The sequence below is a fragment of the Pinus tabuliformis genome, chromosome X (genome assembly GCF_031772625.1).
Source record: "Pinus tabuliformis cultivar Carrire ecotype Pingquan chromosome X, CPIR1, whole genome shotgun sequence".
In the NCBI taxonomy this organism is placed as follows: Eukaryota; Viridiplantae; Streptophyta; class Pinopsida; order Pinales; family Pinaceae; genus Pinus; species Pinus tabuliformis.
Window position 1 is genome coordinate 1,278,852,758 of NC_142308.1, and position 72,089 is coordinate 1,278,924,846.

General features: G+C 36.5%; 5 protein-coding genes and 3 pseudogenes across 5 annotated transcripts; all 8 read right to left on the bottom strand.

Annotated features, from left to right (window-relative positions):
* Positions 1–18,491: 18,491 nt before the first annotated feature.
* On the bottom strand, positions 18,492–19,690 carry LOC149144693 (protein BPS1, chloroplastic-like; annotated as a pseudogene).
* Positions 19,691–22,500: 2,810 nt separating this feature from the next.
* LOC149144694 (UPF0496 protein 4-like) lies at positions 22,501–22,893 on the bottom strand. Its single transcript, XM_089452236.1, has one exon. The coding sequence runs from the start codon at positions 22,891–22,893 to the stop codon at positions 22,501–22,503; it is 393 nt and encodes a 130-aa protein (XP_089308362.1).
* Positions 22,894–25,217: 2,324 nt separating this feature from the next.
* LOC149144695 (protein BPS1, chloroplastic pseudogene) lies at positions 25,218–27,440 on the bottom strand (annotated as a pseudogene).
* A 3,409-nt stretch (positions 27,441–30,849) lies between these two features.
* Positions 30,850–31,323, bottom strand: LOC149144696 (UPF0496 protein 4-like). Its single transcript, XM_089452237.1, has one exon. The coding sequence runs from the start codon at positions 31,321–31,323 to the stop codon at positions 30,850–30,852; it is 474 nt and encodes a 157-aa protein (XP_089308363.1).
* Positions 31,324–32,176: 853 nt separating this feature from the next.
* Positions 32,177–32,698, bottom strand: LOC149144697 (UPF0496 protein 4-like). The gene has a single exon (XM_089452238.1). It carries the CDS (start codon positions 32,696–32,698, stop codon positions 32,177–32,179), a length of 522 nt encoding a protein of 173 aa, XP_089308364.1.
* Positions 32,699–33,096: 398 nt separating this feature from the next.
* On the bottom strand, positions 33,097–35,351 carry LOC149144698 (protein BPS1, chloroplastic pseudogene; annotated as a pseudogene).
* A 5,518-nt stretch (positions 35,352–40,869) lies between these two features.
* On the bottom strand, positions 40,870–41,406 carry LOC149144699 (pentatricopeptide repeat-containing protein At5g56310-like). Its single transcript, XM_089452240.1, has one exon. The coding sequence runs from the start codon at positions 41,404–41,406 to the stop codon at positions 40,870–40,872; it is 537 nt and encodes a 178-aa protein (XP_089308366.1).
* Positions 41,407–65,810: 24,404 nt separating this feature from the next.
* LOC149144700 (FBD-associated F-box protein At2g26860-like) lies at positions 65,811–66,750 on the bottom strand. Its single transcript, XM_089452241.1, has 3 exons — positions 66,621–66,750; positions 66,022–66,497; positions 65,811–65,930 (listed from the first exon to the last, which is right to left on the bottom strand). Exons 1-3 carry the CDS (start codon positions 66,748–66,750, stop codon positions 65,811–65,813), a joined length of 726 nt encoding a protein of 241 aa, XP_089308367.1.
* Between the last annotated feature and the right edge of the window lie 5,339 nt (positions 66,751–72,089).

Sequence of the window (72,089 nt, forward strand, 5' to 3'; positions counted from 1 at the left end):
GAAAGAATTAAATATGAAAATATTTTTGACACTCATTTACTCTATAGAAAATGAGCTTAAATATGGATGAAAAACATTATAAAGTACAAATTACTCACTAAAGACAGGAAATCAAGAGGAAAAACAATTGGAATTGTCGATAATAGAAATGCTCTAACCTACCTAGATTAAAATTGTGGTGAGCTTAGACATTTCCAGTGCCGCCACTTTGAGGAGGGACATAAGTGTATTGATCGTGCCTTCAGCAGGTTGGTAACTCCAATGGAACATAAAAGTTAAAGTTGATAACATAACTCTCATCTGCTATGAAAATAAATTAAAAAATCCAACAGAGTTGTTTTACTACCCAACACAAACCAGCTTCAAGTCCATCCCAATATTTCCTTTAGCTCTACTCACACCCAAGCATTAACTAGCTTTTTAACCTGGAAGCAAAAAGTTATATACCGTGTGAATTTACCGCTGCTTAGTAGCTTACTCTAAACTCTAGATTATATACCTCAAGGTGTGGGACAACAACTACAAGGGTGACAGGCGGTCTGGTGGGCCGACAACAATTTAACTTTTCAGAAACGTTTGCAACCATTCACGGGGAATTTTAAAATATTTTTTAAAATTTGTTAAACACCTCTAGAAATCAAAATTCATTTTTTTTAATGCATAAATTTAACCTTACACTTCTCTCATGTCTCTGATGTACTAGGGACCACTTGAAGGGTTGTGACGTGTTCAGTTTTGAACATTGACGGGCACCCCCTGCTATTGAGCGCGCCATATGAAATGATAAGTGATAGGATGTTGATTTCTAAATAATACAATACGTTATGCATTTGAACTCAACAATTGCCATGCTCGTTTGAACTTTTTGTCAACCCCCCAGTTCATGTTTTTGTTTTAACAACCTAAGCTACATTTTGGGCGGACTTAATATGTGATTGGTTATTCACAATTGAAAATTAAAATTGAAAGAGAGGGTCATATTTCAGTTTCAAAAGTTAATTTTATTTTAATATTTGAATTGAAAAAATCATGCTTATATTTTTTATTAGGTCTTTTATTATATTATTATGTGTAAATTTGAAAAGGAAATTTGTGTTTTCAAATTATGGTGGACAAATATGGAAGCTAATATAAGGAGAATTTTTTGGATTTTTTTTTTTTTTTTATAACAACAATACGGTTTTTTTTTATATTACAAGTAATTTGTATAATTACTTAAAAAAAATTGTAATAAGGTTTTTATTGGCAATTTATTAAAATGAGAATATAGATTATTGCATATGGAAATGTATTGAGATCTTTATATTAAGATTTTAAAAGTATAAAATATAAATATAAGAAACTTAAGTTTAAAATAGTTTTATTATCTTAGTTAACTAGTTATCAATTGAGATAATATTTCAACCAAACACTAATTTAGAAAGCTAATTACTTGGAGAGAATCTTATCACCAACTAGTTCTAAACAAACTCCTAAATTCTAGGAACAAACTCTTTTTGGTAGACTAGAACTCTACCAACAATGACCAATAAACCAAGCAATAAATATGATCACTCACATAAGACATGTAAGAGATACATACTATATCTAGTATATTATATTACAATGTCTAGTATATTAAAATTAAAAATTATAGTTACATAGCTTTAAATGTGAGTGCAAAATATTCCTAAAAATTACTTTTTTATTTTTAAGTTATGATTAAAATTGTGAACATAAAAAGAAAATCCTATTTTTTTGTAGTGTTGACTTAAATTTTATTCTTTATATTGCATAATGGTTTAATATGGAATTGTGTAAATATATAATATAGGTAAGGTTTATTGAGGAAAATGATTGAACCAAGTCCATTCAATAATAAAAATAAGGGAAAACATGAACAAAATTAGCAAGGGAACATTGAGTGTTTTTTAAATTTGTGAGTTTCCATGGTTAGTAAAAGAACGAAACTTAATGGCAACTTCTTTTTTGGAATATTTTGTTTAAACAATTTTTAATAACAAAAAATTGATTTTAAGAGTCAAAGAATTTTGATTCAAACTGATTACAATACACTCTACCTCAATAAATTTAATTATAGATAATTATATATATTAATAAAAATAAAACACACACGTATATATATATATATATATATATATTAGTCATATTTCATAATTTTTGATGATGTTATTCAACAATACAATATAGTTGTTTTATTTTTGTGATGAAATCTTCGTCTTTTCTATTCTTTTTGTTTCATTGTTATATTTTAACTAAGTGGGAAGCAGCTACTATATAACCCTTGTTTATAAATACAAAAAAATGTGTCATACAATAAATGCAAAATCAAGTAGGCCAGAACAAAAAAAAAAACTCGAGACCTAAGCGCTCTGATGCTGAAGCGACTGTCGAGAAAAAACCTAGAAGCCGCCGCCGCCGCTGAACGAACCTGTGCTTGCTGCAGCGGGCTCTGCTACTGACAGTCCTATGGAGGCTGTTGCAGGAGGGGAGAGCTCTGCCTCCCCTCCAATAGGAACAATACATACTGACAAACAACACAATGCAGAAATACGGCACTCTGCAACCGAAGACTTAGAGAAGGAACAAGACAAGCAAAAGACGCCAGAAGGGCAGACGTCCTTAGACAGAACTGTGGAAGATGAAGAAAGCAATGGTAGGCAAAACGCAACCGGCTCCTTTCAGACAAAAGTGACTTCAGCGACTTGTATCCCAAAGGCAGCGGAACCGATCAAGATCGAGTTACCAAGCCACCATATCAATGGGGAAATCCAATTTATGCAAGACTACGCTCTCATTGGAAAGTTCTTGGGCTTTTGGCCCACAGAAAAGGCCTTACAAGGTTGGATAGCCTCCAAATGGAAGCCCAAAGGACAAGTTACATTACAGCTTGGCCCAAAGGGCTTCTTTACAGCTATTTTTAACTGCCTAGAAGACAAAACCAGGATTTTCGAAGGAGGCCCGTACTTCTTCAACTCTTCAGGTCTATATCTAACGGATTGGAAGCCTCGATTCAATCCAGACAAAGAAGACTTTAGCTGGGCCGCTGTATGGATCAGAATGTATTCCCTTCCGGTGGAGTACTGGAGAGAAGAAACGCTGGCAGACATAGGCAACAAGCTGGGATCCTTCATCAAAGTGGCCACTGAAACCAAGACGCGCAAATACACCTCTTACGCTAGGATCTGCGTCAAGATGCACCTCACCAAGACCTTAGCAGACACGGTAAGTCTTTTTCACGATGATTATGAATGGAAACAGACTCTAGATTATGAGCACATCCCTTTTCGTTGTAGAAAATGTCATGAGCATGGTCACCTCTTCCGTGACTGCCCCTTAAATGTGCAGCCCAAATTCCCATCCAGTGATGGTAACCTGGACCCTGATGGTTTCACAAGAATCCCCATCCGTCGCCGACAAGGAAAAAAAAACCAAGCTAATCCAGCTCCAGCTTTCAAAGCGCCCCCTCAGAATCGCTTCTCCGTTCTAGCCTCACAAGACATTCCAAACAGCCCCAAAGCGGATATCCCAGAACTGCTGCACCCCACCCAACCGTCCCTCAACCGCTCTGAGCCGGCCTCATCTAAATCTGCACATCCTCCCCATGCTGAACAACCCACCTCTGTCTCAGGGCCAGGGTCTCTAATCATTTCCAAAGGGAAAACCATGCTAAGCGAGCTTCCTCAAGCGTCGGATATGGATCTCGATGCAGCCCTAGCACTAAGTCTTCATGATCAATCAGTGGAGGACGCCCTTATTGCCGCAAATGACATGGAGGAAGATCGAGAAGATGTTGATCTAGAGGAATTTGATATATCTAAGCTTGACATATCCAAACTGGAGGCTGCATGCAAGCAAAAAGAGTATAACTCCATCCCCCCCTGGCAATTAGACAAAATTGAAGGAGTACTCACAAGAGTACAACACCATAAAAGTTTGGGCATCCAGGGAGGCAGTCATTGGGATGGAAGGAAAATCATTAAAGAACCAAAGAAAAGAGGCAGAAAAACAGATCTACAGCGTACAATAGCAGTAGGTGAAATACTCATGGATTCGGGGCAATTCCCCAAGTTGACCAAGTTCTACAAGCCCAAATCCCCGTCTACATGAAGCTCATCTCGTGGAATATAAGAGGACTGAACAGTCCCGCAAAACACAGAGTGATTAAAAACATGATAATGCAAGAAAAACCAGCAATAGTCTTTATTCAGGAAACAAAATGTAGCAGCTCAACAATAGATAGTCTCAGCAACAAAGTCTGGGCAGGTAGCAGTTCAATCGCAGTGGACTCCTCTGGGGCCTCCGGTGGTCTAGCCATTCTATGGAATCCACAGATTGTGTCACTTGATAATTTTCATGCCACTCTGCATCTCATTCAAGCAACATTCCACCTCATCGGTACCAACATCCATGGGCATCTTACTAATGTTTACTTCCCGCAGACAATACAGCAAAAATGTGATCTCTTGGACACGATTTCCCTCCTCAATGCAAACAGAAACTTTCCTTTATGGATTGGAGGAGGCGACTTCAACATCATAAAATCCATGGAAGAGAAACAAGGGGGTAGGACTAGGCTAGACAGTGATAGCAGTAGCTTCAAGCAATTCATACAAGATAACCGACTCCTGGACATCTCCACCTCAAATGGCATCTTCACTTGGTCGAACAAAATGAAAGGGGCTCACCAAATTGCATCACGATTAGACCGATTTTTAGTTTCCGACAATGCCATCCACCTCGGAGGAGATTTCAGTGCCGAGATCATCCCACAAGGAGGCTCAGATCATTGGCCCATTCTTCTCCAATGGTCCAGACCTGGCAATTGCAGCAATCGACCATTCAAATTTGAAGCCTTCTGGCTCACTGACAACAATTTTAAGGCAGTGGTCAAACAAGCGTGGACATCCTTCATCCCGCCAGCAGGAGCTAAAATGTATCAGTTCCAACAAAAGCTGAAACATTTGAAGCAAACTCTCAAAATTTGGAACCGAGATCATTTTGGCAACATACAGCAGAACAGACAGAAATTAGAACAACAGATGAAAGAATTACAACAAAGATTCATTCTGGAAGGACGCACCGAAGAACAAACTCAACAGGAGAAAATCCTTTGGAGTCAAATAGAGGAGCGGCAAAAACAAGAAGAAATTTTATGGCGGCAAAAGTCGCGAATAAGCTGGCTCAAAGAGGGTGAGAGAAATACTAAATTTTTCCACAAAACGACCATCCAACGGTGGATGCACAACAAAATCACCTTTGTTAACAATCAGCAGGGGGAAAGAGTGGAAGCTCATGAAGATATGGAGAAAGAATTCACCGGATATTTCAGGGACATACTAAAGGAGCCTAATGGAAACAGAGATGAGGCAATCCAAGCTATCACACAGCACATTCCTAAAATCATCAATGAGGATCATAATACTCAACTGCTCCAGCCAGTCACGCTAAAGGAAGTAGAAGATGCCATAGCTCAGCTTAAAGACGGAAAGGCACCGGGGCCTGACGGATTCACGGCCAACTTCTTCCATGAATTTTGGGATCTCATAAAAATTGAAGTCTGGGATCTGGTGGAAGAATCCCGAAGCATGCATTGGGTACTCCCGGCCCTCAACTCAACCTTCATTGCTCTGGTTCCCAAAGAAGCAACCTCAAACAAACCGGAGAAGTATCGGCCAATAGCGCTCTGTAATGTAATTTACAAACTAATCTCAAAGGTTATTGCAAACCGTCTCAAACCACTCCTACCCTTGCTTATCTCCCCAGAACAGACAGGGTACGTTGAGGGTCGGCAGATCATGGATGGAATTATTCTATCAAACGAAGTCATCCACTCTTTAAAGCTTCTCAAGAAACCAAGTATGCTCCTCAAATTGGATCTTTCGAAAGCCTTCGACAAGCTTAGCTGGAAATACATTCACAAAATGCTCTTAGCCTTTGGCTTTAGTGCAACCTGGACCAGATGGATCATGAACCTCATCACTTCGCCAAGCTTCTCTGTAATTTTGAATGGATCCCCCTCCCCTCCTTTCCGCCCCTCTCGTGGCCTCCGGCAGGGGGACCCTCTATCTCCTTTTCTCTTTGTTTTAATGGCTGAAGGCCTGAGCAGGCTCCTCAAATCAGCAGTATCCTCTCATACCCTTAAAGGAATTTCACTTCATGGTCACTCTCCTCAAACGCACCAGCAATTTGTTGACGATACAATGCTCTTTGGACATCCCTCTGCAAAAGAAGCCTCTGCTTTCAAATCCCTTCTATCCCTCTTCTCTGAAGCTTCAGGCACATCCATTAACGCATCTAAATCACAACTTTTTTTCTTTAACACCCCCCCCTTCTTGCAAAGGATTATAGCCAGGATTCTGGGATTTACAATTTCCCACTTGCCATCAAAATACCTCGGCGCCCCTCTTACCGACTCAACAATCAAGCAGATATCTTGGAGATCGTTATTGGACAAATTAGAATCAAAGCTTTCATCCTGGACTTTCAGAGCATTAAATCTGGCAGGTAGACTTGTTCTCATCAAATCAGTTCTACAAGCTATGCCGCTTTATTTATTTTCCATCTTAGCAGCTCCGAAAGGGATTTTAAAAGAAATTTGTAATCTTCAGAGGAACTTTCTATGGGGATCCACTAGCTTGAACAGGAAATGGGCTCTTGTCAAATGGACAGAGGTATGCAAAACCAAATCAGAAGGAGGGCTATGTCTTCGAGATCCGCTCCAAAGCAATAACACCATGGGAGCTAAAATTTGGTGGAATTGGGTTTCCAAGCCAAACACCCCCTGGGCCCAATTATGGCAAGCTAAATATGCCCGCGGCAGTCAATGGAATGACCTCATCAGAATCAATCCAACAGCGCAGGGATCTCTTATTTGGAACAACGCAAAAACCCAAAGTAGCTTCATACAGGATCATAGCTTCTGGGAAATTAATTCGGGCAAGACAGCTCGATTCTGGGAAGATTCATGGCAACAACTTCCCAAATTGGCTAATCTGTTCCACAAACCTCTCTGGCAGGCTCAAATGAACCAGGCAAGCATTCCTTTGGTACACCAGTTCTGGCAGCCATCTACAAATCACGACTTCCAATCATGGAAACCGGCGCGTCTCTGGCAAGTAGATTGGCAGGGAGAAGTGTACACAGACATAGACCAGGAACTTAGCAATAGGCAGATTCGCCTCTCGAATCAGCAAGACAAACTCAGATGGGGCTACACAACCAAAGGTACTTTTACAACCAAGGAAGCTCATCATCTGCGCTATTCCAATCTCAGGGCGGTTAAAGATCAACTATGGGAGCAAGTATGGCAAGCCGGGCATTGGCCCAAAATTTCAACCTTTCTATGGCTTCTCAGCAGAAAACGTATTCTTACCTGGGACAATCTGATTAAAAGGGGTATTGTAGGGCCATCCAGATGCCCAAATTGCAACATAAATTGTGAAACCATCAATCATTTAATGGAAGAATGCCCATTAGCAAAACAAATCTGGGAAAAAGTCGAGAAATGTAATATGAGAGCACACCCCAGGCTGGAGGACATAACAGAAACCATAAGGACCTGGGAAAAATATCCATATAAGTGCCGGATCCTTAACTCCTTATGGCGCATTATACCAGGATTTCTATATTGGACACTGTGGAAAGAACGCAACCACAGAATATTCAATAGCACTTCTAGATCCATAGATGATCTCTGGCTCCAGCTTAAAAAGAATTTACAGGAAACTCTGGCCATCAAAGTCTGGAGTGATGATGATATGCCGGAAAATCATCAGGAGCGCTGCATTATGAAGGAATGGAATCTCGATCTTAAATCCTTAGTCAAACTGACCACTAAACCTTCTACCAGATCCGCTTCACCTTCCTTTTGGTCCCCGCCTGCACACAATTCCTACAAGCTAAACTTCGACGGGGCGGCCAAAGGCAATCCAGGCCCTGCAGGCTTCGGAGGAGTAATCCGCCGACATAACGGAGAAGAAATGCTAGTATTCTATGGCTCAATAGGGAAAGATACAAATAATGCCGCAGAGCTAGAGGGTCTTTGGAAAGGAATATGTTTAGCTGAACAACATCACCTTTCACCTCTAGAAGTAGAAGGCGACTCTCTCATTCTTATAGAGGCAGCTAAAAGAATGCAAGCAGGAGCTAAGGCAGTCAAAATAGCAAAGAGCTGGAGACTATTAAATCGTCTGGAATCCCTGGAAGAAAAGCTCCACGCTCCCCACAATCTATCCTTCCATCATGTAAGAAGAACAGCTAATCAGGTAGCCGATCGGCTAGCTAATCAGGGAGTGTCTCAGTCGACTCATTTCTTCTCCGACTCTTTGGACATGGTTGAAGATGACAAACTCAAACAGGAATGCATCTCTTTGGTTCACAAAGACATCCTTCCCCCGGATGCGGGTGTCCAGCATGCGTGAGTGGCAGGTAGCCATTAAGTCTCTACCGCATCTCGATACCTGTCTCAACGCCAAGGCAGAGAGCAGGTACAAGTATGCGATGGAAATCAGAAGGCATTCAAGGCTCTAGGCAGTTGAGGTTAAGGGTAATCAGAGCACGGTTGAGGTTGCATTGATGGCGAGCGAGCCTGCTCCGGTCTCGAGGAGATCTGAAATGATGAAGCTCGGTACGAAGCATTTGGTGAGGGCGAAATTTTGGTTATATACTGGTACAACAAAGAATGCCGTCAAAGGTATGTTATCTGCAGTTGGCAACGGGCAAACCACCGCTCTGCAACATCACCTCCAGCATATTGAGCAGCATCTCCGGGAGCTTAGGTTGGATCCGGTGATGCATCGTCGGGGTGTGCCTTGCCGTGGTGGGCGTTTAGGAGTCCGCTACGAGACAGAGAGGGAGGAACCACCTCTGATAGCTCCTATGGCCACCATCTCCCCTTCCTCTTCCAGTTCTAAGGAGGATTTTCTGCTCATGAGGGATTCCTATCAGTCTTTCCGCCTACGCATTCCCAGAGGGCTCCTTCAGACGGATGTTATGGTCAATCTCACTGTGTATCTTTCAGAGGCACCTCCTATCAACCCCTCATGGCCCTCCCCTGCTTTTGATAGTCTCCACAGCAACGAAGTTCTACTGGGGGATATGCAAGGAAGATTGCATAGGATGCCCCGTCCGCAGGCGCCCATGGAACATGTCGACCAGCCTCAGTAGGCTCAGAATCAAGAGAATTCAATCTGTGATGAATCAATGATTGCAGAACTGGTTCACGCTCTTCAGGATTTGGAGGGGCATATTCAGGTGGATGAGGAGTCAGTCATATGGCTCGATCCGCCCAGCCCGTTGCAAAGGCAACCGTCGACGACGCCCAGTCACCCTTCCTAATTCTGTTCGAAGGCGCTGCTCCAGGTTTCTGTTTTTGTTTTGTGCACTTGTCTATGTTGGTCAATTTCTCAATCACACTCAGTTCCAGCTCTAGGCCCATAGTGGCAGTGTGTTAAAAGTCCGCGTTAGTAAGGTTTTCGAGTCTGTTTTTGTGAATTGTAATGGTGTCCAAGAGGCACATCTGGACATTTTTTGTAATGCTGTCTCAAATGTCTGTTAGTTTGTCCCAGCTGTCACAGTCTGAGGGTGGCCTCGTCCCCCTCCGTGGATGTAAATTATGTAAATATTTTCCTGCTTAATAGAAGTTACTTTTACCCAGAAAAAAAAATAAATGCAAAATCAAGTAATATATATATCTATATATATATATATATATATATATATATATATATATATATATATAAAAAATATATATAATATATTAATAAATCTTAATATCAAGAATAATGGAGAGTTAATTAGACCTGAAAATTAAATCAACACCTTTTTTATTTTTATTTTTAATTGTTATAATACATTTTAAAAAAATGTTTATAAAATGAAAACAACATAAACGATTATCAATAAAATATATTTGAAACATAAATTCAATTGAGTAATATTAAAACATTTTTTATTTCAAATTCTATAAATAACTTCAGTTTTAATACCTGCTCATGTTCTTGGATTTGGGAATTGTTTGAATGAATTTCATAGAAAAGTTTCATTGTGCCAGAGGAGAAGTGAAACGCAGAGGAGGTTCGTCATGGTGGAGGGTCAGAAAAATGTGGAAGTAAAGCAAACGATTTGAAGCTTGAGCCGGTCAGTGTTGATCATCGAGTTTGCCCAAGCATTATAGGCCTTGCCACCATTAATCTTTGACTCTCTATGTATTTTCATTGTGCATTGAGTAGGTTGGAACATCTAAAACTCCCACTAGCTTTATATACAAATTATTAAGAAAAGTGAGAATGCCATATAAATTTAATTGATAGTTTTAACACTCGTCTAGAGGGAGATCGTGGTGAACGAACACTCGCTTATGTGTAATGTAAAGTGTGATTTCATTTTCCATAGTAATATATTTGTGTTAAAGGACCAGTATTTTCTGATTGAGGGCACAACAAATAAACCCTCATCGATGACAGATGAAGAGTGAAATAAGCTAGATAGAAATACGATTGCAACAATCCGTTAATATCTAGCAAAGAATGCGTATTTCAATGTTTCTAGAGAAAATACTACAAAAGGATTATGGAAGAAGCTTCATGATCTATATGAGAAGAATATGACATGAAACAAAGTGTTCTTGATGAAGCAGCTTTATAATCTCAAGATCAAGGAGGGTGCTTTATTTGTTGAGCACTTGAATGCATTTAATATTATTACTAATTGGCTTGCCTATGTTAAAATCATTTTAGATGATGAAATTAGAGCCATTTTGCTAATGTGACTTGTAAATGTAGATATGAGCACTTTAGCAACTACAAGGACACTGAAGTTTGATGATATCAGCAACAGTTTAATGAATGAGGATCTGCGACTCAAGTCAATTGTCGAAAACCAGGGAGGAGAAGCTCTAGCCCTAGCTGATTGCGGTAGGAGAATTGATTGAGGCTGACAAGGGCAGTCAAGATCGAGAGGCCTGTCAAAATTAAAGAGGGGTGGGATCATCCGCTTTAATTGTGGAAAAATCGAGCACATGAAGAAAGAATGTCGATTCTGGAAGAAAGGACAAAAGGATCAGAGACTAGCCAGTACAAATCACAAGTCATCCAACACAAATGAAGGTGAGATTACTACTGTAGCCATTGATGGTGATGTTTTGTTTACTGTTTCAATAGAGGATGCATGTGTATATACATCTAGCAGTAGCTTTGATTGGATCCTTGACTCTAGGGAATTGCACCATGTAACCCCATGAAAAGATAGTTTTGTTGCATATAATCCTAGTGATTATGGTAGAGTGCATTTGGGGAATAATCATTTTTGCAGTATTGTTGGAGTGTGAGATGTCCAGATCAAGATGAAGGATGAGCAAGACATATTGTTGAAATAGTTCAGGGATGCACCATAAATGTGCATGAGTTTGATCTCAATGGGACGACTGGATGATGAAGGCTATTCCACAAGCTTTAGAAAAGGAGGTTGGAAAATTAGCAAAGGAGCATTGGTCGTGGCCAAAGGACCCAAGACAGGAACATTATACACATTAAAGGCAATGATAGGAAAATCATATTTCGTTGTTGTTACAAAAGAAGGAAATTCAAAAGAGCTGTGGCATAAGTGCTTGGGTCACATGAGTGAGAAGGGCTTAAAAATCCTTATTGTTAAAAAAAATTTGCGAGGTTTGAAATCCTACAATTTTGATCTTTGTGAGCATTGTATATATGGTAGACAAAAAAGGGTTTCATTCCTTAGAGGTAGCCATGACAAAAGGAAAAATGTGTTAGAATTGATACACATAGATGTGTTTGGGCCTATTAACATCAAATCATTAGGAGGAGAATCATATTTTGTAAAATTTAAAGATGATGCATCCAAAAAGGTTTGGGCATATCCTATGAAAAGTAAAAGTGAAGTGTTTGGAATATCTCAAAAAATTCATGTTGTTGTTGAAAGAGAGACTAACAAATTGCTCAAGTTTTTGAGAATAGATAATGATGGAGAATATTGCTCAAATGCATTTAAATAATATTGTAACAAGTTTGGCATAAAGCATGAGAAGATTGTGCCTGGTACTCCTCAACAGAATGGTGTCGCGGAAAGGATGAATCACACCATAATGGAAAAGGTGCGAAGTATGTTGTCCAATTCTAGTTTGGAGAAGATTTTTTGTGCTGAAGCAGTTAGGACCGCTTACTACCTCATAAATAAATCTCCAAGTACAACCTTGGATGGTGGTATCCCTGAAGAAGTTTGCACTGGTAAGAAGTTGAATTATTTTCATTTGAAAATCTTTGGATGTGAAGCATTTGTACATATTCCCAAATAAAATAGAACTAAGCTAGATGATAAATCTATGCAATGCATTTTTTTGGGATATGCAGATGCATATTTTGGTTATCGTATATGGTATCTAGTCAAACATAAAATAATTAGACGCAGGGATGTTATATTTAATGAGTTAGAAATGTTTAAGAGGATTGAAGGTGAGCTGGAGATCAAGAAGGTTATTGACAGGTTTGAAGAGCAGCAGGAAAACATCCCAACAATGCAACACAATGAACAACAAATTCAGGAGCAAGAAGAACAACAAGTGGAAAATGATGAACAACAAGAAGGAATCTCGCAGGAACCTTTACAGGAGATTCAGCCTGATAATGCACCACCACAGTTAGTTCACAGATCTTCTAGGCCTCATAAGCCTTCACATAGGTATCCTCCTTCAAACTATATTTTGTTGATTGATGAAGGTGAGCCTAATTGTTTTCAAAAAGCTTGTAAAGTTGAGCACAATAAAGAACGGAAGAAGAAATGAACTCTTTTTTGGAAAATAAAACTTGTGAATTGGTAAACCTCCCAAAGGGTAGAAAGGCTATACAAAAAAAAATGGGTTTACAGGATTAAGTATGAATGTGACAGAAAGAAGGAGAGGTATAAAGCAAGGTTGGTGGCGAAAGGACTTGCCCAAAAAGAGGGTATTGACTTCACTGAAATTTTCTCACTTGTTGTTAAACTGTCATCCATTAGAGTCATTATTGGTCTTGTTGCTTCTTTAGACTTAGAATGTGAATAGTTAAATGTAAAAACTTCTTACCTTCATGGTGAATTAGAGGAAGAAATTTATATGGAGCAACTAGAAGGCTTCATAGAGAAAGGCAAAGAAGATCTTGTTTGCAGGTTGAAGAAGAGTCTCTATGGGTTGAAATAGGCACCTCGACAATGGTACAAAAAATTTGATTCATTCATGTTGGAACATGGTTTTCACAGGTTGGACACTAACCATTGTGTTTATATCAAGAGGTAAGATCAAGGAAAGTATATCATATTATTGTTATATGTGGATGACATGTTGATTGTTGGGCATGATAAGAATAAGATCTATAGGTTGAAGAAAGATTTTGGAATCAAATTTGCAATGAAGGACTAGCACAACAAATACTGGGCATAAGGATTATGTGTGACAGGAAAAACAAAAGGTTATGGTTGTCACAAGAAAAATATATTAAGAAGGTTCTTGATAGGTTTAATATGAAGGATGCCAAGCTGGTTGGTACACCCCTTACAACCCACTTCAAGCTGAGTACTGAATTATGTCCTAGTGATGACAAGGAGAAGGAAGAGATGAACATGATTCCTTATGCTTCAGCAATTGGCAACTTGATGTATGTCATGGTATGTACACGACCAGACATTGCATATTCAGTGTGAGTAGTGAGCAAGTTCCTTGCCAATCTAGGAAAACAACATTGGAAAAGCAATAAAATGGATTTTGAGGTATCTCAAGGGTATCAATCATTATTTTTTATGTTTTGGTCATAACGAGACCGTGCTTGAAGGATTTATAGATGTAGATATGGCTGGAGATATGGACACTAGAAAGTCTAGTACAAGTTATTTGTATACATTTGCAGGTGTAGCAGTAGCTTGGGTGTCAAAGCTACAAAGAGTAGTAACTCTCTCTACATTAGAAGTAGAGTACATAGCTGCAACAGAAGCTTGTAAAGAGATATTGTGGATGCAACAATTCCTAGGAGAGATAGGAATAAAGCAAGACAAGTATTTGTTATATTGTTATAGTCAGAGTGCGATTTACTTGGCAAAAAACCCACCATTTCACTCAAAAACCAAGCACATTGACTTAAGGTACCATTAGATTCGGGATGTGTTGGAGGAAGAACAATTATCCTAGGAAAAGATCCATACAGATATGAACCCTGCTGATATGCTCACTAAGATTCTACCAATAAATAAACATGATTTATGTAGAGGCATGGTAGGACTCGGTGTGACTTGAATCATGACTCCTATTTGGCTTCAAGTTGGAGAATGTCATGTGTGAAGCCAAACCACTGCACGTTGTGGTAATGTCGTCACCAACTCCCCGATACTCCGTTGTCCCATCCGTCACCGCCACACTCGCTCCAAACCTACTGCATTTCCATTATCTTCTGGATCTTCATATGAATCACATGCAGGATTCTAGATCCTCCTTCAGCCTCTATAAATGTGTAATTTCTTTGGGCAAGGAATGCAAGCAAGGCTAAGGCCTCTTTGGAATGTAAAGTGTGATTTCATTCTCTAATAGTAATATATTTGTGTTATTCTTCTCTTTCTCCATTTGTCTGTCTGTGTGATTATTCTCTGCTATTATCGTCCGAGTACAACTTTGCTGTGTGCTCTGAATTAACACACTCCATGGCAAGCTCAGATTCATTTAGGAAAAAAACTCCCATCAACGAATTTGTAAGCTTTTATATACATTTTTCATACCTACATTTGATAATGATGAACAAATATTTGGTTATTTCAATGTTTTTTCCTTTTTTTTGAATCACATTCCCTTACTGTGTTTCTCTCAATGGTAGGGGGTGTTAACATTTATGCAATATCTTTAAGACACATAAAAGTGGATGAAGGAAAGTGTTTGAATGGGCAATTTAGCTGAATATGTGAAATGCATATACACACAATACAATCCCATGATGATATATAAATATTTTCTTTTAATATTTCGTAGATCTCTACTTTGTATTTGATATATTAAATTTTATATCATATAGTTTTACAATAAATAAATTCCATCCTTTATATATAGAAGGGAAAATATGTAATAATTAATTATCTATTTCCTTTTCAAAACATATATATATATATATATATATATATATATATATATATATGTAATGTAATGTATAACCTATAATATAATAAATGTAATGTATAAACTATAATGGTTAACCTATAATATAATAAATGTAAAATATTAGAATATAATAAATGTAATGTATTTGATTTTTTTCACTTCAACTTTAAATGAATATGGATGAGTTTTCTACTCAAATTGAATTTGTAATTTATCTTTTATGGTTTATAATATTAATTTTTGGGCTTATAATATTTGATTTTATAATGTTAGAATTTATAATATTTGGTTTAATATTGAAGTTTAATATAGTCACGTTGGAATGATATGGAAATCTATCCAAAGTCGCAGTGAGATAAGTAATGCTACAATCAATATGGCAATCATTTTCATAAGTTCACATTACATTGCAATTTATTCAATGTGGCATTGTGTGATTGAATAAATTAGGGTTTTACATTATCAATATGGCAATCATTGTCACATGTTCACATTACATTGCAATTTATTCAATGTGGAATTGTGAGATTGAATAAACTAGAGTTTTATATTATGGTTTATAATATTAGGTTTAATATTAATCCTAGGGTTTATATTATGAATGTTAAGGTTAATAATATTAATGCTAGGGTTTATAATATTAATCTTATGTTTTAATATTAATATTTGGGATTATAGCAATAATCTTTGGCTTTATAATCATATGGTTTAATATATTAAAGTTAGAGTTTAACATATTAATCAAGGGGTTAATAATATTAATTTTGAGATTTATAATATTGAGTTTAATACCAACTTTTAATATTAATCCTAGAGTTTAAAATATTAGTCTTAGAGTTTATAATCTTACAATTTATAGTATTAACCCTGCATTTACAATCATGGAATTTATAATATTAATTCACTAGTTTGTAATATTAATATTGGGATTTATAATATTAATCTTATAATTTATGATTTTAGAGTTTATAATATAAGTCATTAACTTTAATATTAATATTAAAATTTATAAAATTAATCATAGAGTTTATAATATTAATATAAGAATTTAATATATTAAATTTTAAAATTGATATTATAATAATAATAATAATTAATTAATATTATGACTATTATTATTAATTATAATATAATAATATATATATAATATTATTATATTATAATTAGATATTTCTTAATATAAATGTAGATATTAATACTAAATAATGTGATTGTGCGTGAAATTGATATATATTTATATGTTTGTATCAATTATATATATAACTAGCATTTGCACCAGATGTTGCAAAGGAAACGCCGTAAGGCATAAATTGAAGAACACAAATATAACACAAGAATACTTTGATAAAGAATAAAAATATATTGAACACTCAAATCAATGCCCCATTAACTGGAACCACTTAGTAGACATATCTATCAACATTAGGATTATACACAATGATCAAGAAATTTCCCATGTACAAACAGCACCTTCCACAACAACGTTTTGTTGCATCCACATTTTAAAAATATATTGAACGCTCAAATCAATGGCCCATTAACTGGAACCACTTAGTAGACATATTTATCAACATTAGGATTATACACAATGACCAAGAAATTTCCCATATACAAACAACACCTTCCACAACAACCTTTTGTCACATCCACATTTTAAAAAATGCCTTGGAATGTGATTGGAATCTCCCATATTGCCTTTTTCATTATGCAGATAAATCTTCCATATTGCTATTTTCATCATGAATATTGTTAGTTTATTGTTGTAAAGTGTTAGTGTGTTAAAATATACAAACAACACCTTCCACAACAACCTTTTGTCACATCCACATTTTAAAAAATGCCTTGGAACATGATTGGAATCTCCCATATTGCCTTTTTCATTATGCAGATAAATCTTCCATATTGCTATTTTCATCATGAATATTGTTAGTTTATGGTTGTAAAGTGTTAGTGTGTTAAATTCAATACTATAAGTTCGACAAGCGAAAAACATTCCTCAATTAGCATAATATGTATTTTTCTCTCACCATGTATTTTTCAGTCATGCATTACAAAACTTCCATCAAAAAGCACAAGTAATAGATTAACATGTATTTTCCCTTCATTATTTTCATCATAGAGCCAAGAAATATATGCCTTATCTATAAAGTAACAATTTTTTTTTTAAATAAGTTTAATATTTCAAGCGAGTGTCTAACCTATAAAGTAACAAAAACTTTTTGAAATAAATTTAGTATTTTAAGCAATTGACTAACCTAATTTAATAATTGAAAAATTCTCAAAGATTAACTATACTCCATAATAAGAGAGCCAACATTGGAGCCCATACTTTCACTAAAACCAAAAGAAACAAAACCACTTGTTAAGAAGAAATTCAAGTAATAATAAAACAAAAATAATAAACATTAAAGTATAAAATGGTATTTCCAACACACAGGTATAAATATACATGATCTATGTCCATTGTTAGATTAAATGGGTGTGGAGAAAACTAGTAGAGAACCCAAAATTGTATTTCTAATTAGGAGAGAGGTGGAGAAATGCTATAAATGCGAGTCGTTGTCATTCTAATGAAACCCTTTGAAAAGGGGATGTTAAGAATCTGAGAGAGAAGCTAGGCTTGGTAGAGAACACCTTCCTTGTGTAGACAGAATGTTAGTGTTTGGTTGCTCAGAGTTGTTCTCCTAATAAAAGGGGCCGATGAGATTTCAAGAGGAGGGGCAGATGAGTTTTGAAGATTTTTAGGATTACTTATAGATCTATGAAAATTCCTTCCATATAGATGCTTGGCATCTTCTATTTCTGACCAATGTAAGTTTATGACATATTATATGAAAGTTGTAACCGATACATCTCACATTGTGAGCCGTTTATGATGGGAGATTCACATGCTAAGTAGGGAACATCTCTTGAGGAATGATTATTTGTTATAATGGCTATTGTTTCCTTTGACAGAGAGATATTTTTGTAATTTATGTTTCCTTTCTTGTCAAGTCAAGTTGGGAGAGCATTGTAGTTAGGCTTATATATAGCTAGAATGAGTAGAGTGAATCTACCTGGTAATAGCCTTGGGCCATTTCTGTGTCTCTAGCTCCGTCCATGGATATTTGGTTCAGGTTGGCTAATCCTATGATAGCAGAACAAAAAACAACATTTTTCGGCATGTGTAAGAGAATCAGGTGAATTCAGAAATATTAAATGTAAATATAGGGGCTCTGTTAGGATAGTTCAAGTACATTTTCAAGATCATAAATTGACTTAAATATGACTTTTATATGCAGTGATACAGTTATAAGAGCCATACATATAATCTGACTAATAGACCAGCTATTCATACAATGCCCACCAGTCATGGAGCGGCTGTCTAGCATGGTTGCTGCCATTAGTAAAGGATATTGGAGTTTCCTCCAGCAATATAAAAATTAAAAACTAAACATTTCAGGCTGGTTAGCTTTACTGATATATTCATGACTGATCATCTTTGATGGGTGTGCCTTCTGCGGATAACCTGAGACTATCAAGCAATGCATTCCTTCCACTCAGAATAACATGAAAGAAGTCATTAACCTATTTAGAGAGAGGATCTAACCCCTGGGCATGCAATTGTGCACTTTGTTGTAATTATTTTATAACAATTCTGATATGTTCCACTTTCTCTGTCCCATTGACAATGTCAATAGAAGATAATTTCTCAACTATAGGGTGAACATTTTCAATCACTGCATCCAACAATTCTAGCTCTTTCAAAACTCGATCTCGGGCGTTGGCAAAACATCTCTTGATTTCGTCATTAATCCCTCGCTGCAAACTCATGCATGTTGTAGAGCACAAAAACTGATCAGGAATATGCAATTCAATCAATGGGCCAAAGTGCCCAGTGAGAACAGAAGCCACCACACTGTAGAGAAATATAGTTGTTGCCTTCACTCCATACATCGCTCTCAAGAAACCACTACCCTTTGACGATGACTTTACCTTCCCAAACTGAAGGCTTTTGCTCAGATGCTGTAATATCACAATGCAATTTTCAATCCTACTATTCCTTTGGGTGTTTGCACCATTTTTCCCCTTCGAATCCATTTTTTCCTTCAACTCTTGGAGAGAACCTTTGACACGGAAGAGCTTGTCGTTACACCAAACGCCATCTGAAAAGTCCAGCAAATGCAAAGCATAATGAACAAGAAGCTGGAGATATTCAAGCTTTGAAATTTCGACATTTAATGCAAGGAAAATGTCTAAAAGCTTTACAGTGTCATCCAGGTATTCGTCCATCCATTACTCATCCCATTCTACTGTAGGAAATTGGAGATTTGTAATAAGGGACTTGAGGTCCACGTGTGTAGTAGATAAAACCGCCATGGCTTGCTGCATCCACGATAGATTTATCGTGTTTTTCAGAATCTTTGGCTCGAGTTTCTTTAATCTTCTTGTTAAGGAAATCCGAAAGGCATTCAATATCTCATTAAACTTTGAAGACTGATCAGACAATCGATTAGAAGCAACCATTCTGAAAGGATTTCCAAAGTTTAGGAACAGAGAATGGCCATAATGTGCGTGACTCATTGCTGAAGTAGTTCACAAACCAAATGACGAAAACAGGGGAAACACTTGATAAAAGAAAAAAAATAGGAAGACAACCAAGAGCTTGCAAAGAAAGTGTGTGGCATTAATTTTTTAGGTGCAAGACACAAAAGCTCGTCCAATGATATTATCACTCGCAAAGATAGGCAGCACAACCTATGAAGCTTGAAACCTTATTCCACAGTTTTACACTCTATTTTCTTATTGGTCCGCCGACGGTTGTGTCCAAAGGCTCCCTGGCATAGAGGTTGCGTTGGATGTGTTGAGGTGCTATGTCGATACCCTACCAAACACGCACTGACGTATGGGATCTGTTAAGGTATTTCTGAACAAGAAAATCTGATTAATTCTCTCCTACTCAATGAAAGCTTATATACCAGCATCTAAAGACAAGTAAAATGGGTGAAGTAGAATTACAACCCATTTAGAAAACGAGATGAGAAAGAATTCCAAGGATGACAAGATCAACCGATGTTTTTAAAAGATGCAAAAGCCTACAAGCACATTATCCCCGAGTCTCTATACCAAACATCATTGAGGAATGAAAATGACAATATTCACCAATTTATTTTCAAGAAAAATCCTAACTGCCTCAACACAAGGAAATGCCACAAAATTTGCATCATCCAAAACCAGCAAAGAAAAAGACAGCTAGAGCAGCCAACCTCTGTGAAGGAGGATTTTTTTAAAGTTGTTGCGAAAGGCAACTACAAGCATACTATCCCCGACTCTCTATACGACTTAAATAAACTGACTTAAACTAATTTTTTTCGAGATCATAAACTGGAAAAGCCCTTAAACTTTTCGAGTTCCATACCTAAACCAAAAAAATGAAAAACCCTAAGAAACCCTAAACCAAGAAACATTTCATGCTAGTCAGCTTTACTGATAAATTCATGATTGATCATCTCTGATGGGTGTGCCTTATGCGGATAACATGAGACTTTCAAGCAATGCATTCCTTCAACTCAGAATAACATGATGGAAGTCATTAACCTATTTAGAGAGAATGATTCCTTTGACAAAGAGATATTTTTGTACTTTCTGTTTCCTTTCTTATCAAGTCAAGTTGGGAGAGCATTGTAGTTAGGCTTATATATAAGTTAGAATGAGTAGAGTGAATCTACCTGGTAACAGCCTTGGGCCATTTATGTGTCTCTAGCTCCATCCATGGATCGTTGGTTTAGGTTGGCTGATCCTATGATAGCATAATAGAAAACAACATTTTTCGGCATGTGTAAGAGAATCAGGGGATTTCAAAAACATTAAAGGTAAATATAGCGACTCTGTTAGGATAGTTCAAGTACATTTTCAAGATCATAAACTGACTTAAATATGACTTTTATATGTAGTGATACGGTTACAAGAGCCATACATATAATCTGACTAATAGACCAGATATTCATACAATCCCCACCAGTCATGGAGCAGCTTTCTAACATGGTTGCTGCGATTAGTAAAGGATATTGGAGTTCCCTCCAGCAATCTAAAAGATAAAAACTAAAAATTTCATGTTGGTTAGCTTTACTGATATATTCATGACTGATCATCTCTGATGGGTGTGCCTTCTGCGGATAACCTAAGGCTATCAAGCAATGCATTCCTTCCACTCAGAATAACATGAAAGAAGTCATTAACCTGTTTAGAGAGAGGATCTATCCCCTGGGCAAGCAATTGTGCACTTTGTTGTATTTCCTATATAGAAATTATGATATGTTCCACTTTCTCTGTTCCATCGAAAATGCTAGCAGAAGATAATTTCTAAACTATAGGGTGAATACTTCCAATCGCTGCATCCAACAATTCTAGCTCTTTCAAAACTTGGTCTCGGCCGTTGGAAAAACATCTCTTGATTTCGTCATTAATCCCTCGCTTCAAACTCATGAATGCTGTGGACCACAAAAATTGATCAGGAATATGCAATTCAATCAATGGGCCAGTGTGCCCAACGAGAGCATAAGCCACCACACTGCAAAGAAATATAGTTGTTTCCTTCACTCCATACATCGCTCTCAAGAAAACACTACCCTTTGACAATGACTTTACCTTCCCAAACTGAAGGCTTGTTGATACCCTACCAAACACGCACTGACATATGGGATTTGTTAAGGTATTTCTGAGCAAGAAAATCTGATTAATTCTCTCCGACTAAATGAAAGCTTATATACCTGTGTCCAAAGACAAGTAAAATGGGTGAAGTAGAATTACAGCCCATTCAGAAAACGAAATGAGAAAGAATTCCAGGGATGACAAGATCAACCGATGTTTTTAAAAGATGCAAAAGCCTACAAGCATATTATCCCCAAGTCTCTATACAAAACATCATCGAGGAATGAAAATGACAATATTCACCAATTTATTTTCAAGAAAAATCCTAACTGCCTCAACATAAGGAAACGCCACAAAATTCACATCATCCAAAATCAGCAAAGAAAAAATAGCTGGAGCAGTCAACCTCTATGAAGGAGGATTTTTTTAAAGGTGTTGCGAAAGGAAACTACAAGAATACTATCCCCGACTCTCTATACGACTTAAATAAACTGACTTAAACTGATTTTTTTCTAGATCATAAACTGGAAAAGCCCTCAAACTTTTTGAGTTCCATACCAAAACCAAGAAAATCAAAAAACCCTAAGAAACCCTAAACCAAGAAAATGAAAAACCCTAAGAAACCCAAAACCAAGAAACATTTCATGGTAGTTAGCTTTACTAATATATTCATGATTGATCATCTCTTATGGGTGTGCCTTCTGCGGATATCCTGAGACTATCAAGCAATGCATTCCTTCGACTCAGAATAACATGAAGTCATTAACCTGTTTAGAGAGAGGATCTAACCCCTGGGCAAGCAATTTTGCACTTTGTTGTAATTCCAATGTAGCAATTATGATATGTTCCACTTTCTCTATTCCATCGACAATGTCAGCAGAAGATAATTTCTCAACTATACGGTGAACATTTTCAATCGCTGCATCGAACAATTCTAACTCTTTCAAAACTCGATCTCGGTCGTTGGCAAAACATCTCTTGATTTCGTCATTAATCCCTCGCTGCAAACTCACGAATGTTGTGGGCCACAAAAACTGATCAGGAATATGCACTTCAATCAATGGGCCAGAGTGCCGAGCAAGAGCAGAAGCCACCACACTGCAGAGAAATATAGTTGTTGTCTTCACTCCATACATCGCTCTCAAGAAAACACTACCCTTTGACAATGACTTTACCTTTCCAAAATCAAGGCTTTTGCTCATATGTTGTAATATCACAATGCAATTTTCAATCCTACTATTCCTTTGGGTGTTTGCACCATTTTTTCCTTCAATTCTTGGAGAGAACCTTTGACACAGAAGAGCTTGTCATTAGACCAAACGGCATCTGAAAAGCCCAGCAAATGCAAAGCATAATGAACAAGAAGCTGGAAATATTCAAGCTTTGAAATTACGACATCTAATGCAAGGCAAATGTCTAAAAGCTTTACAGTGTCATCCAGGGATTTGTCCAACCATTTCTCATCCCATTCTGTTGTAGGAAATTGGAGATCTGTAATAAGGGATTTGAGGTCCGCATGTGTAGCAGATAAAACCGCCATGGCTTGCTGCATCCACAACAGATTTATCGTGTTCTTCAAAATATTTGGCTTGAGTTGTTTTAATCTTCTTATTAAGGAAATCTCAAAGGCGTTCAATATCTCATTAAACTTTGCAGATTGATCAGACGATCGATTAGAAGCAACCATTCTGAAAGGATTTCCAAAGTTTAGGAATAGAGAATGGCCATCATGTGGGCAACTCATTGCTGAAGCAGTTCACAAACCAAATGATGAAAACATGGGAAACGCTTAGTAACAGAAACAAAATAGCAACACAACCAAGAGCTTTCAAAGAAAGTGTGTGCCGTTAATCTTTTAGGTGCAAGACACGGAAGCTCGTCCCACGATATTATCACCTACAAAGATAAGTAGCAAAACGTATAAAGCTTGAAACATTATTCCACAGTTTTACACTTTGTTTTCTTATTGGTCCGCTGAAGGTTTTGTCCAAAGGTTCCCTGTCACAAAGGTTGCGTTGGATGTTTTGAGGTGTTATGTCGATACCCTACCAAACACGCAATGACGTATGGGATATGTTAAGGTATTTCTGAGCAAGAAAATTTGATTAGTTCTCTCCGACTCAATGAAAGTTTATATACCTGCGTCCAAAGACAAGTAAAATGGGTGAAGTAGAATTACAACCCATTCAGAAAACGAGATGAGAAAGAATTCCAGGGATGACAAGATCAACCGACGTTTTTAAAAGATGCAAAAGCCTACAAGCATATTATCCCCGAGTCTCTATACAAAACGTCATCGAGGAATGAAAATGACAATATTCACCAATTTATTTTCAAGAAAAATCCTAACTACCTCAACACAAAGAAACGCCACAAAATTCAAATCATCTGAAACCAACAAAGAAAGAAACGGCTGGAGCAGTCAACCTCTGTGAAGGAGGATTTTTTTTTAAAGCTATTGCGAAAGGCAACTACAAGCATATTGTCCCTGACTCTCTATACCGCTTAAATAAACTGACTTCAACTGATTTTTTTCGAGATCATAAACTGGAAAAGCCTTGAAAATTTTCGAGTTCCATACCAAAACCAAGAAAATGAAAAACCCTAAGAAACCCTAAACCAAGAAACATTTCATGTTGGTCAATTTTACTAATATATTCATGACTGATCATCTTTGATGGGTGTGCCTTCTGTGAATAACTTGAAATTTCGACATTTATTGCAAGGCAAATGTCTACAAGCTTTACAGTGTCATCCAGGTATTCATCCATCCATTTCTCATCGCATTCTGCTATAGGAAATTGGAGATCTGTAATAAGGGACTTGAGGTCTGCGTGTATACCAGATAAAACGACCATGGGTTGTTGCATCCACGACAGATTTATCGTGTTCTTCAAAATCTTTGGCTCGAGTTGCTTTAATCTTCTTGTTAAGGAAATCTCCAAGGCGTTCAATATCTCATTAAACTTTGCAGACTGATCAGACGATTGATTAGAAGCAACCATTCTGAAAGGATTTCCAAAGTTTAGGAACAGAGAATGGCCATCATGTGGGCGACTCATTCCTGAAGCAGTTCACAAACCAAATGACAGAAATAGGGGAAATGCTTGGTAACGGAAACAAAATAGCAAGACAACCAAGAGCTTGCAAAGAAAGTGTGTGCCGTTAATTTTTTAGGTGCAAGACACGGAAGTTCGGCGAACGCTCCCGCGCTCTGATCTTGCTCACTACCTTTTCAAGATCATAAACTGACTTAAATATGACTTTTATATGTAGTGATACGGTTACAAGAGCCATACATATAATCTGACTAATAGACCAGATATTCATACAATCCCCACCAGTCATGGAGCAGCTTTCTGACATGGTTGCTGCGATTAGTAAAGGATATTGGAGTTCCCTCCAGCAATCTAAAAGATAAAAGCTAAAAATTTCATGTTGGTTAGCCTTACTGATATATTCATGACTGATCATCTCTGATGGGTGTGCCTTCTGCGGATAACCTAAGACTATCAAGCAATGCATTCCTTCCACTCAGAATAACATGAAAGAAGTCATTAACCTGTTTAGAGAGAGGATCTAACCCCTGGGCAAGCAATTGTGCACTTTGTTGTATTTCCTATATAGAAATTATGATATGTTCCACTTTCTCTGTTCCATCGAAAATGCTAGCAGAAGATAATTTCTAAACTATAGGGTGAATACTTCCAATCGCTACATCCAACAATTCTAGCTCTTTCAAAACTCGGTCTCGGCCGTTGGCAAAACATCTCTTGATTTCGTCATTAATCCCTCACTTCAAACTCATGAATGTTGTGGACCACAAAAACTGATCAGGAATATGCAATTCAATCAATGGGCCAGTGTGCCCAACGAGAGCAGAAGCCACCACACTACAGAGAAATATAGTTGCTGCCTTCACTCCATACATCGCTCTCAAGAAAACACTACCCTTTGACAATGACTTTACCTTCCCAAACTGAAGGCTTGTTGATACCCTACCAAACACGCACTGATGTATGGGATCTGTTAAGGTATTTCTGAGCAAGAAAATCTGATTAATTCTCTCCGACTAAATGAAAGCTTATATACCTGTGTCCAAAGACAAGTAAAATGGGTGAAGTAGAATTACAGCCCATTCAGAAAACGAGATGAGAAATAATTCCAGGGATGACAAGATCAACCGATGTTTTTAAAATATGCAAAAGCCTACAAGCATATTATCCCCAAGTCTCTATACAAAACATCATCGAGGAATGAAAATGACAATATTCACCAATTTATTTTCAAGAAAAATCCTAACTGCCTCAACATAAGGAAACGCCACAAAATTCACATCATCCAAAATCAGCAAAGAAAAAACAGCTGGAGCAGTCAACCTCTGTGAAGGAGGATTTTTTTAAAGGTGTTGCGAAAGGAAACTACAAGCATACTATCCCCGACTCTCTATACGACTTAAATAAACTGACTTAAACTGATTTTTTTCGAGATCATAAACTGGAAAAGCCCTCAAACTTTTTGAGTTCCATACCTAAACCAAGAAAATGAAAAACCCTAAGAAACCCAAAACCAAGAAACATTTCATGGTAGTTAGCTTTACTAATATATTCATGATTGATCATCTCTTATGGGTGTGCCTTCTGCGGATATCCTGAGACTATCAAGCAATGCATTCCTTCGACTCAGAATAACATGAAGTCATTAACCTCTTTAGAGAGAGGATCTAACCCCTGGGCAAGCAATTTTGCACTTTGTTGTAATTCCAATGTAGAAATTATGATATGTTCCACTTTCTCTGTTCCATCGACAATGTCAGCAGAAGATAATTTCTCAACTATAGGGTGAACATTTTCAATCACTGCATCAAACAATTCTAACTCTTTCAAAACTCGATCTCGGTCGTTGGCAAAACATCTCTTGATTTCGTCATTAATCCCTCGCTGCAAACTCATGAATGTTGTGGACCACAAAAACTGATCAGGAATATGCAATTCAATCAATGGGCCAGAGTGCCCAGCAAGAGCAGAAGCCACCACACTACAGAGAAATATAGTTGTTGTCTTCACTCCATACATCGCTCTCAAGAAAACACTACCCTTTGACAATGACTTTACCTTTCCAAAATCAAGGCTTTTGCTCATATGTTGTAATATCACAATGCAATTTTCAATCCTACTATTCCTTTGGGTGTTTGCACCATTTTTTCCTTCAATTCTTGGAGAGAACCTTTGACACAGAAGAGCTTGTCATTAGACCAAACGGCATTTGAAAAGCCCAGCAAATGCAAAGCATAATGAACAAGAAGCTGGAAATATTCAAGCTTTGAAATTTCGACATCTAATGCAAGGCAAATGTCTAAAAGCTTTACAGTGTCATCCAGGGATTTGTCCAACCATTTCTCATCCCATTCTGTTGTAGGAAATTGGAGATCTGTAATAAGGGATTTGAGGTCCGCATGTGTAGCAGATAAAACCGCCATGGCTTGCTCCATCCACAACAGATTTATCGTGTTCTTCAAAATATTTGGCTTGAGTTGCTTTAATCTTCTTGTTAAGGAAATCTCAAAGGCATTCAATATCTCATTAAACTTTGCAGATTGATCAGACGATCGACTAGAAGCAACCATTCTGAAAGGATTTCCAAAGTTTAGGAATAGAGAATGGCCATCATGTGGGCAACTCATTGCTGAAGCAGTTCACAAACCAAATGATGAAAACATGGGAAACGTTTAGTAACAGAAACAAAATAGCAAGACAACCAAGAGCTTGCAAAGAAAGTGTGTGCCGTTAATCTTTTAGGTGCAAGACACGGAAGCTCGTCCCACGATATTATCACCTGCAAAGATAGGTAGCAAAACGTATAAAGCTTGAAACCTTATTCCACAATTTTACACTTTGTTTTCTTATTGGTTCGCTGAAGGTTTTGTCCAAAGGTTCCCTGTCACAAAGGTTGCGTTGGATGTTTTGAGGTGTTATGTCGATACCCTACCAAACATGCAATGACGTATGGGATATGTTAAGGTATTTCTGAGCAAGAAAATTTGATTAATTCTCTCCGACTCAATGAAAGTTTATATACCTGCGTCCAAAGACAAGCAAAATGGGTGAAGTAGAATTACAACCCATTCAGAAAACGAGATTTGAAAGAATTCCAGGGATGACAAGATCAACCGATATTTTTAAAAGATGCAAAATCCTACAAGCATATTATCCCCGAGTCTCTATACAAAACGTCATCGAGGAATGAAAATGACAATATTCACCAATTTATTTTCAAGAAAAATCCTAACTACCTCAACACAAAGAAACGCCACAAAATTCAAATCATCTGAAACCAACAAAGAAAGAAACGGCTGGAGCAGTCAACCTTTGTGAAGGAGGATTTTTTTTTAAAGCTATTGCGAAAGGCAACTACAAGCATACTGTCCCTGACTCTCTATACCGCTTAAATAAACTGACTTCAACTTATTTTTTTCGAGATCATAAACTGGAAAAGCCTTGAAACTTTTTGAGTTCCATACCAAAACCAAGAAAATGAAAAACCCTAAGAAACCCTAAACCAAGAAACATTTCATGCTGGTCAATTTTACTAATATATTCATGACTGATCATCTTTGATGGGTGTGCCTTCTGTGGATAACTTGAAATTTCGACATTTATTACAAGGCAAATGTCTACAAGCTTTACAGTGTCATCCAGGTATTCATCCATCCATTTCTCATCGCATTCTGCTGTAGGAAATTGGAGATCTGTAATAAGGGACTTGAGGTCTGCGTGTATAGCAGATAAAACCGCCATGGGTTGCTGCATCCACGACAGATTTATCGTGTTCTTCAAAATCTTTGGCTCGAGTTGCTTTAATCTTCTTGTTAAGGAAATCTCAAAGGCGTTCAATATCTCATTAAACTTTGCAGACTGATCAGACGATCGATTAGAAGCAACCATTCTGAAAGGATTTCCAAAGTTTAGGAACAGAGAATGGCCATCATGTGGGCGACTCATTCCTGAAGCAGTTCACAAACCAAATGATAGAAATAGGGGAAATGCTTGGTAACGGAAACAAAATAGCAAGACAACCAAGAGCTTGCAAAGAAAGTGTGTGCCGTTAATTTTTTAGGTGCAAGACACGGAAGCTCGGCGAACGCTCCCGTGCTCTGATCTTGCTCACTACCTTTTCAAGATCATAAACTGACTTAAATATGACTTTTATATGTAGTGATACGGTTACAAGAGCCATACATATAATCTGACTAATAGACCAGATATTCATACAATCCCCACCAGTCATGGAGCAGCTTTCTAACATGGTTGCTGCGATTAGTAAAGGATATTGGAGTTCCCTCCAGCAATCTAAAAGATAAAAACTAAAAATTTCATGTTGGTTAGCTTTACTGATATATTCATGATTGATCATCTCTGATGGGTGTGCCTTCTACAGATAACCTAAGACTATCAAGCAATGCATTCCTTCCACTCAGAATAACATGAAAGAAGTCATTAACCTGTTTAGAGAGAGGATCTAACCCCTGGGCAAGCAATTGTGCACTTTGTTGTATTTCCTATATAGAAATTATGATATGTTCCACTTTCTCTGTTCCATCGAAAATGCTAGAAGAAGATAATTTATAAACTATAGGGTGAATACTTCCAATCGCTGCATCCAACAATTCTAGCTCTTTCAAAACTCGGTCTCGGCCGTTGGTAAAACATCTCTTGATTTCGTCATTAATCCCTCGCTTCAAACTCATGAATGCTGTGGACCACAAAAACTGATCAGGAATATGCAATTCAATCAATGGGCCAGTGTGCCCAACGAGAGCAGAAGCCACCACACTGCAGAGAAATATAGTTGTTGCCTTCACTCCATACATCGCTCTCAAGAAAACACTACCCTTTGACAATGACTTTACCTTCCCAAACTGAAGGCTTGTCGATACCCTACCAAACACGCACTGACGTATGGGATCTGTTAAGGTATTTCTGAGCAAGAAAATCTGATTAATTCTCTCCGACTAAATGAAAGCTTATATACCTGTGTCCAAAGACAAGTAAAATGGGTGAAGTAGAATTACAGCCCATTCAGAAAACGAGATGAGAAAGAATTCCAGGGATGACAAGATCAACCGATGTTTTTAAAAGATGCAAAAGCCTACAAGCATATTATCCCCGAGTCTCTATACAAAACATCATCGAGGAATGAAAATGACAATATTCACCAATTTATTTTCAAGAAAAATCCTAGCTGCCTCAACACAAGGAAACGCCACAAAATTCACATCATCCAAAATCAGCAAAGAAAACACAGCTGGAGCAGTCAACCTCTATGAAGGAGGATTTTTTTAAAGGTGTTGCGAAAAGCATCTACAAGCATACTATCCCTGACTCTCTATACGACTTAAACAAACTGACTTAAACTGATTTTTTTCGAGATCATAAACTGGAAAAGCCCTCAAACTTTTTGAGTTCCATACCTAAACCAGGAAAATGAAAAAACCTAAGAAACCCAAAACCAAGAAACATTTCATGCTAGTTAGCTTTACTAATATATTCATGATTGATCATCTCTTATGGGTGTGCCTTCTGCGGATAACCTGAGACTATCAAGCAATGCATTCCTTCGACTCAGAATAACATGAAGTCATTAACCTGTTTAGAGAGAGGATCTAACCCCCTGGGCAAGCAATTGTGCACTTTGTTGTAATTCCAATGTAGCAATTTTGATATGTTCCACTTTCTCTGTTCCATCGACAATGTCAGCAGAAGATAATTTCTCAACTATAGGGTGAACATTTTCAATCGCTGCATCGAACAATTCTAACTCTTTCAAAACTCGATCTCGGTCGTTGGCAAAACATCTCTTGATTTCGTCATTAATCCCTCGCTGCAAACTCATGAATGTTGTGGACCACAAAAACTGATCAGGAATATGCAATTCAATCAATGGGCCAGAGTGCCCAGCAAGAGCAGAAGCCACCACACTACAGAGAAATATAGTTGTTGGCTTCACTCCATACATCGCTCTCAAGAAAACACTACCCTTTGACAATGACTTTACCTTTCCAAAATCAAGGCTTTTGCTCATATGTTGTAATATCACAATGCAATTTTCAATCCTACTATTCCTTTGGGTGTTTGCACCATTTTTTCCTTCAATTCTTGGAGAGAACCTTTGACACAGAAGAGCTTGTCATTAGACCAAACGGCATCTGAAAAGCCCAGCAAATGCAAAGCATAATGAACAAGAAGCTGGAAATATTCAAGCTTTGAAATTTCAACATCTAATGCAAGGCAAATGTCTAAAAGCTTTACAGTGTCATCCAGGGATTTGTCCAACCATTTCTCATCCCATTCTGTTGTAGGAAATTGGAGATCTGTAATAAGGGATTTGAGGTCCGCATGTGTAGCAGATAAAACCGCCATGGCTTGCTGCATCCACAACAGATTTATCGTGTTCTTCAAAATATTTGGTTTGAGTTGCTTTAATCTTCTTGTTAAGGAAATCTCAAAGGCGTTCAATATCTCATTAAACTTTGCAGATTGATCAGACGATCGATTAGAAGCAACCATTCTGAAAGGATTTCCAAAGTTTAGGAATAGAGAATGGCCATCATGTGGGCAACTCATTGCTGAAGCAGTTCACAAACCAAATGATGAAAACATGGGAAACGCTTAGTAACAGAAACAAAATAGCAAGACAACCAAGAGCTTGCAAAGAAAGTGTGTGCCGTTAATCTTTTAGGTGCAAGACACGGAAGCTCGTCCCACGATATTATCACCTGCAAAGATAGGTAGCAAAATGTATAAAGCTTGAAACCTTATTCCACAATTTTACACTTTGTTTTCTTATTGGTCCACTGAAGGTTTTGTCCAAAGGTTCCCTGTCACAAAGGTTGCGTTGGATGTTTTGAGGTGTTATGTCGATACCCTACCAAACACGCAATGACGTATGGGATATGTTAAGGTATTTCTGAGCAAGAAAATTTGATTAATTCTCTCCGACTCAATGAAAGTTTATATACCTGCGTCCAAAGACAAGTAAAATGGGTGAAGTAGAATTACAACCCATTCAGAAAACGAGATGAGAAAGAATTCCAGGGGTGACAAGATCAACCGATGTTTTTAAAAGATGCAAAAGCCTACAAGCATATTATCCCCGAGTCTCTATACAAAACGTCATCGAGGAATGAAAATGACAATATTCACCAATTTATTTTCAAGAAAAATCCTAACTGCCTCAACACAAAGAAACGCCACAAAATTCAAATCATCTGAAACCAACAAAGAAAGAAACCGCTGGAGTATTCAACCTCTGTGAAGGAGGATTTTTTTTTAAAGCTATTGCGAAAGGAAACTACAAGCATACTGTCCCTGACTCTCTGTACCGCTTAAATAAACTGACTTCAACTGATTTTTTTCGAGATCATAAACTGGAAAAGCCTTGAAACTTTTCGAGTTCCATACCAAAACCAAGAAAATGAAAAACCCTAAGAAACCCTAAACCAAGAAACATTTCATGCTGGTCAATTTTACTAATATATTCATGACTGATCGTCTTTGATGGGTGTGCCTTCTGTGGATAACTTGAAATTTCGACATTTATTGCAAGGCAAATGTCTACAAGCTTTACAGTGTCATCCAGGTATTCATCCATCCATTTCTCATCGCATTCTGCTGTAGGAAATTGGAGATCTGTAATAAGGGACTTGAGGTCTGCGTGTATAGCAGATAAAACGGCCATGGGTTGCTGCATCCACGACAGATTTATCGTGTTCTTCAAAATCTTTGGCTTGAGTTGCTTTAATCTTCTTGTTAAGGAAATCTCAAAGGCGTTCAATATCTCATTAAAATTTGCAGACTGATCAGACGATTGATTAGAAGCAACCATTCTGAAAGGATTTCCAAAGTTTAGGAACAGAGAATGGCCATCATGTGGGCGACTCATTCCTGAAGCAGTTCACAAGCCAAATGACAGAAATAGGGGAAATGCTTGGTAACGGAAACAAAATAGCAAGACAACCAAGAGCTTGCAAAGAAAGTGTGTGCCGTTAATTTTTTAGGTGCAAGACACGGAAGCTTGGCGAACGCTCCCGCGCTCTGATGTTGCTCACTACCTTTTCAAGATCATAAACTGACTTAAATATGACTTTTATATGTAGTGATACGGTTACAAGAGCCATACATATAATCTGACTAATAGACCAGATATTCATACAATCCCCACCAGTCATGGAGCAGCTTTCTAACATGGTTGCTGTGATTAGTAAAGGATATTGGAGTTCCCTCCAGCAATCTAAAAGATAAAAACTAAAAATTTCATGTTGGTTAGCCTTACTGATATATTCATGACTGATCATCTCTGATGGGTGTGCCTTCTGCGGATAACCTAAGACTATCAAGCAATGCATTCCTTCCACTCAGAATAACATGAAAGAAGTCATTAACCTGTTTAGAGAGAGGATCTAACCCCTGGGCAAGCAATTGTGCACTTTGTTGTATTTCCTATATAGAAATTATGATATGTTCCACTTTCTCTGTTCCATCGAAAATGCTAGCAGAAGATAATTTCTAAACTATAGGGTGAATACTTCCAATCGCTGCATCCAACAATTCTAGCTCTTTCAAAACTCGGTCTCGGTCGTTGGCAAAACATCTCTTGATTTCGTCATTAATCCCTCGCTTCAAACTCATGAATGTTGTGGACCACAAAAACTGATCAGGAATATGCAATTCAATCAATGGGCCAGTGTGCCCAACGAGAGCAGAAGCCACCACACTGCAGAGAAATATAGTTGTTGCCTTCACTCCATACATCGCTCTCAAGAAAACACTACCCTTTGACGTGACTTTAGCTATCCAAACTGAAGGCTTTTCGATACCCTACCAAACACGCACTGACGTATAGGATCTATTAAGGTATTTCTGAGCAAGAAAATCTGATTAATTCTCTCTGACTAAATGAAAGCTTATATACCTATGTCCAAAGACAAGTAAAATGGGTGAAGTAGAATTACAGCCCATTCAGAAAATGGGATGAGAAAGAATTCCAGGGATGACAAGATCAACCGATTTTTTTAAAAGATGCAAAAGCCTACAAGCATATTATCCCCGAGTCTCTATACAAAACGTCATCGAGGAATGAAAATGACAATATTCACCAATTTATTTTCAAGAAAAATCATAACTGCCTCAACACAAGGAAACGCCACAAAATTCACATCATCCAAAATCAGCAAAGAAAAAAACAGTTGGAGCAGTCAACCTCTGTGAAGGAGGATTTTTTTAAAGGCGTTGCGAAAGGCAACTACAAGCATACTATCCCCGACTCTCTATACGACTTAAATGAACTGACTTAAACTGTTTTTTTCGAGATCATAAACTGGAAAAGCCCTCAAACTTTTTGAGTTCCATACCTAAACCAAGAAAATGAAAAACCCTAAGAAACCCTAAACCAAGAAAATGAAAAACCCTAAGAAACCCAAAACCAAGAAACATTTCATGCTGGTTAGCTTTACTAATATATTCATGACTTATCATCTCTGATGGGTGTGCCTTTTGCGGATAACCTGAGACTATCAAGCAATGCATTCCTTCCACTCAGAATAACATGAAGTCATTAACCTGTTTAGAGAGAGGATCTAACCCCTGGGCAAGCAATTGTGCACTTTGTTGTAATTCCAATGTAGCAATTCTCATATGTTCCACTTTCTCTGTTCCATTGACAATGTTAGCAGTAGATAATTTCTCAACTATAGGGTGAACATTTTCTATCGCTGCATCGAACAATTCTAACTTTTTCAAAACTCGATCTCGGTCATTAGCAAAACATCTCTTGATTTCGTCATTAATCCCTCGCTGCAAACTCATGAATGTTGTGGACCACAAAAACTTATCAGGAATATGCAATTCAATCAATGGGCCAGAGTGCCCAGCGAGAGCAGAGGCCACCACACTGCAAAGAAATATGGTTGTTGTCTTCACTCCATACATCGCTCTCAAGAAAACACTACCCTTTGACAATGACTTTACCTTTCCAAACTCAAGGCTTTTACTCATATGTTGTAATATCACAATGCAATTTTCAATCCTACTATTCCTTTGGGTGTTTACACCATTTTTTCCTTCAATTCTTGGAGAGAACCTTTGACACAGAAGAGCTTGTCGTTAGACCAAATGCCATCTGAAAAGTCAAGTAAATGCAAAGCATAATGAACAAGAAGCTAGAAATATTCAAGCTTTGAAATTTCGCCATTTAATGCAAGGCAAATGTCTAAAAGCTTTACAGTGTCATCCAGGGATTTGTCCAACCATTTCTCATCCCATTCTGCTGTAGGAAATTGGAGATCTGTAATAAGGGATTTGAGGTCTGCGTGTGTAGCAGATAAAACTGCCATGGCTTGCTGCATCCACGACAGATTTATCGTGTTCTTCAGAATCTTTGGCTTGAGTTGCTTTAATCTTCTTGTTAAGGAAATCTTAAAGATGTTCAATATCTCATTAAACTTTGAATACTGATTAGACGATCGATTTGAAGCAACCACTCTGAAAGGATTTCCAAAGTTTAGGAACAGAGAATGGCCATCATGTGGGCGTTTCATTGCTGAAGCAGTTCACAAACCAAAATTTGAAAGCAGGGGAAACGCTTAGTAACAGAAACAAAATAGAAAGACAACCAAGAGCTTGCAAAGAAAGTGTGTGACGTTAATCTTTTAGGTGCAAGACACAGAAGCTCGTCCCATAACATTATCACCTGCAAAGACAGGTAGCAAAACCTATAAAGCTTGAAACCTTATTCCACAATTTTACACTTTGTTTTCTTATTGGTCCGCCGAGGGTTTTGTCCAAAGGCTCCCTGGCACAGAGGTTGTGTTGGATGTGTTGAGGTGTTATGTCGATACCCTACCAAACACACAATGACATATGGGATCTATTAAGATATTTCTGAGCAAGAAAATCTGATTAATTCTCTCCGACTCAATGAAAGCTTATATACCTGCGTCCAAAGACAAGTAAAATGGGTGAAGTAGAATTACATCCCATTCAGAAAACGATATGAGAAAGAATTCCAGGGATGACAAGATCAACCGATGTTTTTAAAAGATGCAAAATCCTACAAGCATATTATCCCCGAGTCTCTATACAAAACGTCATCAAGGAATGAAAATGGCAATATTCACCAATTTATTTTCAAGAAAAATCCTAATTGCCTCAACACAAAGAAACGCCACAAAATTCACATCATCTGAAACCAACAAAGAAAGAAATAGCTGGAGCAGTCAACCTCCGTGAAGGAGGATTTTTTTTTTTAAAGCTATTGCGAAAGGCAACTACAAGCATACTATCCCTGACTCTCTATACGACTTAAATAAACTGACTTCAACTGATTTTTTTCGAGATCATAAACTGGAAAAGCCTTGAAACTTTTCGAGTTCCATACCTAAACCAAGAAAAAGAAAAACCCTAAGAAACCCTAAACCAAGAAACATTTCATGCTGGTCAGTTTTACTGATATATTCATGACTGATCATTTTTTATGGGTGTGCCTTCTGTGGATAGCTTGAAATTTCGACATTTATTGCAAGGAAAATGTCTAAAAGCTTTACAGTTTCATCCAGGTATTCATCCATCCATTTCTCATCCCATTCTGCTATAGGAAATTGCAGATCTGTAATAAGGGACTTGAGGTCCGCGTGTATAGCAGATAAAATCACCATGGGTTGCTGCATCCACGACAGATTTATCGTGTTCTTCAAAATCTTTGGCTCGAGTTGCTTTAATCTTCTTGTTATGGAACTCTCAAAGGCATTCAATATCTCATTAAACTTTGCAGACTGATTAGACGATCGATTAGAAGCAACCATTCTGAAAGGATTTCCATAGTTTAGGAACAGAGAATGGCCATCATGTGGGCGACTCATTGCTGAAGAAGTTCACAAACCAAATGACGAAAATAGGGGAAATGCTTGGTAACAGAAACAAAATAGTAAGACAACCAAGAGCTTGCAAAGAAAGTGTGTGCCGTTAATTTTTTAGGTGCAAGACACGGAAGCTCGGCGAACCGCTCCCGCGCTCTGATCTTGCTCACTACCTTCAGTGCAATTTCAATCGGTATCAGACGCAGGCATTCATAGTGCTAATCTCGGTCCCAAGAAGCGCAACTGCCGAAGAAGTGTTTCCCAACCTTCAATCGATGACGCGAAGCCGAAACCAGAAGCTAAGCCAAAACTATTAGGGAGTTGCAACTACCTCAGCATAATCGAACGACTCAACATGTTTCAATCGTCTAACATATCATTTAATGGTGTAAAGTAATGACACATAAGCAGAGAGCAAAGTTTATTTCAGAGGGAACGCCTTACGGCTTAATAACATTATAGTGTACCTATGGTTTTATTTACATTATGTTATTTCCAATGGTTACTTTGTTTATTATCTTGATGCAACCCTAATATTTAGTTTTGTTCTTTACATAGTGCTCCAACTTTGATATTTTAACTATTATTTACACAATGTTGCAAGCTTGACATTTAATTTGGTTATTTACATAATGTTGTAACTCTTTATCTTATACACAGTTGGAACTCATATAATTATAACTTTTGATTTTGTTATTGCTACAATTCAAGTTCACTTATAGTTGTAGGTCATAGTCTAGGTTATTACTGCAACTCACATTGTTACAATTTTACAATTAACATTATAGTTCTCTATTTTTTCATATTTAGCTAATTACATTGTTTTTAGATTTAACTTTTTCTTTACTTTATTTTCCAAAAATTGAAATTATTTTCATGATGTGATTCTTTACAACACAATGTGTTTCGAGTCTCTTACAACTTGTAACTTTTTACAAATTTGTTGGCCCCTGCATTTCATGTGAATTCTTGTTACATAATTCAAGATCATCTAAACAATTGAAAAAGTCACCCTTTATTACCAATGCATTTACTTTCCTACAAGTGTGTTTAATTTCCTACTAGTTCACTATTTAGTTCCTCGTAAGAGTGGTTTTGATTGCAAGTGTGGTGTCAGTTTTCACCTTGTGACTTGTGAAGGAATATTAATATCTTGCCTTGTGACATTCATTCAGAATACTATAACTATGATAACACATAATAAATTGTACTAACATATACTATGCATGATAGTTTGTAAGTTCCGTAAGAACCTCAGATTGATAATTAAATGTACAAATCTTCATTTGTCTTCTAAGTATTTAGAAGGTAAATAAAAGGACCATGATTTTTGGCACCATGTTTGTGGAACTATTAATAATATACTCACTATTTTGTTGCTTGAGTTGTGTTTTTTGTTTTTTTGTTTTTTGCTTGCTTTAGTTAATGTGGACTCATATACAGTTACCAACATCCCATCCAATGAAGTTTCAAATCCAAATGAATGGGAGGTGAGGCACCTACAGACCTTGAGAGAGCATAAAATGCACCAATTTGTTCAACAAGTGACATTAAGGTTGCAGCTATCAGTGAAATAGTTTCTGCTGCATCAAAAACCAGTCAAAAGTAAGCTTCTTATCAGACATGATATGTGAAGCATACTGCAAAAAGAAAACTAAATCAATAGGTTTTGGAAGTACTACTTCTACGCATTATGCCTTCCTCTTGCATTCGGTTAAAAAGTTGGAGAGAATCCTCACCATACCCATGCATACCATAGCCTGCAATCATTGCAATCCATTAGACCACATTAGCTTGAGACATCTTATCAAAGACTTGGCATGCTAACTCTATACTTTCACACTTTGCATACATGTCTATGACAACAGTCTCAACAGAAATGTCAGAATCAAATCCATTTCTAAGTATGTAATTGTGGATCTCTTTACCCTTTTGTAGAGCTGCCAAGTAGGAAAATGTGGGGAGAATGCTCAAGATGGTAGTTGAGTTGGGTTTTACACCTACCAATTGCATCTTATGGAAATGTTTCAGGGCATCATTAGTGTACCCATTCTGAAAACATGCCTTAATCATTGCATTCCAGAAAGCCACATTTCTCTCAGGCATTTGCCCAAATACCCGATATGCAATCTCCATTTTTTCCACAGTTGGAATACAGATTTACTAGATCACTCCCTGCATAAACATCCTACTGGAAGGCGTGCCTTATTAAATAACCATGGGCTTCCTTACCCATTTGCAGAGCTGCTAAGTGGGGGCATACGAGAAGAATGGTTACCACCATGTATATGACAGGTTTCAAACCTCGTTGTTGCGATTATCGAAACAACTCCAAGACCTTGTTGGGTTGTCCATTCTGCTCATAACCTGAAACCATCGATGTATATAATACAGAGTTTCATTCAAAAATTTTGTCAAACACATGGCGGGCATACTCTATGTTCCCACATTCTGAATACATGTCCATCAGAGCACTACCCAAAAAAACATCCACCTCACAACCCTTTCTAATAATGTAATTATGGATCTCCTTGGTAGTGCCATCAAAAAATTTCAATTTTCAAAATAGTGTTTCCTTGTTGTGATAAAAAAATGTCTTAGATATAATACCTGTCTGTTGGATTTCTCTAGCTTTTATTCCCAAGAAATTCTATTAAAGATTCAAAATCATTTTTTTAATTTCTCTAGCACAACAATAAATGTTTGAGCTTAAAAAAATATTGCACTTAGCACAGAGCTCTTCTTTTTGAAAAAATGATAAATCCATAATCGCAACAAAATCTAGTTCGCATAATTGAGAAGAAGACAATTCTATACCTGTAATGGAAAACTTGTTAAAAGATCAGAAATAAAATAACCAGTTTCTAGATGTGGACAAACGTACAAGTGGAAGAGAATTGCATAAGTAAATAGATCATCCCATGTAATCAAACAATGAGCACAATATGTAAATGTCGTTTGCTTTTGTTAGTTATTTCAGAAAAATAACCCCACACCTTTTTTAATGATCTTAAATGATAAAAGTTCATAGTATTCTTGTGATCATGAAATATTTTTGTCCTGAACTCCATTAACATGATTCTCCAACCTGATTTGACATTATTTACATGAGCACCCAACTCATGTCACTCCCACAAGTTTAACATTCCCAACTGGTAATGTGGACTCATATACAGTTACAAACATCCCATCCAATGAAGTTTCAAATCCAAATGAATGGGAGGTGAGGCACCTACAGACCTTGAGAGAGCATAAAATGCACCAATGCGTTCAGCAAGTGAAATTAAGGTTGCATCGATCAGTGAAAAAAATTGTGCTGCATCAAAAACCAATCAAAAGTAAGCTTCTTATCAGACATGATATGTGAAGCATATTGTAAAAAGACAAACAGATCAATAGGTTTTGGAAGTATTACTTCTGCGCATTTACCCACTTGCTTTCTTCACAGACTTTTCTGAGCAAAAGAACTATTGCAACTGAGGTTCAAGAGAGAATGAGAATCTATCCTTGTTTTATATTGAAGACTTTGTCAAGAGAACCCCACATATGAACAACCAAAGCATTTATGATTCTTGACTAGATATAATGATAACATCCACTGCAATGCTTTGCACATCCTTTAGCAAATACTACTCAACATCTCTTAAACTGTCTCATTACAAATTCCCAAACTTCAGAAACTCGAAGTGAACACTATCCCATAATGAAATGTGACACCGAGTCATGTGCTACTAAGACAAAGCTCTAGAATGTGAAAGGAGTTTTTCCAAACTAGTGTGTTAAGATCATTTCAATCTGATTACCAATAATCCCCACAAGAACCGATCCCAGCATTAAAATGGTGGAAACGGTTTGCATCCCTGACAATTATTTTTCACCCAACAATCTTGGAGATAAACTTTGTGGCATTATGGAAGTCACCACAAACACGAAGGTTTTTGGTGATCCGAACAGGTGTCCCAGGGAAGGTACTAATAATTCCAAAAGCAACTGCCAACTTTTGGCTGTGGCCACATAGGATGTATTCCCTTTCCTCCTCCTCTACATCATGCATTATAAATCTTGTGCCTGGTATATACCCTGCCTCTTCCATATGTAGACACAAACTCATCAATGTGGCATAAATTTTTTGAGATTGTGTATCTGATCTGTCTCCAGCAAGAAATGCATGAACCTTGTTGTTGAGTTCAATCCAACTGCATCATGGCATCATTTTCAAGCCAATGCCTTTCATCATCATTCTCATCTTTACTGCATCATCCCACCTGCCAGCTGTAGCATAGACATTTGACAATAGAACATAATTTCCAGCATCTCTGGGTTCTACTTCAAGGAGTTGCACTGCCACATACTCTCCTAGCTCCAAGTTGTCATGGATTAAACATGCGTTAAGCAAGGTTGCCCATATACCAGCATCAGCTTTTAAATGCATTTTTTTATTCAAATTTTGCGCTTCATATAGTTTCCCAGTGTGGAAAAGAAGGTCAACCATGCATTCGTAGTGTTCCATCTGAGGTGTGATATGGTAAACTTGTTTCATGTATTCAAAGTATTGCAAGCCTTCATCCACTAAGCCTGCATGGCTGCAAGCAAATAGTACTGCAACAAAAGTGACATGGTCTAGCTTCATGCCTTCCTCTTTCATTCGGTTAAAAAGTTGGAGAGCATCCTCACCATACCCATGCATACCATAGCCTGTAATCATTGTAGTCCATGAGACCACATTAGCTTCAGACATCTTATCAAATATTTGGCATGCTAACTCCATACTTCCACATTTTGCATACATGTCTATGAAAACAGTCTCAACAGAAATGTCAGAATCAAATCCATTCTAAGTATGTAATTGTGGATCTCTTTACCCTTTTGTAGAGCTGCCAAGTAGGAAAATGTGGGGAGGACACTCAAGATGGTAGTTGAGTTGGGTTTTACACCTGAAAAATGCATCTTATGGAAAATTTTCAGGGCATCATTAGTGTACCCATTCTCAAAACATGCTTTGATCATTGCATTCCACAAAGCCACATTTCTCTCGGGCATTTGCCCAAATACCCGGTATCTCAATGGAAGGCGTGCCTTATTAAATAACCATGGGCATCCTTACCCATTTGCAGAGCTGCTAAGTGGGAGCATACAAGAAGAATGGTTACCACCATGTATAATACAAGTATCATACCTCGTTGTTGCGATTGCCAAAATAGCTTCAAGACCTCATTGGTTTGTCCATTCTGCTCATAACCTGAAACCATGGATGTATATAATACAGAGTTTCATTCAGACATTCTGTCAAACACATTTCGGGCATACTCTATGTTCCCGCATTTTGAATACATGTCCATCAGAGAACTACCCAAAAAACATCCACCTCATAACCCTTTCTAATAATGTAATTATGAATCTCCTTGGTGGTGCCATCAATAAATTTCAATTTTCAAAATATGGTTTCCTCGTTCTGATAAAAAAAATTTAGATGTAATACCTATCTATTGGAATTTCTCTAGCTTTTATTCCCAAGGAATTCTATTAAAGATTCGAAATTCTTTTTTTTAATATCTCTGGCACAAAAATAAATGTTTTTCTCTCAGGCATTTGCCCAAATACCCGATATGCAATCTCCATTTTTTCCACAGTTGGAATACAGATTTACTAGATCACTCCCTGCATAAACATCCTACTGGAAGGCGTGCCTTATTAAGTAACCATGGGCTTCCTTACCCATTTGCAGAGCTGCTAAGTGGGGGCATACGAGAAGAATGGTTACCACCATGTATATGACAGGTTTCAAACCTCGTTGTTGCGATTATCGGAACAACTCCAAGGCCTCGTTGGGTTGTCCATTCTGCTCATAACTTGAAACCATCGATGTATATAATACAGAGTTCTCTCGAAGAAACACGCCACCGCGGCCCTGGGCAAGATTGAGCTCTGGGTCGAATTTGTCAGTGCCATCGATGGCGAGATGAATGTTGGGGTGATCATCAAGTTCCTAGAGTGGGATGCACAGAAACCTGGCCTTCTCAGCAAGATTTAACAGCAAGACTCTGACCACGACCTTGGCAGAGGCAGCCTCCACCATCTTCTCTCGAAGCAATGCACCACCATGGCCCTAGGCGAGATTGAGCTCTGTGTCGACTTCATCAGCGTCATTGATGGCGAGATCAATGTTGGGGTGATCATCAAGATTCCTAGAGTGGAATGCCCAGAGCCCTGGCCTGCTCAGCAAGATTTAACAAGAAGATTTGAAGCAACAGGAAAAACGGTGTAGAAAGAACATACGAAACTACCCTAAACTAATTATTCATCCAACGGTCTAGAAATTTTCAATCATCTAACATCTGATCGAATGGTTCAGACAATTACACAGTGGCAATTGGGAGAGTTGATTTCAGAGGGAAAGCCTTACAGCGTAAATATAATCAATATAATAATACATATATAAATATAATCAATATGATAGTAATTTGAATCATATGCGCAGTATTTCAAATAAAAATACAATAACAAAAAATTGAATTTCGAAACAGTGAACACATTTCCATTCAAGGTAACATATATTATATTTTTCCAAAAGTACACCCCCAAAAAATAATTAATACTTATCCGTTCTTGATCTTTTGGCATAGTGAGAGCCTACCAAATGAAAACAAGCTACAAATCTTTGAAAAATATATTTGATAGAAGGCTTACCTTAGTGCCGTGAAATATTGCAAACATACAAATTTAAGTTCAAAGAAACAAAAGAATGGTTGCGGGATCAAATTAGATAAAAAAGATTAATGCGGGGCAGACACTTGAGATTCAGTTATCCACAACGAAATAATTCGCGATCATAAAACATACTAGAATCAAAATTGCGTTGGCGATTCTTTCAATCGCTTAACATTCAACCCCTTCTTTCTCTAGAGGTGGTAGCCATTCGTTCATGGTTGGTGGAAGAATGAATGGCGCAATCGTGAAATACATACGTAATGAGATCATTTCTGCTGGAAAAATGAATGTCACGATGTGCAACGCATACATACAAAAGGAGATCACACCTGATCCTCCACGATTCCAATTAAAAAAAAGGTTTGACATGTTAAATCCATAGTTACCGAATTCGATACGTACCAAAAAAAAATTCGATTTCGGTATAATTTTTTTTTTAATCATTTTATATTACTCTAATAATAATTATAGTGATAAACCATAAATAAATATAGATCTAATTAGTAAATAATATTTTTAATGATAGACATCATCATCTGTAATACAATTATGAAATTAAATACAAATTTTTACTTTAGCTCATAAATTATGAAATTTCATCTAAATTATCAAAGGATCAAATTCATTTTCGCACAGCTAGAATTGTCCGTAAACATAGCGCAATACACTACGTTGCGGTTATGTCACTGATATGTTAGCAGAAGCAGAAAAGCATCACCATTGAAAAATCCACCGCAGAGCTTGGAGAGCGTAAAACTGCAAGTGAAATAATACGTTTTTTTGCCTTCCCAGATCAAACATGCTCCATACTCGTCGCGTTAGTCCAGGAAGCCTTTCGAGCAGATTATCAACGAAAACAGTCGTCTGTCATTGGCTTCCCCCACATGTCATTGATCGCGAGCTTCTTCAATGTCTTGAAATTCCCCACTATCTCAAGAACTCTCTCTACTGTAGCATAACCCCAAGTCAACCACAATATGGCAACCGCTGAGCTTATCTCGATTGCAGGTAGCTCGACTGCCTCTACGTGGAAAAATGGGCCCCTCCATCTCCGTCACAATCTCCGTTAACAATCTATCCAATGTCGTGGCGGAAAAGTCCCGGAATTTTTTCCGGGAGTTGGGTAAGTGCCGTGTACGTTGAATTAATTGTCAAGTTAGTGTTGCAGGTGACAGGTCAAGGACTCCCGGTTTCTTTCCAATTCCCAACTCTCCCAAAATGAATTCAAATCATTCATTTTCTGTCACACCCTCAAATACATATTCATATAAAAAAAATAAAATTAATGCGAAACATATATGATCCAATGGTAACTCTAATAACCAGTTGAACCCTTTTCTCGCATTGCTTGTATGTCAATTCGTATTTCATGTCGACTTAAGCTCTTACCACATAAAATTTAATTTGCTGCACGGTGGTAGATTATGGTTGAGCGCATATTGTTTAAGCACTAACCTACCAACCCCTCAGTACATGGTATACATATTAAATAGGCGCGGTGTTTTTGGGTCCGGCCGATGTCCCTGCCGGCGCCAGGTCATCGCTTGCCTTTATGTCTTGGGCTCACATGTTGGCAGGTGGCATGGTCTCCCTGCGGGGCCATGTGACACCTCGGGCTTCAACACCTCGTCTTTCCCGCTCCACCTTCCCGCGCGGTGTCTACGGTCAAGATTTACGCCCCAGATCGGAGGGCTGAAGTGAGCCCAAGGGTATAGGGTTAATACATAAACCCTAACGCTGCAGGCCGGGCTCATTTGTTACACAGGGTTGTAATTTCTTCGTTTCTCAGACTCCGGTTCGGGTTCTGTTAGCCTTCTGGATGCCGTGGCTTGCCCATCAAACTTATTCAGGTAATGCCTTATCCCGCCTGCATATTCATCTGCAACTACTCTCTTTTTCTTTGGGTTGCTCGCGCTCCGATTAAGTTTTGCATATCTATTTTCTCAGATGTTTATACTAAATGATTTCCTTACTGGTAGTGTGTGCAGGCGGATCCGCTCGAGCTCACTTCAACAGCGCAACCCCAATGCCTCGGCTTCCTCCGCAATTTCACAGGTAGGTTACTTTTCTTTTTACGATGCCTCCTGGGTACGAGAGCTATAAGCTCCTTCGACCCTAATGTATACTTGTTTGTTATTGCAGTCTGGTCTTCTGTGGCCGATTCTCTTCCGTTCTCGGGTTGATGAGGTGTTCCCTGAGGGAAACCTCATGGCTTATGGAGTTTAGCTGTCATGCTTAAATCCGGCTCTGGTGGGTTATGATACACCGCGGAACTTGTGCCCGAATTCATTTATTGTGTCTCAAGTTTGAACGTTTCTACCCATTGTGGGGTTTTGGGCACTGATGCCTCTATTTTTAAATTAATGGCAACTGTAACGAGCTGGCTATATGCCCAACCCTCTGGTTAGCGGAACTATATTGTACATTTCCTTGTTTCAGTTATATGTATATAGATGTTATTTTCCAGGTTCATATTATCTGTGTTACACCTATCTTGCATTCGAAGGTTATCATCTGACTGGGTTCCTTCTGGGTTGTTTACGTTTGAATGCTATTCGCCATGGTTCGCTAATAACTTTGTTGCTAATGGTTACTCGCCTCCGGTTATAACTCGGCCGTCTGTCTGTCCCTGAGACGGCAGCACTACTCAGATTCACTTACATCTTAATGTCTGATATCGAAGTAGTATACTTATAACCTCTGTATAAGTTTGTTATCGAATGATTTGTTAAAATGATTTGTTCGATTGGTTTATGCGACAGCGCCTTATATGTTTCCCTTTTTCCTGCAAGGTTTAGATTATTCTTCATGTAAAGGTTTACTTATAAGCATATACGGGTTCTCTTTTGATATGGTTACCCGGAGAATGATACCTCGCAGCCGGCTCACGGCTGTGGTAGCGCATACTTCGAGCTGTTAATGTGATCTTGAATATCGTTTGTTGTTTATTTCCGTGAATTTGTATATATTGATTGCCTTTGTTGGCCGATGTATTGAATATTATTATAACAACATTGGTTACTGTAGGGCTTCGTTACTTCCTGCGATTGCAGGGTTTGTCCTCTTTCCTGAAGGATATGTTTATTTTTCCGTTATTCATCTTTCTCTTGTATCTTAGAGTAGAATCGTCTCCTTTCTGTCAATGTTTAAAGAGAGATTTATTGGCCGGATTTTCTTGCACGGCTCAAAAAGGTTCCAGATGTTACTATCGACACATTCATAACTGGTTAAGTTCTGTAGCTTCTGGCTAGTTGTTTTCGTGGCATGCACTTCCTTAATAAGAACCACCTCTGTGCCTCTGTTTCTTGTAGTATGTATATTGGTCGATGGTCTGTATTTTTAAAGTTACCTGCCATCTGTTCTACTATGTTATCATAAAGATAATCTGGCATTTAAGTTAAACTACCACCGTTCAACTAAATTATTCATTATGATAGTAGTTAAAGAAATGTACACAATCATTCCCTGACTACTATAAGTTCTTTGTACATTCATCATTCGTTATTCATTCAGTTGTTCTGCAGTATAAATTAAATAAGTAAAACACACAGTCATTACCTGACTACTTTAAGTCCTCTGTGCATTTATCATTCTTTATACACTCAGTTTCTCTGCAGTATGAATTCGTACCTGGTTCGCCAGTGTCGTAAATGGGTACTTCAGTAAATTCACCTGCATGCCAAATCTGCTCTCCGCCCAACCTTGAGATCCGTCTACAAGACTGGATTCTCCCCCCGAGCCATCTTGCAGGCCTTCAGCCCTCAACAAGATATGTGCACCTCGTTCCTGGTTATCTGGTCCTCACCAGACTTAACCGGTTTCCTCTTGTATTTCTTTTTCCTTGTTGGAAAAGATTTCTCTCTCTCTCACTCTGTCTGTCCCTACAGCACAGAGCTTTCTCCCCACCACCAGGACTTTTCCTGCTTCAGTGGGTAGTTTTCAATCAGTTAATACAACTGACTTCTTTCTTTGAAATCCTCCTTTAAGAGGCTGCCAGCATTTCAAGAAAATATTTTTAAATTTCTCAATAAAATAGTTTATCAGAGTTTTGTTTGTTTTTTTTTTACAATCAAACAACAACTACCATTCTATCTTTTACCATAGTAAAATTCCACGTTTACAGCTTCTGGGGTCATTACATCTCCCCCTCCTGTGATTGGACATCGTCCCGATGTCTGTTTCCCCTAAACAAATTCGGGTAAGCTTCTTTCAGGAGTTCTTCATCCTCCCAAGTGGCCTCATCAGGCCCATAGTGCTGCCACTGCACCTTAGCTTGGGAAATAACCCGCTTCCGCAGCCGCACTTCTCTCCGGTCGAGAATGTTCAATGGTTCGACCAGAACCTCGCCTTCCGGCTCGACCTGCAATCAACAACAGATCTAGTTATTTCCTTGTTTGAGGTTGAAGCTTAGCTAGAATAACCAGATTAATTCTTACCCGAACATCTTGCCATTGGATCACATGTTTAGGATCGTAGACGTATTTTTTAAGTACAGAAACGTGGAAAACATTGTGGATCTTAATATGGCTTGGCAGGGCAAGTTGATAAGCTACTGGCCCCACTCTTGCCAGGATTTGAAAAGGTCCAAAATAGCGAGGGGCAAGTTTGGCACACCCACTCCACTGCAAGGTACTCCTTCTGGCTTGAATCCTTACAAAAACATGGTCTCCGACCTGGAATTCTTTGAACCTTCTCTTCCGGTCTGCAAAACTTTTTTGTCTGTCCTGGGCAACCTTTAAGTTGGTACGCACTTTTTTCACCATGTCTTCCATTTCCTTGAGCATTTCTGGACCAAATCTTAATCTATCCTCAGGTCCACCCCAACTTGAGGGTGTGCGGCACTTCCGCCCATACAGGACCTCAAAGGGACTCAGCTGTGTTGACGTGTGATACCCATTTTTATATGCGAACTCAACCAGGTGGAGATATTCCTCCCATTGGGTTGGTTTCAGCATAACACATGCCCTCAACATGTCCTCCACCACCTGGTTCACTCGTTCCATTTGGCCATCGGTCTGGGGATGATAGGCTGTCCTAAAGTTCAGCTGTGTTCCCAGTTCAACAAACAATGTCCAAAAAGTTGATGTGAACTTGAAATCACGATCAGATATTATTACCTTCGGAAGTCCATGCAATTTGAACACATTTTGCATGAAAATATGAGCAATTTGCACAGCCTTATACGTAGACTGTACATATATGAAGTGCGCTGCCTTACTTAGCTTATCCACCACCACCATAATAGAATCATTATTTTTCTTGGTTCGGGGCAACCCTGTTATAAAATCCATGGAAATAGTTTACCATTTCCATTCCGGAATGGGTAAGGGTTGTAGCAGCCCTGCTGGATGCAAATGCTCTGCCTTAATCTGTTGACATTCCAGGCATCACGCCAGGTATTCAGCTACATTCTTCTTCATCCTTGGCCAATAGTATTCCTTCCAAAGTGCGGTGACCATTTTTTGGTAACCTGGATGCCCGGTGTAGTGGCTGATGTGAAATTCGTCCAGAATCAGTTTTCTAAGACTGTCTTCTTTAGGTACATACAACCTTTTATTAAAGTACAGCATTCCGGCATCATCTAACTCATATCCCTGTTGTATTTCCCTTCCAGAAAGTTGTTGTACCTGCTGTTTAATTTGCTGGTAAACAACATCTTGATCAGCTGCTATTTTTATCCTTTCAAGTAAGGTATTCTGCCATCTACTGACCGAAATTCTGCACAAGCACTGCACCTTTCGACTCAATGCGTCAGCTACCCGATTCTCCTTTCCTTTTAAGTGCTTGATTTCAAAATCAAACCCACTTAGGAAATCTGCCCAACGAGCTTGTATCGTATTTAAGGTGGGTTGACTGAAATAATTTGTTAGACTATGATGGTCTGTTAACAGCAAAAATTTTCTTCCCAAGAGGTAATGTCGCCACATCTTTAATGCATGAATAACAGCTGTCAATTCCAAGTCATAGGCAGAGTATTTCTGCTCATGTTCCTTTAGTTTCCTTGATTCGTATGCAATTACTCTTCCTTCCTACATCAACACTCCTCCCACACCCTCTTTACTTGCGTCAGTACAAACGACGTAATCCTTATTAGGATCAGCTATACTCAAAATGGGTGCGGTTGTGAGTAAGTGCTTAAGCTGCTCAAAGCTCCGCTGGCACTCTGAAGTCCATTTGAATACCTTCCCCTTCTTTTGTAAGGAGGTGATAGGGTATGCTACCCTTGAAAAACCTTCCGCAAACCTTCTATAATAGCCGGCTAGCCCCATAAAGGACCTAATATCTGCCACGTCCTTTGGTATGGGCCATTCCATTATAGTCCTTATTTTCTCAGGATCTACTGCAATCCCCTCCTTGGTGATTATATGGCCCAAGTATTGTATCTCTTCCCAGAAGAAATCACACTTACTAAACTTAACATATAACTGATGTTCTCGCAGAGTTTGTAACACTACTCTAAGATGTTCCTCATGCTCCTCCCTTGTTCGGGAATAGATTAGAATATTGTCAATAAATATCAACACAAATTTATCTAAAAACCTGTGAAACACACTGTTCATTAAACACATAAAGGTAGCTGGTGCATTGGTCAGACCAAAAGGTAGCACCACAAACTCGTAATGCCCGTACCGAGTTCTGAAAGCTGTCTTGGCGATATCTTCCTCTTTAATTCTAATCTGATGATAACCAGATCGCAAATCGATCTTAGAAAACACCGTTGCCCCCTTCACTTGATCGAAGAGTTCATCAATCCGGGGCAAAGGATATTTATTTTTGATCGTGAGCTTATTCAGCTGACGATAATCAATACACATCCGAAAAGTTCCATCTTTCTTTTTGACAAATAACACTGGGGCTCCCCAGGGTGATACACTGGGACGGATGTAATTTTTGTCTAGCAGCTCCTGGAGTTGCATCTTTAATTCTATTAATTCTGGTATGCTCATTCGGTATGGTGCCCGTGACATGGGTGCTGCCCCCGGAATCAGTTCGATGGTAAAGTCCACATCTCTTTTAGGTGGTAATCCGGTACTTCCTCTGGGAAAACATCTGCAAACTCTCGCACCACTGGAATGTTGTCCAGCGTAGCGGTTTTGTCCTTCTGATTTGCGTAGCCCACCTGAACAACATAAATCTGGCACTTCTTTTTGATGCATTTAGCTAACTGAGATGCTGTAATGGGTCGGACCCGTACGGGGTGCTTGATCCCTTGCAGTTCTTGCTGTTCACCAAGATCATTCTTATAGTGAATGGTTTTAGTCTTGCAGTTTATTAATGACCAATGTTTCTCCAGCCAATCCATCCCAATCAGGATGTCATATGAACCCAAGGGTAGTACATTCAGATCCACAACTATTGGCTGTCCCGCTACAGTTAAAGAGCAATTATTGATTTTTGCTAGGACCCGTCTCTTGGCTCTTGTAGCTAATTGGAGCAACCACGGATTTCTGAATTTCTCAGATTGTAACTTACACTGTTCTACTATCTTTGGGCTAATATAACTTAAAGTAGCTCCTGGATCAATGAGAACAGCAATAGAAAGGTTTGAGATTTTACCTTCAAATTCCACCATGGTTGGCTGGTACTCCGCTTGGCGATCATCCAAGTCTGCGTTAATCCTCGGCACACTACGTGCCACATCTCCCACAGTCGATGCTTCATGAATCTGAGATATCTGGTCCGTACCCTTTCGCTGTGGACAATTTTTAACATAGTGAGGTCCTCCACAACCCCAGCATTGAACTGGAGGTCTGGTCATTCCTTCACCTTCTGGCCTAACAGGCTGTTCACTTATTTTAGTCTCACTTGTTGGCCTAGCTCGGGGCACACTTCTTGCTACAGCTCTGCTGTTCAATCCTTTACCAGCTCCCTTACCTCCATTACTGCGACCTCCTTTGCTGTTTCCAACCACCCGACTACTCTTTCTTTCATTCCATCTTTTATTTGAGGTATCCCCCTTCTGTTTATTCTGCTGGTAACAGATCCTTGCTTTGCGGATAACCTCATCCATGGTCTTAGGATTGTCAAACTCAATCCTTTCTCTTATATATGAATGTAAGCTACTCACAAACCTTTGCACCTTGGCCTTTTCCTCCTTAATATAAGGTACATAACGTAGCAGAGAAGTAAAACGATTAATGAATTCGTCCATAGTCTGTTGCCCCAGCCGTAAATCATGGAATTCTCTTGCCTTCTCATCGTAGAAGCGCTCAGTCAGGTATCTCTCCTTGAAGTATTTCTGAAACTTCTCCCATGTGATGGTCCGTTCACTTACCCCTTTGACAATCTTGATTTCCTCCCACCACAGGGTTGCTTTACCTTGTAGCTGGAAAATAGCCAGTCGCACCTTCAAGTTATGATCATACTCATACAACTGAAAATATTTGTTCATATTTATTAGCCATGCTTCAGCTGCTTCTTCCTGTTCTCCATCAAAATGTGGGGGTTTAATTTTTCGAAATTCTCCTTGCAGCTCCATTCTCTGACGTTTTGAAGTTTGCTGTTCTGGTACATTATCAGAATGATCCTCCTTACCTTCTGAATTTCCAGGTCCAATTTCATAGTCTTGTTCTTCTGTTATCTTCTGTTGTTCCGCGCTGGGATTAGATAGGGGTGGGTTCTGCCTGTCTGACAAACTCTTCAGAATTCTCTCTTGTTCCACTGTCAAGCGCGCGTTGTCTTCACGTAGTCTTGCCATCTCGTTTTTCAACTACTGAACAGTTTCCAGTATTGCGAGATTAGTACTTCGTGTTTCCTCGCCCAACTGTACCCACAGCTCTGGGTTTTCCCGAGGGGCGCTGTCGGTTCCTTGCATTTCACTTCTTTTTCCTAGCTTAACTATTAGCTGATATATTCCTGTGTCTCACCCCTAAAATAGACAAAAACAGCAGTTATTTGATTTTATTTTTTATTTTTTATTTTTAAAAAACTTCTATCCATATGCATAGTGTAATCTTCTGCACAGTGAAACATGTCATTCCTGAGGCCACAGTGTTGAAACCGGGCTCTGATACCAATTTGTCACACCCTCAAATACATATTCATATAAAAAAAAAAAAAATTAATGCGAAACATATATGATCCAATGGTAACTCTAATAACCAGTTGAACCCTTTTCTCGCATTGCTTGTATGTCAATTCGTATTTCATGTCGACTTAAGCTCTTACCACATAAAATTTAATTTGCTGCACGGTGGTAGATTATGGTTGAGCGCATATTGTTTAAGCACTAACCTACCAACCCCTCAGTACATGGTATACATATTAAATAGGCGCGGTGTTTTTGGGTCCGGCAGCTGTCCCTGCCGGCGCCACGTCATCGCTTGCCTTTATGTCTTGGGCTCACATGTTGGCAGGTGGCATGGTCTACCTGCGGGGCCATGTGACACCTCGGGCTTCAACACCTCGTCTTTCCCGCTCCACCTTCCCGCGCGGTGTCTACGGTCAAGATTTACGCTCCAGATCGGAGGGCTGGAGTGAGCCCAAGGGTATAGGGTTAATACATAAACCCTCACGCTGCAAGCCGGGCTCATTTGTTACACAGGGTTGTAATTTCTTCGTTTCTCAGACTCTGGTTCGGGTTCTGTTAGCCTTCTGGATGTCGTGGCTTGCCCATCAAACTTATTCAGGTAATGCCTTATCCCGCCTGCATATTCATCTGCAACTACTCTCTTTTTCTTTGGGTTGCTCGCGCTCCGATTAAGTTTTGCATATCTATTTTCTCAGATGTTTATACTAAATGATTTCCTTACTGGTAGTCTGTGCAGGCGGATCCGCTCGAGCCCACTTCAACAGCGCAACCCCAATGCCTCGGCTTCCTCCGCAATTTCACAGGTAGGTTACTTTTCTTTTTACGGTGCCTCCTGGGTACGAGAGCTATAAGCTCCTTCGACCCTAATGTATACTTGTTTGTTATTGCAGTCTGGTCTTCTGTGGCCGATTCTCTTCCGTTCTCGGGTTGATGAGGTGTTCCCTGAGGGAAACCTCACGGCTTATGGAGTTTAGCTGCCATGCTTAAATCCAGCTCCGGTGGGTTATGATACACCGCGGAACTTGTGCCCGAATGCATTTACTGTGTCTCAAGTTTGAACGTTTCTACCCATTGTGGGGTTTTGGGCATTGATGCCTCTGTTTTTAAATTAATGGAAACTGTAATGAGCTGGCTATATGCCCAACCCTCTGGTTAGCGGAACTATACTGTACATTTCCTTGTTTCAGTTATATGTATATAAATGTTATTTTCCAGGTTCATATTATCTGTGTTACACCTATCCTGCATTCGAAGGTTATCATCTGACTGGGTTCCTTCTGGGTTGTTTACGTTTGAATGCTATTCGCCATGGCTAATGGTTACTCGCCTCCGATTATAACTCGGCCGTCCGTCTGTCCTTGAGACGGCAGCACTACTCAGATTCACTTACATCTTAATGTCTGATATCGAAGTAGTATACTTATAACCTCTGTATAAGTTTGTTATCGAATGATTTGTTAAAATGATGTGTTCGATTGGTTTATGCGACAGCGCCTTATATGTTTCCCTTTTTCCTGCAAGGTTTAGATTATTCTTCATGTAAAGGTTTACTTATAAGCATATACGGGTTCTCTGTTGATATGGTTACCCAGAGAATGATACCTCGCAGCCGGCTCACGGCTGTGGTAGCGCATACTCCGATCTGTTAATGCGATCTTGAATACCGTTTGTTGTTTATTTCCGTGAATTTGTATATATTGATTGCCTCTGTTGGCCGTATTTATTGAATATTATTATAACAGCATTGGTTACTGTAGGGCTTCGTTACTTCCTGCGATTGCAGGGTTTGTCCTCTTTCCTAAAGGATATGTTTATTTTTCCGTTATTCATCTTTCTCTTGTATCTTAGAGTAGAATCGTCTCCTTTCTGTCAATGTTTAAAGAAAGATTTATTGGCCGGCTTTTCTTGCACAGCTCAAAAAGGTTCCAGATGTTACTATCGACACGTTCATAACTGGTTAAGTTCTGTAGCTTCTGGCTAGTTGTTTTTGTGGCACGCACTTCCTTAATAAGAACCACCTCTGTGCCTCTGTTTCTTGTAGTATGTATATTGGTCGATGGTCTGTATTTTTAAAGTTACCTACCATCTGTTCTACTATGTTATCATAAAGATAATCTGGCATTTAAGTTAAACTACCACCGTTCAACTAAATTATTCATTATGATAGTAGTTAAAGAAATGTACACAGTCATTCCCTGACTACCGTAAGTTCTCTGTACATTCATCATTCATTATTGATTCAGTTGTTCTGCAGTATAAATTAAAGAAGTAAAACACACAGTCATTACCTGACTACTTTATGTCCTCTGTGCATTTATCATTCTTTATACACTCAGTTTCTCTGCAGTATGAATTCGTACCTGGTTCGCCAGTGTCGTAAATGGGTACTTCAGTAAATTCACCTGCATGCCAAATCTGCTCTTCGCCCAACCTTGAGATCCGTCTACAAGACTGGATTCTCCCCCGAGCCATCTTGCAGGCCTTCAGCCCTCAACAAGATATGTGCACCTCGTGCCTGGTTATCTGGTCCTCACCAGACTTAACCAGTTTCCTCTTGTATTTCTTTTTCCTTCTTGGAAAAGATTTCTCTCTCTCTCACTCTGTTTGTCCCTACAGCACAGAGCTTTCTCCCCACCACCAGGACTTTTCCTGCTTCAGTGGGTAGTTTTCAATCAGTTAATACAACTGACTTCTTTCTTTGAAATCCTCCTTTAAGAGGCTGCCAGCATTTCAAGAAAATATTTTTAAATTTCTCAATAAAATAGTTTATCAGCGTTTTGTTTGTTTTTTTTTTTACAATCAAACAACAACTACCATTCTATCTTTTACCATAGTAAAATTCCATGTTTATAGCTTCTGGGGTCATTACATTTTCAGTAGCAATTTTTTAATTCTTCTGGCTATCTTTCCACATCCCTTTCCAATCTCCAACTCCCCCTAGATAAATTCAAATCATTTATTTTCGGGGGCAGTTTTTCAATTCTTGCGGGTGTCCTTCCTTCAACGTTGAGGCCTGCAACTCTATGCAGCGATATGGAAGAAGCAACGATGAATAGATGGAGCTTTAAAAAACTGAGAGACGCTTGCAGCGAATTGGGCTTTTTTCATATTATCAATGGCGAGTCAGCACGCATCATCTTCCAAGTTTTGGCTAGAAATCTCCGTATGTTTTTTTTTTAATGAAAAATTAAAACCTGTACTTATGAAGTCAGCCATATCCAGAATAAGTGTTTGATAGTTTTTATCATGTCTTGCAGAGAGACGATCCAGAAATACATGTCCAAGATATAACAAGATGATGTGGGTGGCCTTCAGATCCAAACAAAGGAAGGAGAGTGAGTTGATACCGAGCCCATTCCGATGATGTGGGTGGAAGGAGAGTGAGTTGATACCGAGCCCATTCAGATGGTGTGGGTGGCCTCTAGATCCAGACAAAGGAAGGAGAGTGAGTTTGATACCGACCTAGGAGTATCGCCAAATATACAGAGCAGTTACAACAAGTCGAGATCTCAAGCTGCATGCCATGCAAATATGGGACGCAGATAGCTTACTGACCATGGGTTATTGTGAATGGCTTAATCGTTAGAGTTACTATGATATTAACACAAGTGTGCATTGGACTTCTGTTCTAATAATTTAATAATGAACCAAAAGCTTTTGGTTTCCATTTTGTTTTTACTTCTATATTATGCATTAATTTATCAATGTTTATGGCTTACCTGTTAGAATTTCAATTGACCCTAATGTAACACAAGAGTGTGTATTGGATTTCTTTTACTTCTAAATTATTATGCATTCATTTATCATTGTCTTATATCCACCTGTCTTAACGGTGTTTAACAGTGTCTTTATTGGCATGACACATTTCTTTTAATAAATTTCAAATTTTTTACTTTTATGTTATGCGTTAATGTTTAAAACTTGGTATTTAACTATTAATATTTTTTGATAAAATATAAATTTAGTTTATGTTTAAAAAAAATTAATCTAAATAAATAATATATATTTTAATAAAATATAAAATAAAATTTGATATTTGGTTTATGTTTAAAAATTTGAAATTAAATAAATAATAAAATATTAAGATTAGAGATTATTAGATTAAAAGAAAATTTATTTATATAAGATAATATTTGATATTTGGTTTATGTTTAAAAAAATGAAATTAAATAAATAATAAAATATTAAGATTAGATATATTAGATTAAAAGAAAATTTATTTATAAAAGAGAAATTAATAATTTTTGTTTTTGAGAACTAGAAATTAATAATTTTTGTTTTTGAGAATTAGAATAAAAACTAAGTAACAATTTAATTATGTTGATAGACCTGTTTATTTGAAATAAGACTTCTAAAATGTTTATTTAATTATTAATAACTCTTAGGTGGATGATAGAGATTTAACGTCTACATAATATTTGTAGTAATATACATAAATCGAAGGTTAATATTTATTTGCAAGGTTTGTACTTTTAATTAAATTGATCAATTAAAAATAATGTCACATGAACTTAGTTAGTTCATATGAATAAATAATTTAATTAGTTTTTTTTTAACCTTTTTTAATTTTAGTAATATTTATAGTAATATACATAAATCAAAGGTTGATATTTTTTTGCAATGTTGTATTTAAGTGTCTAGGTGACATTATGCATAGCCACAAAAATTCAAATTTTGCACTTGAGGAGGCCAACAAATTTCTAAATGACTTCCAAGAGGAAACCACCTTTATTGACTACTTTTGAGCACGATGGTTGGACATAATAGGTTTGATTTCTGTAGCTTTAATTTTCATAATTTTGGTATAATTGTATTGATTATTGACATAATTTATTTTGTGTTAATCAGAAATGTGGGAAAAATGTTGTCGTCACTTAAAGCATGTCGGACAAGAAATGGATGGGATTATTGAGTCCTACCATTCACATTTGAAACAAGTTCTTTTGAAGTCAATATGAGCAACTTCACATCGTTAGTGGATTGGTTGGTGCATCAGTTATGTTTAGTGGTCCACATTTTTTATTGGTGGCGTCAATGTGCAAAAGAAAATGGTTTCCATAGAAACTATAAGGTGGAGAAAATAGAATCTCATTCATGGCTAAGGGTACAATCTATTCGAGATTGTAATGTGAGTGGATTGGTTGGTGCATCAATTGTGTTCATTGGTCCACATTTTTTAATGGTGGGGTCAATGTGCAAGGGAAAATGGTTTCCATAGAAACTATAAGGTGGAGAAAATAGAAGCTCATTCATGGCTAAGGGCACAATCTATTCCAGATTGTAATGTGACACTGCACCACTCAGATTCTTCAATAGCATGGGTGCAAAGCCAACATGATATAGATAAATCATATATGGTATGTGATTGGGTGAAAAATGGATATCTTTGCAAACATGTCATCAAGGTGAGCATGAAGAGGGAAAAAATAAGGTTGGAACAATAAAATCTAGAAGCAAGAATCAATGCAACAACCCAAAACGAGGTGATTTGAGTATTTCATTGAATATGTAGATCAATAGTAATAAATAATAGTCATTGTGATCTAATATCGTACAATGTTTTGTTCACAGATACATGAAAATGATGACTTTGAGAGTGTGGATAACTTGGATGTTGATGTCATGGTAATAATTTCATAACTTGGTTAATTTTATGTTTTTTATCACTTTTTTACTATTGTTATGACTATTTTTTGTTTTGTTTTGTAGGTAAATGATCATGTTAATTATGTTTTTAATCACTCTTTTATTGTTGTTATGATTGTTTTTTTTTTTCTTTGTAGGTAAATGATAGTGTTAATTATTCCATGGATTCTTCCACTAATGTTGATCCAAGTCACAAACAAGAAAAGATCTCACAAAATTTTAGGCATATTTTCGAGTCACTTATGCAGTTACCTGGTGATAAGTCACATCTACACTTCTTAGAAAAACGCATGGAAGATGTTGCAAGTGTATTCAAAACAAAATTAACATCAACCACGTTGGGGGTGGACCATCTAGCTGCTCCATCTTTCCAACAAGTGCAAGATGGATTTGGATATACACTTGGGCGTGAAAGAGATTTCTTGGAGAGGATGGTCACTCGTAAGTGCTCATATACATCATCTAGCTCTGCACAATTTCCTCCTCCAACACAAGGTTCAAGAAGAAAAAAAACATTTTCTATTGAGCTTGATAGAGCTGCTACAAGAGACAATGAAAGAAATAAAAACATATGAATGTGAGAATTATATATCTCAAATGTGAATGTTAGTTTCAAATGTTTTAATTTAAAACATGTATAATCTAAACTTGCAAAGAAATGCCAAGGAATTTATTTATTATATGGTTGGTAATGTAGGATCTAAAAAGTTTTTTAAAATAGTTTCAAATGGAATAACTAAACTAAGAAGTTTGACTTATGTACCAACATCTATCATGTTTATTTTTTTTGATAAACATAATGTTTTTCCTTGCATTTGTATTTTCTTTCCTTGTTGCAACTCTTTGTTTTAAGTGTAGTATGTGCACAAAGATATCATTAATTTACTTAGTATTTTGATTTCATTTATTTTCTTAGTGTTTTTATTTATTTGCAGTGCCAACATGGGAGAGATTAAATCTATGGAAGATTGAGTGTTTTAACACCCTACTTTGCAATTTTGTTGGTTAAGTAAATATTTTTCTCAGTGGTTAGATTGATTTAGAGGCTCGAGTTATATTCCACACAATCTCCAGCCAGTGTAATCCAAAATTTAAAATAGACATGCTAGTTTGGAGATTCTCTTATAAGTCTAAATCTTGCAAGAGAGAATTATCTTATCTCAAGATAGCTTGTGTGAATATGGTGGGCCTTGAATCTAAATGCAAACTTCTAAAAATTCTATTATATTAAAGTTAATTTGACTTTTTCTGTTATATGAATTAATTTGTTGAGATGTTTTTTGTTGGGAGTTATTTTTGGATTTTCATTTCAATAAAAGTAAGGGGATATATGTTTAAATTTCATCATAGGTGAAAATTTATATCATGATATTTGATAATATCAATTATTTTTATTTATTTATATTAAAATATAAGTATATAAGTATTATTTAAATTCCAAATTTAGCAATTTTATATGTCATCAAAGGATTTGTTAAAAGTAACGCTATTTAAGAACCTATTTTATTTAAGTGTAATTTCAATTTAATTTAATTAACATTTCCCAGGATGGGTTTAATGTATTTTTTTTAAAGAAAATTGTGAACTAGCTAGTCCTTAAAGTGTCACAATTTTTTTTCTCTAACAAGATTGTGGTTGCAACAACATTGAGTTATGTTTGTATAGAGTACACATTATAATTAAACATATATGATAATTAATAATAAATTATTTATTATCAAACTCATATAATATATTATCATATTATAAGTTGAATGGGAAAATTATAATGGATGAGTTTATGTATACTAGGATTGTATTTTCATTCCTTGTTAAATTATGTTAGAATATTTTATCTAAAAAATATGTGAATAATTTTTATTTGGCTAGAAACATTGTGATTAAAATGTTAACTTAGTTTGGTTTTATCCATTATAATAGTTTAGAGAAATTAGTAAATGAAGTATTATAATGTTTAGAAGATATTTTATTTTGGATAAGAATTAGTACATCACGTTTCCAATCTTATATTAAAATACCTAACTTTAGGAACAAAGCTAATCATAATATCTAATTAATGAAATATATTATAAATTATAGATAATATTTATTAATAATTAAATTTTATGAAGCATTGACCAAAAAAATTTGCACATCTCTATATCATAAGTATGCTCTACATAACATATGTAGGCCTTCTAGACTACTTAGTCATTACAAAAAAAAGTCATTATGAGTTTTGATGTCATATTATAAATTAAACCTTAATTTGTTACATTCATAGATTCTTTCTCTTCCTAATGTTTTGGAGGTATCTTTTCTCTTGTAAAGTTATTTAAGGTTCTCATTTTCTTAATAGAAAATCATTTTAACATTTAATCTACAAAACCTCATATCATGAGTGGGATTTATCATATCATTGTGAAATGCCACACAAAATAATGTAGACAAAGCATCATTATATACTTATTTATTTCAATGAGTTTCCTTTCATATTCCTAATAATTGTAGATAATTTACCAAATATTTATTCTCGAAATGCCTCTCCCCTAATTTTGTAATATCATTAAAAGTTGACATTTTTATTCCCGTCTTGTAAGCTAGTTTCCAACATTTATGTGTTTCTTCTTGCATCGAGTATTATATTTATATAAGTATCTATTTTTTTAGCCACCCTATATCCTAAAGATTCCATGGTACATTTTTGTTCTCAACAATAGGCTTAGTGTTTGTTAAGTTGGGCTTTCAATATCTTGAAATACTAATCCAAAACCTTAGTGTTTTAGTTACAACCCATTTTCTCTTAAAAATATTATTGGCTAGAATACTCCATGATTATACTAACCCCTATTTAACTTTATTACAATTTTGTTAAATTTTGAAATAATCATGTCATTTGTTAGTTCACAATTGTACATAGAAAAAATATGAATTTTAACAAAAAATTCAAACTATAATAATTTCCTTTAAAGAAAAATATATCAAATAAAAATTACTTGAATAAATTTGAAATCCTATATTTTTTAACACTATACAAGTAATTTTTCAATCAAAATTTCTTTGATCTTAAAAAATCCATATCTCATTCTCTATATGTAAAAAAAATGAGTCACTGAAATCTTACATCCATGGAAAATATACTTTTATCCTTGGAAAATATACTTTTAGTATAATTTACATTTTACAATGATTTAGAAAATCATAAATACATAATTTCATGATAATATTTCTTTAACATTAATATTTTTTTTTCTTTTTAATTTAATCAAAATCACAATAATAATTCCTGAGTGACACATAAATTATTTCTCAAAACTATTGTTGCATTCTTTTTATTCAAAACAAATGAATTATTCATAATTGAAACATATATCCCAACAAACAAACATATTCAATCTTACAGAAATGGATGGAAGACATCACAAATGAGTTCAAAACAACATTGACATTAACAACTTTAAGTTTGGGCCGTCCAATTGGTCCATCTTTCCAACAAATCCAATATGGATTTGGACATACATTGGGGTATGTAAGGGATTTCTTGGAGAGGATGGTCGCTCATAAGCACTCATAGACATCATCTAGCTCTGCACACTTTTCTCCCTAACACAGGGTTCTAGAAGGAAAAAAACATTTGTTGATGAGATTGATAGAGCTGTTACTTAAGACAATGAAAGAAATACAAACATGTGAAGGTGAGAAATATATACCTCAAACATGTAGGTTAAAATCAAATGGTTTATTTAAAACATGTTTCTTATAAACTTACAAAGCAATGCTAGAGAATTTGATAATTCTATGGTTGGTAATGGAGGATATAGAAAGCTTGTTAAAGATTACTTCAAGTGAACCAACTAAACTAAGAAGTTTGAATTATGTACCAACATCTATTATGTCCATTTTTTTTTATAAACTCTCCCATCGAAGAGAAATTGAAAAGGAACATGAAAGTTCACCTCCACAGGGTGTATGACTGTGTGGATAGGGAATTTCCCTCAATGATCCTGTATAAAAATGGTTTTTTGTACAAGCACGTGAAGTGGATAATATCTTCCATAACATCAACGTCTATGGTTTTTCTCATCAACGGGGTACCAACTCATTTCTTCAAAATTTATTTGGGGCTTCGCCAATGATGTGCACTATCTCTGCTTCTTCTCATTCTGATCATGGATTCCTTCAACAAGGGAGATAAGGCAAGGTTTGAGGAAACATTGATATATGGATGCAAAATCTCCAAAGGATGAAAAATTGCTTAGCTGATGCTTGTTTATGACGCACTGTGTGCTCGTGAAACAATACTCTCTAAGTGGGTCGCTTTTCATAGGATCTTCATGGATTTCGGTAAATCTTTTGGGCTCTACATAAAAAAGACAAAAATTGAACTGATAGATGTGGTGGTGGATGACCTAGAAGTACTTGAAATGGCTTCCCTGTTTGGAATAAAAAATACTCTCTATGATAGATGGTTTTAAATACTTAGGATGTTTTCTAAATCTCATCAAGTACTTATTGAATGATTGGGAATGTATTCTTTCTAAAAAAAAATAAAAAATACTATTTTGTTGGGACCAAAGATGGTTGACATTGGGTGGAAGAGTCATTATGACAAAGGTTGTCTTGCCTGGCATCTCGATCTACTAAATGCATCTCTTTCATCTTCCCTAATATTTCATTAACAAGATAGACTCAATGGTGGCTAAGTTTGTTTGGTTTGGTTTTTGGTGCAGTAAAGAGGATCCATCTAATTGGGTTAATGTCCATTGCCAAGTCGAATAACCTAGCCCATTTTGCAGCAAACTTGTGGAGGTTATTTTGTGAGAAAGGGCTCTAATAGAGCATATGAATACAAATACTCTGTTCAATGCATAATCCAAGAATGGATTGTTGAGGGGGCACCTTCAGCTAGCCAACGTTCCAAGATTTGGAGCAGTATTAGAGTTGTCCTACCGTGGCTAAGCAGTAACATTCGATGGGTGATTTGAAATGGATAAAGGATCCGCATTGGTTTGGATTACATCAAGGGTTTCAGCGAATGCCACTCTCTTCAAATAAAAATAATCAAATATCTCTCCCATATGGCAATGAACACCCTTGTTGGCCCATGGGAGAGATATAGACTTGTCTGTATTGCTCAGGATTGGTCACATGCATGGCAGATTGGTTTATAGGAGGACATGACAGTTGAGTGGGAAGACTATCGCAGTAGTCTATGCATGGTCTATATCCACTTATCACTAAGTCTCGATAAGCTAGTGTGGGGGGGTGGCGAGGTGGCAAAATGGTCAATGACAGAATCCCTCTCAAGGAGGCCTACGACCACATCACTTCAACCTCTCTTCCCCTACCATTCAAAGAATTCACCTTGCTCATTTGGAAATGGGATGCTCCCTTGAAGCTAAAATGCTTCTCTTAGCTCGCCATCCATAATAGAGTATTGACTTAGGACAATCTTCTCAAGAGAGCCTTTTCTGACCCTCGATGGTGCCTGCTTTGGAGGTTGGATTTGAAGAATGACCCACACCTATTCCTGCGCTATCATTTTTCCTCTAAAATGTGGGCAAAGGTATCAATTCATTTTGGAATACCTACTATTAGTAATGTACCTTCCATCCATGAATGCGTACTCCTTTGGAACTACAGAAAGAAGGCCTACAAGATTGTCACTCTCGATGTTCTATGGGGCATTTGGAGGGCTTGTAATGCCCTTATTTTTAAGGAAAAGCTCTGGACATCAAACGAGGTACTATAGGTATAGTGGAATTATTCCAAGAGATTGTCTGTTGGCAACGAAAAATCCCTCGTCGATTTATCTCTTATTCTGATGTGGAGAGAATTTATCCAATATGTTTCTTTGATGGGGCTTCCTCCGGTGGTGACTATCGATGTGTGATTGTTCTTCAATTTGACCTAGATGTTCACTTCCATTTCTCCTGGTATGTGGTAGAGGACACAATGGTAAGGCTGCGTTATTAGCTCGTTAGGGCGCCCTACAATATGCTTCCTCACTTGGCATTGACAAAATCTTAATCATTGGAAACTCCTTATCTATGATTAACTGGGTGAAAGGAATCTCATCTCTTGATGTCCCCGATCTCTACAACTGGTTGCTACAGATTAGGAATTTCCTACCTCTCATCTCGGAAATCAACTCCAGGCATGTCTACTGGGAACAAAATTTGGAGGTAGATTCTCTTTCCACTCTCGGCCTCTCCATCTGCCTTGGGTTCATGTTCTTTGAACTCTTTTATGGTGGTTAGAGCAATGACATGGTTTTTTTTAGATCTAGTTCCCTCCCCTATCTTTGGTTTTTTTTTGTTTCCATTTTTGCATTGAACTAAATGGATTTTTGTTGGTTTCGCCTGTTTATTATTTCCTTTTTTGTTGTGGTCAGTGATGCATCTCTACTCTCTTTCGATTGATGATTTGACAGTACAATAGATTATGTCATGAGACAGATGTTGGTGGAACATACTTACTCTTGTCTGCAATCTATCTTGTAAATAATCATGAATATGTAAAAAAATTTCTTAATTGAATGGAAGTTATGTTTTTTCATGTAAAAAAAGAGATCCTTTGCTATAAATTATTTATTCTTGTAAAAAAATTATTCATGATGATTACCATAAAATATTTGATGATTGTATTCAAAATGGTAGATTGATTCAAAATCTCTAATACAACACTTTCTTTTGACTCCCTCAATGTTTAATGACATTAGAAACACTTTGGTGAACTTTTTTAAGTGTGATGTAAATGATTCATTTTTAATTGTTCATGTATGCAAACAATTGTATCAACATTGACTTTTGTAAAAGTATTCTAAACTAAATGAAGATGAAACATGAAAATTTTAAATAAATTTAATACTTGGATCAGAAAACTATTTTTAATAGTTAACACAATCATTATCATTAAATAGGTCAACACTTATAAGAAATATATCTTAATGTTATAAATATTCTAGAGAAAAAAAAAATGAATAGTCTTTTAAACATAAAAATTGACAACCATAAGATTTTTGTTTCTGGAATGTTGAAAAAGAAAATAATTATTTTCCCTTTTTAAAATTGAAAAGACAATAAAGAAATAATGATGACATGAAATAAACAATATACACATTTGTAAAAAAATAAATGTGGAAATATCCTCTTTATAAAATTTAGTCCTCAATAATGTTCCCACGTTGAAAAAATAAAAATAAAAAATAAAATAAAATAATCATATAATTGAAATGTATAATTTTAATAAGTAATATTTTTTTTTTTTGAAGTATATAATAAACTATATTTTATATATCTATATTTATAGTAATAAAAAAAATTAATAAAAACAAAAAAACTTAAAATAATAACTAATAAAATAAAAATTGTTTAATATTTTTTTTAATATTTAGATATTTATAAATTATTTAATAATATTTTATATATATTTATAAAAATTTATTGTTTACTTTTTTTAATATTATTATTAATTTATTAAATAAAAAATAAATGATATGTATAAACAAAAAGTTAAAATATTTCTTTAAATACTATTATATTAATATTGTTCTAAATAAAAAATAAATGAATTCTCTTATAAGCCAAGAAAATAAAATATCTTAGTTTAAAAAAAATCTAATTCTGATTGGGCACCTAAGGGGAGTGACTTTCATTAAATTATAAAGTAAAGACCGGAAGAGCCTCAATCTCCCTCCACGTGAAGGCATGCGAATATCTTATCTCTCAAGTTTCCGGCAGCACCATTCTCCGGCGAAAATAATTTTGTAATCAATATTAACGTCCGTCAGTATAAATAGAGATAAAAGCATGGGTCCACATTTCCATGTCAGCAGGTTTATTGAACCTGCAATCGGGATAAGGGTGGGGGTGGCCTATGGCAACATTGCTGCCACACTGCATTTTAATTTTAGAGACTAAACATGAAAGTTCGTGAAACATCACTCCATTTATTCTTAGATTGCCTATGTTATGGTATGTTAGTTACCATCATCTCTAGAGTTCTAAACTTCGGACAGTTCACCATTAAAGCCTTCCATGTACCATGTACAGATAAATGTGTAAGGTCGGGAGCTGAGATAACCGGCTTCCTTAGGCCAACACAGGCGTGCAGGGTAAGTTTTTGAAGAAACGAACTATGTGAGATAAAACAGGATAAAAACTCGTCTGTGAACTTCATGCCTTGGAAGGATAAAGTAATGAGATGGTTGAATCCAAAGAAATGGGTCGAAAGATGCTTAATATTGTAGTTGGGAAGCTTGAGCGTAGTGAGATGTGTGCATGTAAAAAGGGAAGGCGGGATTTCTCTTAAAGGGGCATACGTACAGAAATTAGAGTAATCTTTAGGAAAATCACAGAGAGTCAAGTGTTGGACATTCCTAGAGGCTGCGTACATCACCCATTGCCATACGCTTTCGCGAGTAAATTGCACATAGTAGGTGAAGAAATGAAAAGCCTCAATATCTGCCGAATGCAACATCAGAAGGTTGGAGATTATTTTCTCCACCGTTGCAATAGAGTCTAGATCTGGATCTGGGCTAGTAGTGGGCACAAGAAGAATGGGAGAGAGAGTGAGTTGTTGAATTTAGGTGTAGAGGAATTTCCATTTCTTCGACAGAACTGAGCATCTGACGGCTTCTTTGATCGGAAGTTCAGAAAGGATGAGGCCAAGCAATGGGATAGGAAGAGTAGAAAGTATATCTGCAATAGGCGGCATGATTGAAATTGACAAATCCTTAGAAAGGCAAAATTAATGAAGGGTATCTGAATAGGTAAGATGGAGTAGAAATGAACAGGTAAGATGGAGTAGAAATGAAGGAAGTTGCAGCAGGATAGAAGGAAAGATTACAGTCGTTTACAGATCCGTTGAGATGGGTTGAGATGTTAGGCTACCAAATTAATTTCCAAATTCTCACACAGGATGAACCTATCAACTCGCACATGTTGAAGGTGAGCGCTATCCAGCAGGATGTCCATCATGGTCATCCATATCGCCGCCACCGCCGGTTGGATATGATCACAAATGCCGCTGGATGGATTGCCTCGCATGTAGGCCTAGAATTTGACGTCCCACAAGACGTATTTCATATTTTAAGACATATTTCATAGTTGGTTTAAATTTTTACCCGTTAAACATAAATCAGAAACCATCATTTTGACGTTTAATTTAGGATTTGTCCCATCAAAATTTATAGTACCCGTCTTTAAATTAAAAACATCAAAGTGAGACTAAGCTTAGGGTCATAATGCAAATGCATACAATACCTCTGGCTCATGTGGCAATGGAACGTGACACACTTTCATACATTTGAATCATATAAAAAATTATCTGGCTATAGTCTTTTGGTAGATTTGAACTTTATAAAGGGAGATCTCGCCCTAGGCAACTAAGAACAACTTCATTGTAATCTAGGTGTTAAATTCAAGGAACAGACCATCAAGTCTACGTCATGAATGTGAATTCAACCATCAAACTCTAAGCTAGTAAGTGATAGAAAAATACTAAAAATACACATGCATTTTTTTGGTGTGTATAACACTGAGAAGGGGTGGTGTGCTTGTTTTTGTTCTTTAGGCTTCCCTCAGTTGTTCGAAACTCTCTTATTTGTTTGATTCTGTGATCTTCCAACATCGATGAAGAAGTGCGATTGAAAAATAAAAGCAGTCAGGAACAATTGGTGACGTGAAGGGAAATTGTAGTGTTTAATTCGACAACATCTTTGCCGAGGATTATCAGAAGTCACACCAAATTAGAAATAATGGTAGGGCTCCCTGCTGAGAAAAAGTTGGGCTCAAGAAGGGCCCTGGATGCTTGAAGAAAATCAGAAGCTCATTACTTACATACTGTAGCACAGCTATGGAAGCTGGAGGGCTCTGTGGCAGAATGTTGGGTGTTGAGATCCAAAAGATAGTTATTGATTTGAAGCTCTTGTTATCTATATTATGTGTGGTGTTTCTAAGTCCCAAGTAAGTTGCCTTCTTCAATCAGTTTCAATCTCATTCAGTTGTTGTTGTTTTTTATTTCTTTCTTAGTATTTGTTTCATGTGAAATAAATGTTGTGAAATTATACATGCATGTCAAAATGAATTTCTTTGAGGTCTGTTCTTTTACAGGAATAATATATCATGTCACGTTAAAAAAATGTCTTAAATATTAGAAAAATAGCATGTGAGTTATTCCATAATGAAGTGCTCAATTACAATTTTGAAAAACCCATGCTTATTTTATACTATTTTTCTTCTTTTTGAGTGCCCTAGCTTATTTTGACTAAAAATAACTTGTGATTTATTCCATAAAGTGCTCAATTTCCATGCCCAGGCTTATTTTGACTATTTTTATTTTTTTGAGTGCCTTAGCTTATTTTGACTAATTTTGTATTTTGAGTTTTTTACTAAATGCTCTCAAATCAACTTCATTTTTACCGTAGTGAATTTCTCTTCAAAAAAATAATTATATAATTATTAAGCTAAACTTCTCTTACAATACAAATAATTATTGAAGACTTTACAAACTCATATTTATTTACTATACCTATTTAGATTGTCAACCACTTCTAATATAGTTGTATTTGGAGGATTCAACTCGTACTAATTACATGAATAGAATAAGTGATGGTATTGTGTAGGGCAATGTTTAATAGGTAGGATTTCTTTGTGTAATTGGTTGGGTTGTATATTTCATGTACGATGTGGATAATAATGTGAATCTATCTTTTTAAGATGAGGAAATCATAGGCTCATATTTAAGATATTGTGAATATGATTAGTTAACAATGTTCAAATGTAGATGATGGTTGATTACCTTGTAGATAGATTGTAGAGTTTACCTCGTAGATTGCAGAGTTTTCTTAGCCTTGACATTTTTCAACGCATGGTTTTAGGAATAATGTGTTCCAAATATGTGTAATGGATATCAAATTATTTGAAAGGATATACAAATATTTCAAAAATATTAAGCTATCATCACTGGATTTATTATTCAATTAGTTCACAGTTGGTTGCAAGTGCACTTATAGGGATTAAAGTTATCTTGGTATAAATAAGGAATTAAGTAAATAAAATATGTAGTGAGTAAATAAATATGTGTGTGTCGATCTGTAAATAAAATATTTGGTGAAAATAAGTTATTAAGAAATAGTTAAACATGTAATTATATGTTTAATAAATTTGGCGTATGTAGGAGATTATTGGATTTAAATAAATTATAAAAAGGGATAGTAGTTAAATTCTTCATATTAAAAAAAATAAATCTATTTCATTTACTAAGAGTTGAGGATCCTCATCATCGTAATTATATGGCTTTCTTTAGTTTCTTTCACATGTCAAAATTTATGTACATAATCAAAATTATTAACTTCCAAAGGCTAAAAGCCTTTATAAAATCTTAAAAACATGGTTGTATACTAGGTGGAAACACATACGCCAACTTAGGAAGAAACAAGGCACTCTAAGAGGGAGATTAAAGGAAGTGGAGATATGGTGAAACACATAGGTTGAGAAGAAACAAGACACTCTCATAGGGAGATTAAAGGAAGTTGAAATGAAGGAATAGTTGTAAGAGAATTTCTAAATAAAAGGAAATCAACACTCACAAATTTAAGTAGAATGTAAAATAAAAAACATGAAAAATACCAAAACGTCATCAAATTTTCATTTGGCGAACCAAAGAGATTTGAAATTCCATCCCTGCTCACATGATACATCCGGCTGCCAATCCTGACATTGATTAAATGCAGCGGGATGGATGACTGGATGGCATGTATACCACCCCCACCCCGTACTATTGAACGCGCCACATGAAATGATGCGATATACGATGTTGATTGCTAAACAATACAATACGGTGTGCATTAATTTCATGTTCATTTGAACTCAACAGTTGTGTGATGCATTAATCTCAGGTTAATCTGAACTTTTTGTGAACCCGCTCACTTCATGTTTTCGTTTTAACAATCTAAGCTATATTTTGGGCGGACTTAGCGGAACTGAGATGCAGTGTCTATGTTTTTTTATGTCGACCTGTTGGGGCAAAGATGAATCTGTGTTTGGTTATTCCCCATTGGAAATTAAACAATTTTTTGTTTTTTTGTTTTTTTTAATATTTGAATTGAAAATTCATGCCTAGATTTTATATGAGGTGTCTTATTATATTATTTTGTGTAAATATCAATAGAAAAATTATGTTTTTATGTTATGGTTCACAAAGGTTGAAGTTTTTATAAGAATATATAGGAAGAATTTGATAAGATTATTTATAGATATAAGTCTTTAAAATTAATCACATTGTTAAAACTATTTATTTTTTTATGTTATTCTTTTTTATTTTATTAATAACCATAAATATAATGTATTTAGTTTTTTACTACAAAGTAATTTATCTAATTATTTAAAGAATTGTGTATTAAAAAAAAATAGATTAAAATAAAATTATTAATAACAATAAATATAATGGATTTTTTTTCCTTTACTAGGAAGTACTTTATCTAATCATTTAAAAAATTTAATGTTTTTTAAAGAATTAAATTTTTTAAAGAAATTTATTAAAATGAAAGAATATATATTATTTTTAAGAAATAAATACTCTTTATTTATATTACCATGGAAACATCGAGATAAATCTTCCACCAACTAATTACCAATTCACTCTTTTTAATTAATAAAAATTAAACCAATTCATTTTTTTAATTATTAAAAAATTAAAAAATTCGCTATGATTATGATCGGTAGTATTACTAACTATGATGGCTAATTACCAATTCACCATAAAAAAATAAAATTAATTTTTTTCATATCATTGGTAGTATTATTTTCATTATGATCACTAGTATTATCTAAGTGATTTGTATTTAGAAATATATACTTTATTAGATTACTTTTGGTAATTATTAGATCGGCACTTCTAATATGGAAGAGTATATATTATTGTACACATAAATATATTGAGAGCTTTGTATTAACATTTTAAAAGTAAAAAATATAAATAATAGAAACTTAGGTTTAGAATAATATTACGATCTTAGCCAATTAGTTATCAATTGAAACAATATCTCAACCAAACACTAATTTAGAAAGTTAATTAGTTGGAGATAATATTTAGACCAACTAGCCTTAAACGAACTGCTTAATTTTAGGAACAAACTCTTTTTGGTAGAAATTGGAACTCTACCATCAATGACCTATAAACCAAGCAACAATATGATCACACACACATAAGATAAGTAGATGTTACACACTCCAACAAATAAAAATATAGTATTAGATAGAGGAGAAATGACCTATCGTAGAATTTTATGAACCCAACGTTTCGGACTACCAAGTGAGTCCATCATCAGGGGAGAATGCATCAATATAGTATTGTTTTAAGAATAAAACTACAATATCCAATTAAAAATTTTAAAAATATAACTATTTAAAACTTCCTGTATGTCATTTTTCCCTAGAATAAATATAGCTTTTTAGAATCTTGTTCCATCTTTAATCATTGGTGCACATGTGCATTATATGCATTATGATGCACAATATTATTTAGAATAGTCATATAAATAACTTTTCCGAATGTTTAAATTAAATACCAATTATTTAGTATAAATTTTTAAGAATAAAGAATCAAAATTTCTTTCATTCTTTTGATCCTTGGTGTGCATTGTCATGTCTTAACGATGTCTAGAATATAATGTTACGACTCTAAAAACCCATCAAAAAGATTCAGACACAAGGTCTGTGATTCCCTAGCCACGCATGGATGCATACTATTTTGTTATTGTAAAACATACAAGGGTTTACAAATTCAAAAAGGACAATTATGATCGTTTTCCATATAATAAAATGATATATTACATTGAAATGAAAAAAAGAACATAATGTAAGGAAAATTGAAAATAAAAAATACAAGCATCTCATTCCAAGAAAAGGATCTCTAATTCATAACTATGAGTATGATGCTTATAGTTGTTGTAATTTATTACTACAAAATAATGCCTCCATAGAATTTTACCTTTTAAAAAACAACAAAAATATAAGCCTAAAGTTGAGTGAGATGGAATCTTCTTAATTTAC

What these genes read in the sequence shown, in the direction of transcription:
- LOC149144694 (XM_089452236.1), bottom strand. Translation starts at nt 22,893, where the DNA reads ATGTATGGAGTGAAGACAACAACTATATTTCTCTGCAGTGTGGTGGCT.
- LOC149144696 (XM_089452237.1), bottom strand. Translation starts at nt 31,323, where the DNA reads ATGGTTGCTTCTAATCGATCGTCTGATCAATCTGCAAAGTTTAATGAG.
- LOC149144697 (XM_089452238.1), bottom strand. Translation starts at nt 32,698, where the DNA reads ATGAGTCGCCCACATGATGGCCATTCTCTGTTCCTAAACTTTGGAAAT.
- LOC149144699 (XM_089452240.1), bottom strand. Translation starts at nt 41,406, where the DNA reads ATGTCTGAAGCTAATGTGGTCTCATGGACTACAATGATTACAGGCTAT.
- LOC149144700 (XM_089452241.1), bottom strand. Translation starts at nt 66,750, where the DNA reads ATGCCGCCTATTGCAGATATACTTTCTACTCTTCCTATCCCATTGCTT. An exon ending in ATGGAAATTCCTCTACACCT is followed by an intron (nt 66,498 to 66,620) that starts AAATTCAACAAC and finishes TGCATTCGGCAG; the next exon opens with ATATTGAGGCTTTTCATTTC. An exon ending in TTAGAACTCTAGAGATGATG is followed by an intron (nt 65,931 to 66,021) that starts GTAACTAACATA and finishes ATTAAAATGCAG; the next exon opens with TGTGGCAGCAATGTTGCCAT.